This window comes from Salvelinus namaycush, chromosome 25 (assembly GCF_016432855.1).
Source record: "Salvelinus namaycush isolate Seneca chromosome 25, SaNama_1.0, whole genome shotgun sequence".
NCBI classification, from domain to species: domain Eukaryota; kingdom Metazoa; phylum Chordata; class Actinopteri; order Salmoniformes; family Salmonidae; genus Salvelinus; species Salvelinus namaycush.
The window spans coordinates 5,459,828-5,531,916 of record NC_052331.1 but is presented as its reverse complement, the minus strand read 5'-3'; the positions used below and the strand labels follow the sequence as shown (position 1 = coordinate 5,531,916).

The following is a 72,089-nucleotide window of genomic DNA, read 5'->3' as shown; positions in this document are numbered from 1 at the left end:
AAGTTGTTAAGAGTGAGATAAACAGGATAACAGCTAACATATTTTCTGTAATATATATAAATATTCACATTCATTGAAGTAAATTCTAGTACAATAGGTGTGTGTGTGTGTGTGTGTGTGTGTGTGTGTGTGTGTGTGTGTGTGTGTGTGTGTGTGTGTGTGTGTGTGTGTGTGTGTGTGTGTGTGTGTGTGTGTGTGTGTGTGTGTGTGTGTTTAGTGCAGATGTATTGGAGGAGCTGTTTAACTTCTTGCGACTACAGGGGGTGCTGTTCCGAATTAGCATTTTGTCGTCTCCAAATTAAACTGCCTAGTACTCAATTCTTGCTCGTACAATATGCATATTATTAATTCTATTGGAAAGAAAACACTTTCTAGTTTCATACAAAGTTGGAATGATGTCTGTGGGTGACCCAGAACTCTTTCTACAGCGAAATCCATGACAGACAGTGAAAGGTCTGAGAGCGAAGCTCTGGTTTCAGATCAGTTTTTAAGGTCTCTGTCTATCCTATGGAACGACACGAACTGCACCCGCCTTCCCCTGGATGTCAGTAACCAATGAGAAGTGGAATGGGCCTTCTCCGTAGCTCTCAGAGGTTATAAAAGACCAAGGAGTGAGAGTAGCCCCCCTTTCGACGCTCGCCCTTACGCAGGAAGGGACCTCCGGACGCCATTTTCACAGGCTCGGTTATCAACTTGAAATGTATCCGTCTGTAATTTAATTCGATATAGGACTTAGAAACATCATAAGGTAGTTAATTTAAACCGTTTTATAGGAAATTATATCCGTTTAGTGCGATTTTGAGGAATTTCTTTGTTGTGCACTCTGAAACTTTGGACACGTTTTGTGGTCCCGTTCGATCGTTAGTGGATATTTCGAAGGACAGAGGACATCTATCGACCAAAAGACGTTTATAACATAGAAAGGATACATTGCCCAAGAATATGATGGAAGAACAGCTCATAGTAAGCAATATTTAATATGATAAATTGTTGTTCTGTCGAAATATTTTAAACGCATATTTCGCCATTTTGTTTGGTGTAGCTTCACTTGGCGAACCCTGTATTGAAAAGTAAGGATAATTTTACAAATGTAAATCAGCGGTTGCATTAAGAACTAATTTGTCTTTCGATTCCTGTCAACCCTGTATTTTTTAGTCAAGTATATGATTAGCTTTCAATTAAACTAGATCACTCTGATAGATGACGTCAGACATATTGAGGCTTGATTTCCTAGTATTTTTATTGTGTAACCACGGTTTTGTATGGCTAAATATGCACCTTTTCGAACAAACTGTATATGTATGTTGTAAAATGATGTTACAGGAGTGTCATCGGAAGAATTCTGAGAAGGTTAGTGAAAAAATTAATATCTTTTGGCGATGTTGACGTTATAGCGCTCTTTGGCTGGAATCGATGCTCTGGTAACGTTTGCACATGTAGTATGCTAACTTATCGATTTATTGTGTTTTCGCTGAAAAACGCTTAGAAAATCTGAAATATGGTCTGAAATCACAAGAACTGGGTCTTTCCATTGCTATGCTTTGTCTATTTTTATGAAATGTTTTATGATGAGTAAATTGGTCATACACGTTGCTCTATCTAGTAATTCTAGTCGATTTGTGATGGTCGGTGCAATTGTAAACTGTGATTTCTACCTGAAATATGCACTTTTTTCTAACAAAAACTATCCTATACCATGAATATGTTATCAGACTGTCATCTGATGGTTTTTTTTATAGGTTATTGGCTATCAATATCTTAGTTGAGCCGAATTGGTGATAGCACCTGAAGGAGTAAGAAACTGATGGAGTTAGAATAGTGGTGTATTTTGCTAACGTGTTTAGCTAATAGATTTACATATTTTGTCTTCCCTGTAAAACATTTTAAAAATCTGAAATGGTGGCTTTATTCACAAGATCTGTATCTTTCATCTGGTGTCTTGGACTTGTGATTTAATGATATTTAGATGCTACTATCTACTTGTGAAGCTATGCTAGCTATGCTAATCAGTGTGTGGGGGGTGGGGGGTGATCCCGGATACGGGGTTGAGGTTCGGTAAAGGTTAATCTCACTTAATCCTACAGGGTTCTCCTGTCCTCTGACGACCTCTGTGTAGCTGCGCTGGTCCTGCTGCTGGGCCCTGTGGAGTGGAGGAGGGCCAGTTCTGGGCAGTGGGGCTTCCTCTCTGGTCTGGTAGAGGTGGTGGTCTGGTGCGGGGTAGTAGGCTGGGCCCGGTCCGGTCTGGCTAAGCCGATGGAAGTGGTGATGCTCTGGTGGTGGGTGGGGACTGTGGGGTGCGCTGGGTCTGGTGTGGCGTTGAAGGGGCTTGGGGCTCCTTGGTGGTGCAGTGGTCTGGTAGTTGTCTCTGGGTGGTCCTCTGTCCAGTGCGGCATGGGGTGTTTGTCTAACCAAGTGCCACGTCCTTTAGAGACTTGGCAAACATCCCTACTGTCTGCTTCCTCAGGTGGGAGTGGTCGTGCAGATGCTCTGGGTGATTGTTGGGTGGTGAGCAACGAGTACGTTCGGGAGTAGGCCACACCCTCTGGTGATGTCAGCGTTGACTTTCTGAATGGTATGGGGATGGATGAAAGTCTTTGCGGGGCAGCAGAGTGGAGATGGTGTTGTGGGAGTTGGGGAAACACTCAGAGGCCCTATCTGCTACTCTTTTGACCAGGCTGCCTACTCTCTCCTGCTCCTCTCGCAGGTGGTTGGTGCCGGTGTGAATAATAATGTGGCCTGGTGTGCCAAAGTCAGGCTGAGACAGGATGTGGAGTGCATCCTGTGTTTTTGGGCACCATATTTTGCACACCTTGTGTTGGGGAAGAGTTTATCTTCTTGGATGAATTTCCCATTTGAGTCAATGAGGATGGCCACCTCAGTGGGTTTTACCAGATTAGTGCGTTTACGGTCTGGGGCTGGAGTACACAGGGCCTGTGTACATGGAGGGGTGTGTCAGGGGGGGCCAGAGAGCTTCTCTCTGTAGTAGGTGTCCCCATGTGAGCCTCCTTGTTGACTGGGGGTGTGGGTAAAGTGTTGTTGGTATGGGGGGGGGTAAAGGTGGGTCAGTGGGGGTGTTAGGGGTGCAGCTTCTCTCTGGGAGTATCTACAATCTGTTCTCTGTGCTGTAGCACCCTCTTGATGACAGACAACTCCTTTGCCATCTCCTCTTTTACCTGCACCAGCTCTCTCCTCATGGTGGCCTTTACCTCCTCAAGCGCTGTGGTAAGTCTCTCTCTCAGCTCCTGGACAGAGTCTCAGTCTCTCAGTGTCTCTCTCAGTGTCTCTCAGTCTCTCTCTCAGTGTCTCTCTCTCAGTCTCTCTCTCAGTGTCTCTCTCTCAGTCTCTCTCTCAGTCTCTCTCTCAGTCTCTCTCAGTCTCTCTCTCAGTCTCTCTCTCAGTGTCTCTCTCAGTGTCTCTCTCAGTCTCTCTCTCTCTCTCTCTCTCTCTCTCTCTCTCTCTCTCTCTCTCTCTCTCTCTCTCTCTCTCTCTCTCTCTCTCTCTCACAGACTGATTTAAGGAGGTTGGGGGGAAATAGAGAGTTGAGGTTTAGACAGTCAGATAGATAGACCTTTTCAATAGCAGGAGTCTTGTGAATAGAGAGACAGAGAGGAAGGGAACTTATATTTTTGGGGTACTTTTTGTGAAGCATAGGGTATGTGCACACATTCATGCACACTGAGGCGGACTCATCTGTTGCCTTTATTGTCTCTTGTAAAAAGAGAGGGGAATCGATAGTGTCATAATGAGAAAACAACTAAATGAAAAAGATGAAAACTGAGATTGACAGACAAGTGGATAGAATAGCAGCTTTAAGTGAGTTGTCCCACCTTTCTCTCTCTTTATTTCTTTCTATCTTTTTTCTTTCTCTCTCTCTTTCCTGTCTCTCTCTCTAGAGGTTATTTTAAAGACAAGACCTAGGCCAATCACAGTGGAGTTGTTTAGCACTAGCTGTGGCTCACTGATTGAGAGTGACATTGACACGATTACCACAGACAAACTTGATTAAGAACGACACGGCACTCCCTTCTCTTCTCAGTCTCTCCCTCCCCTCCCCTCCCTTCCATACACAAATACTCCCTCACCCCCCCCCATTAGTTCCGGAACTTCTCTTTAAATCTCATGCATCTCCCCATCCGCCTTTCTCCTTTATCCCAATTGTTCTCCACTGTCTCTCTCATCTACCCTCACTCTTCTCTCTAACCTATCTTCCTATTGTCTTTCTCTCCTCTTTGACGATCTCCCTAGTCTCTCAGATTTGAAGGAGTGTGTGTGTGTTTCGATGTGTGTCTGTGTGTGTGTGTCTTGTGATGAGGCTGAGAGAGGATTGCTCTGGCTGATGATCTAATAAGACCTCAACTCGTTTATCAACGCTCCCCTCAGCCCCTCTCCCAAACCCGGTTAGTATCAGTGCCATGATTACTTGAATGAAGTCTGAGGGAAGTCACTTCTCTGGCTCCTCCACACCTCTACACCCTGAGAGCTTGCCACTCTGGCCGTGTAGAGCTGCTCCTGGATGGGGAGAGAGTCGTCGCGGGTGGGGGCTCCATTTCGGTTTCGTGACAGAACTAGCGCTGAGGATGTACACTGAGTGTACAAAACATTAGGAACAACTGCTCTTTCCATGACATAGACTGACCAGGTGAAACCAGGTGAAAGCTACGATCCCTTATTGATGTCACTTGTTCAATTCACTTCAATCAGTGTAGATGAAGGGGAGGAGACAGGTTTTGTCATCTGGAGCTGAAACATGGAGAGATGGGGAGGGAGGGGAGGAAGAGTGCAGTTTAACTTCTACTTCCTCCCAATCCCGGGTCCGGGAGCACCCCCACCAGTAAAAAAAGCTGACTAGCATAGCCTAGCATAGCGTCACAAGTAAATAGTAGCATCTAAATATCATTAAATCACAAGTCCAAGACACCAGATGAAAGATACACATCTTGTGAATCCAGCCATCATTTCTGATTTTTAAAATGTTTTACAGGGAAGACACAATATGTAAATCTATTAGCTAACCACGATAGCAAAAGACACAACTTTTTTTGTCCACCATTTTTTTCCTGCTTAGGTAGCTATCACAATTTCGACCAAATAAAGATATAAATAGCCACTAACCAAGAAACAACTTCCTCAGATGACAGTCTGATAACATATTTATTGTATAGCATATGTTTTGTTAGAAAAATGTGCATATTTCAGGTATAAATCATAGTTTACCATTGCAGCCACCATCACAACTCTCACCAAAGCAACTAGAATAACTACAGAGACCATCGTGTATTACCTAATTACTCATCATAAAACATTTCTTAAAAATACACAGCGTACAGCAAATGAAAGACACAGATCTTGTGAATCCAGCCAATATTTCAGATTTTCTAAGTGTTTTACAGCGAAAACACAATATAGCATTATATTAGCTTACCACAATAGCCAGAAACACAACACCATTTACCAGCAGCAAAGGTTAGCGATCGTAACAAACAGGCAAAAGATATATAATTTTTGACTAACCTTGATATTCTTCATCAGATGACAGTCCTGTAACATCATATTACACAATGCATATAGGGTTTGTTCGAAAATGTGCATATTTAGCGGCACAAATCGTGGTTATACAATGTGATTAGTGGCCAAAACTTCAAGCAATCTGTCCGGCGCCATCTTGGAGAGGCACCTATTCTAATCAATAAGTAATCATAAACTTGACTAAAAAAATACAGGTTGGACAGCAAATGAAAGATACATTAGTTCTTAATGCAACCGCTGTGTTAGATTTTTAAAATTAACGTTACTGCGCAATACAGCGTGCGCTAAAGCGAGACCGCACCGAAATTCATGGCGGAATTATTATTTGACATTTGTCAACATAAATACGAATTAACAGCATAAAGACTGCTTACTATTAGCTGAGCTTCCATCAGAATCTTGGGCAAGGTGTCCTTTCTCCAGAACAATCGTCTTTTGGTTGAAAGATGTCCTCTTCTCCTGTAGAAATAGCAGCTAACGATAGCCACCCACTGGAGAGGTGTCCAACTCGTGAAAGCGCGTCACAAAGAAATTCCAGAAAATCGCAATAAACTGCTATAAACTGCTATAAGTCGGTTTAAATTAACTACCTTATGATGTCTTTAACACCTATAACGAATAAAAACATGAGCGGAGATATCGAACTGCTAAAACGAAAGCTTTTGCAGTGTGATGTCCCTCTTGCGCCAGGCGCCCCGTTGAAAAGAACGGTACTTCCGTTCCATGAGCCTTTATAGTGTCCCAGATTGTGCAATCCACTCCATTCAAATTCTCACCGCTTACTGACATCTAGAGGAAGGCGTATGCAGTGCATGTAGCCCCGTAGCTTACATGGGGACTTATAAACTGACCTCAGAACAGGGACCTCGATTTCAGAAATCTCACTTCCTGACAGGAAATGTGCTGCAGAATGAGTTCTGTTTCACTCAGATAAATAATTCAAACGGTTTTAGAAACTAGAGAGTGTTTTCTATCCAATAGTAATAATAATATGCATATTGTACGAGCAATAATTGAGTACGAGGCAGTTTAATTTGGGAACGTAATTATTACAAAGTCCCAACAGCACCCCCTATTGAGAAAAGGTTAAAGGTTTAATAACTGGCACAATTATATAATAAATACATATTAGAATAATAATGCAGTAACCAATAGTTACTGTATTGTGATTGTTTAGTGTTTTTAGTGTTTTATTTACTCAATCAAGTAGTGCAAGGAGGGATCAAACCATGTCTCAAAAGCAGCAGAAAAGGTCAAATAAGGTCACCAAATGTCTTTTATGGCTATATACGTCTGGCTCTTTGGCACCAGAGGTTTACGCTATTTGCCATCCCTGTCAACAACACACTAGCAAAATCGAAACTTACTTGAAGGTAACAGCGCTCACTGTTGCCACTAGTGGCCAGTTTCCACGTCATCTCCTGACGTCCTCAGACATGGATGGACGTGGAATGCTGACTTGTATCACGGCTGGATATTTCAGGCAATATCAGGCTATGTCAATGTATAACCATCCATTCTGTACGTTCACTGTATTTTAACAGCATTTACAAAATGCACACACGCACATGTATTGAAGTGCTGGTGACGCTGGGTATGATGCCTCATCACAGCGAGTCTCCAGGAATGGCTTAATTGATTTCTCAGTCTATGTATGTGTTTTGGGCGTGTGTGCATGCTACGGGCATGCATGTACATGTGTGTGTGTGTGCGCGTGTGGGTGTGTGCCTGTGTCCCAAGTATCCTGGCTGAGTCCACTCTGTTGGTCATTTTATTGTCTCCATAGCCAAGTCTTCCCCCTACGCTGAATAGTGTTTTCATAGCCTGATTTTGAGACGAATATTCCTCTTTATGTCCTGTAGCGTCTCCATTAGTGGAGGCTGGACAAGAGCGTCGGAAAGTGTAAGGACGTCCCCTGAGGGAGGACATGTATACTGGAGATAATCTTACTACAACTGTTGTTCAATACAATACGGCTGCCTGCCTGGGAGCCAAACTGCTGTACAATCACAGAATCATACACCCTGCTATACCTTGTTTGTGTATATGTGATTTTATACAGTATTGTAGTTGGTATTCCCAAAAAAATTGGGGAAAATATTATTTTATACTAATACAATTTCTCAGAGAAATATATAAAAAAAAGTAATTAAAAAACATCTCTAAACGGTAGGGGTTAAAATTATTGATACCCCATGTTTGCAATGCCGTTCAATACCTCACCTCGTGAGGAAAACGGCATTAAGCCTTTTTCTAAAATGTTTTGTGAGATGGAGAACACATTGAGATGAACCATTCCTCCATACAGAACCCTTCCAGATCCTTGACATCCTTTGTCCGTGCTTATGGACTATACTCTTCAATTCAAACCACAGGTTTTCAATGGGTTTCAAGTCCGGAGACTTTGGGACAATTAACCATTTCTTTGTGGATTTTGACGTGCGCTTGGGGTTATTGCGGGCAAGTTTCAGCCTCCTCACGGAGGCAACCAGGTTTTTGGCTAAAATGTCCTGGTACTGGGTTCATGATGCCATTGACCATAACAAGGGCCCTAGGACAAGTGGAAGCAAAATAGTCCTATAACATCAAAGATCAACCACCCATATTTTACAGTAGGTATGGGGTTCTTCTCTGCTCATTCAGTCTCATTTCGACGCCAAACCCACCGCTGGTGTTCGTGGCCAAAGAGCTCTATTTTCACATCAAATGTAAACACCTGGAGTCTGCTAAACGGCATTGGCAGTTGGATTAGAACCGGTGCTTGGGTCAGATGAAATGAACATGAGCACTTTGGCCACGCACACCAGAAGTGGGTTTGAATCGGAATGAGTATATATGTCATTATTTTTTCCATAACCAATATTTGTCCAGAAATGTACACAAATGCTTGAACAGACAGATACACAGACGGAAACACCCGGTGGCCAACAGCAATAGCAGAAAGTGTAGACACACACAGACACGGAACTGTGTGACCTCATACGCCGAAAGGAACTCAATACAGTTCAGAATTTGTATTATTTACATTATACAGTCATGTGTGTATGTGTGTGTGTCTCTGCAAGCCTGTGTGTGTGTGAATGAATATGTGGGGGCACACACACATTTCCAGCATCTCAAATCAAATCAAAGTTTATTTGTCACGTGCGCCGAATACAACAGGTAGACCTTACAGTGAAATGCTTACTTACAGTCTCTAACCAATAGTGCAAAAAAGGTGTTAGTTGAACAATAGGTAGGTAAAGAAATAAAAACAACAGTAAAAAGACAGGTTATATACAGTAGCGAGGCTATAAAAGTAGCGAGGCTACATACAGACACCGGTTAGTCAGGCTGATTGAGGTAGTATGTACATGTAGATATGGTTTAAGTGACTATGCATATATGATGAACAGAGAGTAGCAGTAGCGTAAAAGAGGGAATGGCGGGTGGTGGGTGGTGGGACACAATGCAGATAGCCCGGTTAGCCAATGTGCGGGGGCACTGGTTGGTCAGCCCAATTGAGGTAGTATGTACATGAATGCATAGTTAAAGTGACTATGCACATATGATAACCAGAGAGTAGCAGCAGCGTATAAATAGGGGTTGGGGGTGGGGGGGGGGCACACAATGCAAATAGTTTGGATAGCCATACCTGTTCAGGAGTCTTTTGGCTTCGGGGAAATAACTGTTGAGAAGCCTTTTTGTCCTAGACTTGGCACTCTGGTACTGCTTGCCATGCGGTAGTAGAGAGAACAGTCTATGGCTGGGGTCTTTGACAATTTTTAGGGCCTGGATGGCAGGCAGCTTAGCCCCAGTGATGGACTGGGCCGTACGCACTACCCTCTGTAGTGCCTTGCGCAATTGCCGTACCAGCCAGTGATGCAACCAGTCTCTACGACACGTTGACTGAAATCCTACTTTTATGGATTGGGAGATGTTTTTCTCAACTCTCTCTCTCTCTCTAAACTGGGACTTGTTGTGGTCTTGCTGTTGGTATCTGACCAAAGAACTCATCATAAACTTTACATAAAAATACTTGTTGTATGGCAAATGAAAGATACACTGGTTCTTAATGCAACCGCTGTGTTAGATTTTTAAAAATAACTTTACCACAACATACAGCATGCGTTATTGTGAGACAGCGCTCAACAACACGGCGGAGAATAGGAGTCAACATATTACACAGAAATACGAAATAACATCATAAATGTTGTCTTACTTTTGCTGTTCTTCCATCAGAATGTTGTGCAAGGAGTCCTAGGTCCAGAATAAATCGTTGTTTGGTTTTAGAATGTCCTTTTCTTCTGTCGAATTAGCAACTTTGGCTAGCCATGTCGAGCTCACGTGTCCATCATCTCTTGACGCATGGAAGGAAAAATTCCAGAATTCCCAATAAACGTTGAATAAACTGATCAAACTTGGTTGAAAAATCCTACTTTATGATGTTTTTCTCATATGTATCAAATAAAATCAGAGCCGGAGCAATTCGCCGTGTATACCGAACGCTCTTCAGAAGACAATGTCGAGGTCCCACGCGCGCCGTCGAAAACAAACAAAATACCGGACCTGCCACTCCAAAAGCTCTTATTCGGCCTCAGATCAAGCTAGACACCCCATTCAACCTTCCACTGCCTGTTGACATCTAGTGGAAGGCGTATGAAGTGCATAGATATCGATAAATAAAGCCAGTTGAATAGGCAGGCCCTGAAACAGAGCCTCGTTTTCAGGTTTTTCACTTCCTGTATGGAAGTTTGCTGCCAAATGAGTTCTGTTTTACTCACAGATATAATTCAAACAGTTTTAGAAACTTCAGAGTGTTTTCTATCCAATAGTAATAATAATATGCATATTGTATGATCTAGAACAGAGTACGAGGCTGTTTAATTTGGGCACGATTTTTTCCAAAGTGAAAACAGCGCCCCCCTATTGACAAGAAGTTTTAAGGACTTAAGCAGTGTGTTGTTGTTGTCTTTGAAGTATGTCAGACAGTCATCTCCTGGATGGTCTGTCTGTTGCATTGAAAGAGCAAGAGACAGAGGAGGGAGAGAGAGAGACAGAGAGTGATACAATATAGAGAGAAATAGAGAGCAGGGGCTTGTTGATACTGTAGCTTTTTGTCATCACAAACCTGTTCAATTTGTTCTTCTCATCTTTTAACCCTCCCTCTCTCATTTCCCTTTTCCATCCCTTCTCTATTCACTTATTGATTTATTCTGTCATTGATCTGTCCATCGACCACCCCTCACCCCTCTTCCCTTCATCCTCCATCTGTCTCTCTCCGACAGACTTTTAATTGATGAGAAAGCAGGTCAAATTAAGAAATTAGGCCAAGTGGCGGAAAAACAGACAGAGCGGCATGTCTTTTTCAGGTAGGGAGTGGGTGAGGAGGGAGGGAGGACAAGGAGGAAGGGAGGGGGATCTGAAGGATAATGAATGCAACAGGCATAGGCAGATGCAGGAATGTTTACGCTTTTTCATTTTGGGATTTGAATCTATTTTTCATAGCTATTCATAAAAAAAACATCAATATTTCACCTGGGGAGAGAGAGAAAGAGGGAGGGAGAGAAAAAAAGGGACACTTATGGAATTAGTTGTCATGAAAGTCCATTGAAGCAAGCGGAGATGGTGGAGAATAACGGAAAAGAGGGAGCGAGCCGATGACACAACCACCTAGAGAGGGGAGAGAAGGAGGGAGGAGGGGAGGCGGAGGATGGGAGGGGGAAGGAGGGGGGACAACACAACGTACAGTAGTTTGGGTGAGAATGTGTGTGTGTGTGTGTGTGTGTGTGTGTGTGTGTGTGTGTGTGTGTGTGTGTGTGTGTGTGTGTGTGTGTGTGTGTGTGTGTGTGTGTGTGTGTGTGTGTGTGTGTGTGTGTGTGTGTGTGTGTGTGTGTTTGAGAGAAAGAGAGAGAAGTGAGGATGTCCTCAGACTAATCACCAGGCATCAACAACACTAGCTAGCAGAGGAAATGTAATGTTCATGTGAGAGATTTAGGTAATTTTTTTACTTTCAGGATGTGAAGATTACAGTAAATCTTCAACCATTGTCACTTCCTGTCCTTGTGTCTGCTGGTCCACTGGTCAGTCCATTGCTAGTTTGGTGACTAGTGAGCAGGCAGCAAGTGAGCAGGCAGCAAGCTTGACCCCGGCAGTCCCTCGTTGAACTCTGACCCTGAGGACTACGCCTGTGTGTGTGTGTGTCTGTGTAGATGGCAGTTATTTGCCTACAGATAGTCAATTAAATATGTAATTAACTGGGGAGGAGTTAACAAATTCTGGGGTATTGACTGGTCTGGGAAAGTGGGAGGAAGGTAGAGAGAGAGGGTTGGTTGGAGAGTGCGTTTTTAAATCATGTTGAGGAACTCTTTAGGGTGTCTGAAAGAGAGGGACGGTTTTAGATAAAAACATCAGTGACCTAACCTTAACCTAACCCACGAGAATAGTTGGCAGCAGCTACTCTTCATGTAGTCATGGCTCTATATAGTACTGTGCTCCTCCCATAGTCTGCTCTGGACTTGGGGACGGTGAAGAGACCTCTGGTGGCATGTCTTGTGGCGTAGTCATTGGTGTCTGAGCTGTGTGCTAGTTGTTTAAACAGACAGCTCGGTACTTTCAACATGTCAATACCTCTCACAAATACAAGTAGTGATGAAGTCAATATCTCCTCCACTTTGAGCCAGGGGAGATTGATATGCATATTATTATTGCGTGCTCTCTGTGTACATCCAAGGGCCAGCCGTGCTGCCCTGTTCTGAGCCAATTGCATTTTTTCTAAGTCCCTCTTTGTGGCACCTGACCACACGACTGAACAGTAGTCCAGGTGCGATAAAAGTAGGGCCTGTAGGACCTGCCTTGTTAATAGTGCTGTTAAGAAGGCAGAGCAGCGCTTTATTATGGACAAACTTCTCCCCATTTTAGCTACTGTTTTATCAATATGTTTTGACCATGACTGTTTACAATCCAGGGTTTCTCCAAGCAGTTTAGTCACCTCAACTTGCTCAATTCCCACATTATTTATTACAAGATTTAGTTGAGGTTTAGGTTTTAGTGAATGATTTGTCCCAAATACAATAGTTTAATTAAGTTTTTGAAATATTTAGGACTAACTTATTCCTTGCCACCAAGCTACGTAAATAACGTTCCCAAGGTAAACGGACTATTTCTCAGGTCCAGATCGTAGAATATGCATATAATTTACAGATTAGGATAGAAAACACTCAAAATATTGTCTGTGAGTATAACAAAAATGATTCTGCGGGCGAAAACCTGAGAAAATCTAACCCGGAAGTGATTTATTATTTTTAAAATCTGTGTTTCCTGGCCCGTCTTTCTTCCATTTAAAGGGGTATCAACCAGATTCATTTTCCAATGGCTTCCTCAGGCTGTGACCAGGCTTTAGACATATTTTCAGGCTTTTATTTTGAAAAATGAGCAAGATTTTCCAAAACTAGTCAGGTGTCCTCTGATTAGTTCCTGCGCGCGAGAGGGGTAGCTCTCCATTTTCTTTCTCTCTTTTATTGAATAGGTTACGGTCTGGTTGAAATATTATCGATTATGTTTGTTAAAAACAACCTGAGGATTGATTATAAAAAACATTTGACATGTTTCTACGAACATTACGGATACTTTTTGGAATTTTCGTCGAACGGAACGAGGCTTTGGTTTTCTGAACATAACGCGCGACCCAAATGGCGTTTTTTTGTTATAAAAGTAATATTTATCGAACAAAAATAACATTTGTTGTGTAACTGGGAGTCTCGTGAGTGCAAACATCCGAAGATTATCAAAGGTAAGCGATTCATTTTATTGCTTTTCTGACTTTCGTGACCAAGCTAACCAAGCTAATATAAGGCTAACTGTTCTAGCATTGATTGATACACTCACAAAAGCTTGGATTTCTTTCTCTGTAAAGTATATTTTCAAAATCTGACACGATAGGTGGATTAACCTCTAACACCTCCCAAACCCGGATCCGGGAGCACCCCCATCAGTAGAAAAGCTACTAGCATAGCCTAGCATAGCGTCACAAGTAAATACTAGCATCTAAATATCATTAAATCACAAGTCCAAGACACCAGATGAAAGATACACATCTTGTGAATCCAGCCATCATTTCTGATTTTTAAAATGTTTTACAGGGAAGACACAATATGTAAATCTATTAGCTAACCACGTTAGCAAAAGACACCACTTTTTTTACTCCACCAGTTTTTTACTCCATCAGTAGCTATCACAAATTCGACCAAATAAAGATATAAATAGCCACTAACCAAGAAACAACTTCATCAGATGAATCATAGTTTACCATTGCAGCCACCATCACAACTCTCACCAAAGCGACTACAATAACTACAGAGAGCAACGTGTATTACCTAATTACTCATCATAAAACATTTCTTAAAAATACACAGCGTACAGCAATTGAAAGACACAGATCTTGTGAATCCAGACAATATTTCAGATTTTCTAAGTGTTTTACAGCGAAAACACAATATAGCGTTATATTAGCATACCACAATAGCAAACATCACAACAGCATTGATTCAAGCCAAACATAGCGATTGAGTATAAACCACCAAAATATATTAATTTTTTCACTAACCTTCTCAGAATTCTTCAGATGACAGTCCTATAACATCATATTACACAATGCATATAGAGTTTGTTCGAAAATGTGCATATTTAGCGGCACAAATCGTGGTTATACAATGAGAAAAGTAGCCAAGCTGCAAAGAAAATGTCAGGAGAAATCTTGGGAAAGGCACCTATTCTAATCGAAAACTATTCATAAACTTGACTAAAAAATACAAGTTGGACAGCAAATGAAAGATAAATTAGTTCTTAACTTCTTATGGCTGCAAGGGGCAGTATTGAGTAGCCAGTTAAATCGTGCCCATTTCAAACGGCCTCGTACTCAATTCTTGCTCGTACAATATGCATATTATTATTACTATTGGATAGAAAACACTCTCTAGTTTCTAAAACCGTTTGAATTATTTCTCTGAGTGAAACAGAACTCATTCTGCAGCACATTTCCTGACCAGGAAGTGGAATGTCAGAAATCGATGCTCTGTTCAACTTCCTGCCTATACATGGGCATGATACGTAAGAGTCTACGTACACTTCATACACCTTCCCCTGGTTGTCAAGAGGCGGTGAGAGAAGACATTTCGTGTTTATCTTGGTCTGAGGTGGAATTAAAGCTCTTTGTATGACGTGACCGTCCATTTCCTGTTTCTGGAGCGCGCGAAAGGGGACATGGATTTGCCTTCTGTTTAGCTGTCGTTATGGACGACTAACATCTCCGGTTTAGATTTTATTTGATACATGTGACCATATCATCGTAAAGTATGTTTTTTCAATATAGTTTAATCAGATTATTTAAATTTTTTCGGGAGTTTTGCCGTGTTCCGTTCTCTGACTTTGTTGACGTTGGAGAGATCCGTGCCACTTGGCAAGTGCCCATGCTAAATCAAGAGGGAAATTTGCCGTTCCAGATCCAAACAACGACTGTTCTGGACAAAGGACACCTTGTCCAACATTCTGACGGAAGATCACCAAAAGTAAGAAACATTTTATGATGCTATTTCTAATATCTGTCGTGCATGTGAACTGGTCGTCAGCGCCCAAGTGTTTCTGGCTATTGTGGCTACGCTAATATAACGCTATATTGTGTTTTCGCTGTAAAACACTTGATAAATCGGAAATATTGTCTGGAATCACAAGATGCCTGTCTTTCAATTGCTGTACACTATGTATTTTTCAGAAATGTTTTATGATGAGTATTTAGTTATTTGGCGTTGGTGTCTGTAATTTTTCTGTCTGCTTTCGGTGCAATTTCTGACTGTAGCTGCAATGTAAACTATGATTTATACCTGAAATATGCACATTTTTCTAACAAAACATATGCTATACAATAAATATGTTATCAGACTGTCATCTGATGAAGTTGTTTCTTGGTTAGTGGCTATTTATATCTTTATTTGGTCGAATTTGTGATAGAGTAAAAAACTGATGGAGTAAGAAAAGTGGTGTCTTTTGCTAACGTGGTTAGCTAATAGATTTACATATTGTGTCTTCCCTGTAAAACATTTTAAAAATCGGACATGTTGGCTTGATTCACAAGATGTGTACCTTTCATATGCTGTATTGGACTTGTTAATGTGTGAAAGTTAAATATTTAAAAAATATATATTTTGAATTTCGCGCCCTGCACTTTGAGCTGGCTGTTGTCATAAGTGTACCGACGTCGGGCTTGCACGCCAAACAGGTTAATGCAATCGCTGGGTTAGATTTTTAAAATTAACGTTACTGCGCAATACAGCGTGCGCTAAAGCGAGACCGCCCCATAATTCATGGCGGAATTATTATTTAACATTTGTCAACATAAGTACGAATTAACAGCATAAAGACTGCTTACTATTAGCTGAGCTTCCATCAGAATCTTGGGCAAGGTGTCCTTTCTCCAGAACAATCGTCTTTGGGTTGAAAGATGTCCTCTTGTCCGGTCGAAATAGCCGCTAATGTTAGCCACCAACTGGAGAGGTGTCCACCTCGTGAAAGCGCATGACAAAGAAATCCCAGAAAATCGCAATAAACTGCTATAAACTGCTATAAGTCGGTTTAAATTAACTACCTTATGATGTCTTTAACACCTATAACGAATAAAAACATGACCGGAGATATAGAACTACTAAAACGAAAGCGTTTGCAGGACGCCATTGTGATGTCTTCTTGCGCCAGGCGCACCGTTGAAAAGGACGGTACTTCCGTTCCACGGTCTTATATAAGGTCCCAGATTGCGCAATCCACTCCATTCAAATTCTCCCCGCTTACTGACATCTAGAGGAAGACGTATGCAGTGCATGTAGCCCGATGGCTTACATGGGGACTTATAAACTGACCTCAGAACAGGGACCTCGATTTCTGAAATCTCACTCCCTGACAGGAAATGTGCTGCAGAATGAGTTCTGTTTCACTCAGAGAAATAATTCAAACGGTTTTAGAAACTAGAGAGTGTTTTCTATCCAAAAGTAATAATAATATGCATATTGTACGAGCAAGAATTGAGTACGAGGCAGTTTAGTTTGGGAACTCCTTTTTTCAAAGTCGAAATGGCGCCCCCATAGGCTCAAGAAGTTAACAACAAGCTAAGCTGTGTTTTGGTATATTGCATGATGGCAATTGCATGATTATAAATATTTTTTGTAATATTTTTGAATTTGGCGCCCTGCAATTCAGCAGTTGTTTAGGAAAATGATCCCGTAATCGGGATCTGTGCGCAGAAAGGTTAACCTGGATCTTGGTGCATGGAACGGGCCAGTCACGTACCGCGTGGACCTTCCTCTACTGGGGCTTGACATTCCCCCGTTCAATCAAATAACCCAGGTACTCCACCTCCTCGAACACTAGCTTTCATTTCTTGGGATTCGCTGTCAAACTGGCTTGCCTGAGCACGTCCTGCATCGCCTGGAGGCACGTCAGGTGCTCTTCCCAACCTTGGCTGTTGATGATGATATCATATAAATAGGCTGCTGCGTACTATTGGTGGGGTCGGTGGACACGATCCATCAGGCGATGGAACGTGAGCAGTGTTCCGTGGAGACCGAATGGGATATAAGCCGTCCGGTGACGAAAACGCCATGTTCTCCCGGGAGGAAGATGCCAAAGGTACCTACTTTGGTCAGGTCGAGGGTGCTGATGTACCGGGCCTTTCCCAATGGGTCCATGAGCTCGTCCACCCTTGGCAAGCGGTAGGCATCGAACACGCTGATGTCGTTCACACCCCAGAAGTCATTACAGAAGTGCAAGCTACTGTCCAGTTTGGACACCAACACAATGGTGTTGCACCATGCCTTGCGGGACTCTTCGATGACCCCCATCCTCAGCATAGCCTCCACTTCCTGCTTCACGGTCTTCCTCAGGGATCCGATATGGCCTCTTTCGTACCATTTCCTTCTCAGAGAACACCGCCGTTTGCTTCTGGGTTGGGTTGAGGTCCTCATTGCTCGGGACCACCACTGATACCGTTGGCATCCTCGGTCTCGACCATAACACAACTAAAGGCTGTCCTCTTGTGCCACCTCTTTAATATGTTCACGTGGTCAATCTGTTTGGGTTTCAGTCACCCCGGCTGCCATACATGGTAATTGACGGGTCCTAGCTTCTCTATCACCTTGTATGAGCCGTGCCATGTTACCAGGAACTTATTAACCTGTTGAGGACAGAGGGCGCTGTTTTCACTTTGGGGGAAAATCGTGCCGAATTTAAACGGCCTCGTACTCAATTCTTGCTCGTACAATATGCATATTATTATTACTATTGGATAGAAAACATTCTCTAGTTTCTAAAACCGTTTGAATTATATCTGTGAGTAAAACAGAACTCATTTTGCAGCAAACTTCCTGACAGGAAGTGGAAAATCTGAAATCGATGCTCTGTTCTAGGGCCTGCCTATAAATGTCCTTGATATTTATTAGTATACATGCACTTCATACGTCTTCCACTAGATGTCGACAGGCAGTGAGAGAAGAAATGGAGTGTATAACTTGATCTGGGGTCGAATAAAAGCTCTTGGCATGACGTGTCACCAGTTTCCTGTTTTCTGGAGCGCGCGAGAAGGGACCTGGTATTGCCTTCTGAAAAGCTGTCGTTATAGACGACTGATATCTCTGGCTTTGATTTTATTTGATAAATGTGACAATATCATCGTAAAGTATGTTTTTTCAATATAGTTTTATTAGATTATTGAAATTTATTCGGGACGTTAGGCGTGTTGCGTTGTGTGCCTTTGTTCAGGAAGGAGAGCTTCGCGCTACTTTGCTAGCTTTCCGTGCTAATTGACTGGAGAAGAGGACATTCTAAAACCAAACAACGATTGTTCTGAACAAAGGACCCCTTGTACAACATTCTGATGGAAGATCATCAAAAGTAGGACCCATTTTATGATGCTATTTCATATATCTGTCGAACATGTGAAATAGTAGTTTGCGCCCAGATTTTGGGCACGCTCTCGCTATAACTAAGCTGGATGTCGTAATGAAGTTATTTTTTGAATTCTAACACGGCGATTGCATTAAGAACTAGTGTATCTATCATTTCCTATACAACATGTATTTTCTAGTAACGTTTATGAATAGTTATTTGGTCAGAATAGTTGAGTGTCATAAAAATATCCGCACATTCTGGGAAAAAGATGCTACGTTAGCACAATGTATAACCACTGATTTCAGCTCTAAATATGCACATTTTCGAACAAAACATAAGTGTATGTATAACCTGATGTTATAGGACTGTCGTCTGATGAAGGTTTATGAAGGTTAGTGAAAATTAATATCTTTTGCTGGTTTATTCGCTATCGCTAACGTGCCTATTGCTATCGCTAACGTGCCTTGATGAATGAATGCGGTAGTGTGGTAGGCTATTGTAGTAAGCTAATATAATGCTATATTGTGTTTTCGCTGTAAAAAATCGGAAATATTGGCTGGATTCACAAGATGTTTGTCTTTAATTTGCTGTACACCATCGATTTTTCAGAAATGTTTTATGATGAGTATTTAGGTATTTGACGTTGGTGTCTGTAATTACTCTGGCTGCTTCGGTGCTATTTCTGACGGTAGCTGTGATGGTAGCTGCAATGTAAAACTGATTTATACCTCAAATATGCACATTTTTCGAACAAAACATAGATTTATTGTATAACATGTTATAAGACTGTCATCTGATGAAGTTGTTTCTTGGTTAGTTTGGTTGGTTCTTGGTTAGTTAGGTTGGCTTTGTGCATGCTACCTGTGCTGTGAAAAATGTTTGTCCTTTTTTGTATTTGGTGGTGAGCTAACATAAATATATGTGGTGTTTTCGCTGTAAAACATTAAAAAAATCGGACATGTTGACTGGATTCACAAGATGTGTATCTTTCATTTGCTGTATTGGACTTGTTAATGTGTGAAAGTTAAATATTTCTCAAAAATATTTTTTGAATTTCGCGCTCTGCCTTTTCAGTGGAATGTGGGAGGAGTTCCGCTAGCGGAACCCCGGTGCCAGACAGGTTAAGACCAGTACCTTGTCTCCCACCTGAAAGTTTCAGGGCTGGGTACCCCAATTGTAGACCTGGGCTTGGGCGCTTTGGGCCTTTTTCATATGTTCCCTTACCACTGGCCATATGGCTGTCATCCGCTCCCTCATCATCTCCACGCGTTCTACCATGCTCCGTAAGGGGGACGGCTAGGCTTCCCACACTTCCTTGGTGAGGTCCAGTAGGCCGCATGGCCTCCTCCCGTAGAGGAGTTCGAAAGGGGAAATCCCAGTGGATGACTGGAGCACTTCCCGGACTAAGAACTGATAGATGAACTTCTGCAGCATTTGTTTGAGTGTTTTATTGAACCTCTCAATGAGCCCATCCGTTTCTGTGTGAAAGACAGAGGTCCGGATCTGCTTGATCTGCAGGAGAGCACACAAATCTTTCATTAGGTGGGACAAGAACTTGGTACCATGGTCGGTCAGGATCTTGTTCGGGATTCCCACCCGGCTAAAGAGGTGGAACAGCTCCCGAGGGATTCCCTTGGAGACCGCCACCTATAATGGAATGGCCTCGGGATACCGGTTGGCATAATCTTCTATTTACCAGGACGTACCAGTGTCCTCGTTCTGTTTTTACCAGGGGTCCCACTTTGTCCCTGGCGATGCATTCAAAGGGCACCCCGATGATCTGTAGGGGGACCAGCAGGTTTCAGAAGTGTGCTGTTGGGGCAGTGATTTGACACTCTGGGCAGCTGGGACAATAGTCTTCCACGGCTCTCTTCATCCCCGGCCGGTGGAACCAGGCGCCGATCTGTTCCAGGGTCTTTCTCCATTCCCAGGTGCGCCCCCAACAGATGGGTGTGGGCCAGCTGAAGAACGGTTCCCTCGCACCATCGGGACAGCAACAGTACCCCTCGAAGTTCCCCTTGTTGGTGCAATGCCTAATACAAAATGTTATTCTTGATTTGGAAATGGGGGTATCGCCAGTTACTCACCCTCCAGAGGTAGCTGGCCATCCATTGCTATCACTTGGGCTGCAGCGGCTTTCAAGTTCGGATCCTCCCACTGGGCAGTACCGAACTGTCCCTGCAGTTGGCCCATATTAGGTGTCTGGGCAGGTCCCTCGAAATCGATGAGGGGGAGTGTGGGCTCCTCCTCCAGTTGTTCACCAGGGGGTCGGGTTCCGGCGCCTCCTCGGACTCTGACTCTGGACCTGTAGACACGGGTATGCCAACCGCTTGCTTCCGGGCCGCGCAGGCGATGGATCGTTCTCGCTCTCATCTTCCGCCGGCTTGTACCTTTTTCTTCAGCTCATGCCGCCACATTGCCGCGAACAGAGGACAATCTCGTCCCACGAGGAGGGGTACCTGCAACTTCGGTATGGCACCCACCATCATCTAGCAGCTCCCTTATGGCGTCATGATGTTGGCCTGTACGGTCGGATACCGCTTGGAGTCACAGTGGACACAGGAAACGGACATCTCCCTGCCACGTTCGGTCCCCTGGGCCAGCAGGCTCGTGGCTACGAGCGTAACCACCCTCCCGGAGTTCAATAGAGCTTCAGTGTCGTGTCCGTCCTTTCACCGGGACCATGGGTGCCGTTGGTTTGTGATGCGTCCAACAGGAGGTGACGTAGTTCACTGTGTGGCCCTCCTCACCTCCGGGGCTTTCTGATGGCATCGTGCCTCTCAAACCGAGCAATTCCATGCAAGGTGCCCGTGAGCGCCACACTCAAAACCTCTCCTTTGGTCTCCATCTACCTGGGGTTGGCGGCGGCAGGTAGGCCCATTGGCCCCGCCGATTGTCGATTTGGATTATACAGTGGTGGGGTTGTCCTTCCGTTTCCTCGGCTGGGTCCCCGACTTGGCCCGGTTCCCCTTTAGCAGGGCCTCGTGTTCTGATTTGTCTCCACTGCTCCCAGGAGGTCCTCGAAGGTTTGGGGCGCATGTAGACTCGCTGCCCTCTTCATGTTGTGGGGTAACGCCCATAAGAAGCGATCCAGGACCATTTGTCTATGATGGAAAGGGTGGATACGTCGGTTATTAGCCATGCCCTGGTCATCTGGGCTCGGGGGAGGCATCAGCCACAAACGTCCAGTTGTGGACCAGTTGGCCCGATGGACCAGGCTGTACCCGTAGTGGCTGAGTAACTCCCATTTGACTACAGTCGTAGTTAACTACAGTCGTAGTTAGCCGCCTGTTCATTGTTAAAGTTCCAATACGCCTTTTGGAGCGTTCCCGTACAGGAACAGGGCCAGCAGACTTCCTCACTTTGGCCTTGGTCATCCTTCCCGTAGTGCTTTCCGTTCAAACGTGCAGAGGTACGTTTTGATGTCGTTGTCCTCTGTTAGCTTGATTAAAAACTGGTTTGGATGCGATTCAGTATGTGCTCCTCCTTGTAGCTTCCTGATTTCCTAAACAAAATCCTCATAAACATTCCCTCTGTTTCTCTGTCTCTGTCTCTGTCTTTCTCTTTTGTTTTTGTCTCTCTCTGTGTCTGTCTTATATCACGTTGTATCACCATGGCAATTACACGCTGCCTCAAAACTTGAGACATCTGTGGCATTGTATTGTGTGACAAAACTGAACATTTTAGAGTGGCTTTTTATTATCCCCAGCACAAGGTCCACCTGTGTAATGATCATGCTGTTTAATCAACTTCTTCATTTGCCACACCTGTCAGATGGATGGATTATTATGGCAAAGAAGAAGTGCTCACTAACAGGGATGTAAACAAATGTGGGCACAACATTTGAGAGAAATACACTTTTTGTGCATATGGAACATTTCTGGGATTTGATATTTTAGCTCATGAAAAATGGGACCAACACTTTACATGTTGTGTTTATATTTTTGTTCAAGATATACTATAATTTGCCTTTATTTATTTTTCTTTGTGTCTGGAATGGTTCCAAACGTGTGTCTGTGCCTGTGTGTTTATGTGTGTGTGAGAGTGTGTGTAGATGTTCTGTGTGCGTGTCTGCTCTGTGTGTGTGTCTCAGAGGACTGTGGAGAGCATATGGTAACATGATGCCATAGCACAGCCCATTGCCTCTGACATAAACACACAACAGAGGGGAGGACCTGAGACAAGGACTGTATCTAACCCTTTACATCTCTCTCCCTTACTCCCTGCCTCCCTCTTTTTATCTCTCTCTCTCTCTCGCTCTCTTTTTCTCTAACTGGCCAGCATTCTTATTCTCCTTCTCTCTCTATTGCTCTCACTCACACATTTGTATTTAGTATTGACAATATAAGACGCCTCTCAACTCTTCCAGTATTTGGCAGTTTTCTTTTCCACCAGTGTTTAATAGGCTGTGAGTAATTTGCCAGACAGTCCTGGGACAGGGTGTGTGTTTGTAGGTACTTCTTCCTCTCTCTCCTCCCTCCCATCCTGCCAATCTCCCAACCTCTCTCATCCGTCTCTCTCATCCCTTCCACCTTCTCTCCTCCTTTCTTTCCCTCCCTTCCTGTCAGAGAGTACTCCTCTTGCCTCCCTTCTCCATCTTTCTGTCCCTCATCCCTCCCACTCTCCCCACCATTGTCTCATTTTCTCTCCTCTACATTCTGCTCCCTCTCCCCCTCTCTTTCCCCCTGTTTCCCTCTCTCTCTTTCTCCCACCATCCAGATGTATTAATCAGTGTACCCTGTTAATACATTATTCTCTCCATATGTCGGCTGAGTGAATCCAGCAGGTCCTCTCTGTTTGGAATTACATTTAAAAAAAAATGCTGGGTTGTTTGGTTGACCCAACTGCTGGATTGCAGGCGTTGGGTCACTTAGTTGGGTTATTATCTTTAAAAAAGAGTAAGGTTGGGTTGTTGATGCTGAGTTATTGGTGCTGGCTTATTGAGATACGATCAGAAGACTGGATGCGTAGTTTAGTAGGGGTGTGTCTTTCAGATAGTTATTTTTAGCCACCCGTGAGAGTAAATGTAATTCCTGTTTATCTGTTCTGTTGTGTAGTTATCACATGTTAACCTCTCTAGGGTATGTGGGACGGTAGCGTCTCACCTCGTCAACAGCCAGTGAAACTGCAGGGCGCCAAATTCAAAACAACAGAAATCCCATAATTAAAATTCCTCAAACATACATGTATTTTACACCATTTTAAATGTACACATGTTGTAAATCCAGCCACAGTGTCCGATTTCAAAAAGGCTTTACGACGAAAGCAAACCATGTTAGGTCAGAGCCAAGTCACAGAAAAACACAGCCATTTTTCCAGCCAAAGAGAGGAGTCACAAAAAGCAGAAATAGAGATAATCTAGGGGAGGGTCCTGTTTAACATCTAATGAAAACACCATTCACCAGCAATTAGAGCCCGTGGCCCTGGATCCTTCCATTAGTGCTTTCACTGAGAGACAAGATCTGTGTATGTGTGTTATGTTTGTGTCCATGTAGCCTGCAGAGACCATTGTTGTTGAAAAGAGTGTTCCATGAGAAGACACCAATCCTGGGCATGGAGCCTGAACCAACACCTGGAGAGACGGTGGGGGCCTTTCAATATTCTAAAGTGGTTTCTGGGTAGTGCTATAAGAAATAGAGTACAGGATGGAGGATGGAACCATAAAGGTAAAATATTTTGTGAGGGTAAAATGCAAGTAGAGAGCAAAGGAGACAGAGAGAGAATAAAGGATAAAGGAAGGAAAGCAAAGGGCTGTAAACAGTTAACACAGCAGGTGTGTTAGACCAAACATGGCAGAAATCAAATAATTAAAGTGGCAAGATCTAACTTTTTGGGCGACTCGACCAAATTCACATAGAAATGTGAGGTATAGATCTATAATTTTACTTGAAAGCAACTCTAAGGAGCGGTAGATATGTTCAATCTGTGCTATTTCTATGCTTTTCGTTCTTAAGTTTAGCTTTTGCATCTTTTACTTTCGGTTTTGAACACCAGTTTCAAACACTTTAAGTTACAATATTATTGGTTATGGAAAATGTTTTTCAGAGCAGTTTAGATGGTACAATGATTCCCTACTAGCTTATTTTGCCACATAAACTGAAATTAAGTTAACGATAACTGCATAGTGCAACTTTAAACTATTACTGAGAAGCACAGATTTTTACTCACAAACTCTAAAGCGTGCTTCCGATCATCCCACTCCAACCTGCTAGAATACACTCACACAACTCCCCTCTATGAGAGAGAGAGAGAGAGAGAGAGAGAGAGAGAGAGAGAGACCATAACCTGGAAAACTACAGTAAAAAACATTTTCTTATCGCTATTTATGTTGACAGCGACTTGGCACTTTGGAACGCTCAATCTATCAAAGCGTTTTTTCCCCTTTTCACACTGCTTCACTGGCTCATACAGAAACAAAAAAGTCCCTTTAAACATGATTGAAATAGTATTGCTTTTGAACTTGCAGGTCTGACTTCACATTGCCCAACCCCATCCTCTCTTTCCCCCGCACCACCCACCATCAGTTTAATTAGTAACACTTGTTCCTCAATAGGTTTGTAATAAAGAATAGGTACAGTAAGTAGCATAAAGTTTAGATTAAGTACATTTACCTGTGAGTTTGTATTCTGTGGAAAATTACCTTTTTCATATGCTTGGCGCTGGGGAGGTTTCTGACACCCCTGTTTATTGTGTGTGTACAACTGGTGCTCCCAATTTAGGGGACTAAATTATGCAGCTGGTCTGTGTGTGTTGCTTGGCTTTCTCGGGTGAGTGTGTATGCACATGGGCTTGTGTGTTGGTATATATTGTACACCGTAAAAAATGTTTACTATAATTTTTACAGTACATATACTCTAACTGTCACGTTTCTGACCTTATTTCCTTTATTTTCCTTTGTTTTGTCTTTAGTTAGTATGGTCAGGGCGTGAGTTGGGGTGGGCAGTCTATGTTCTGTGTTTCTATGTTTAGGTTTGTCATTTGGCCTGATATGGTTCTCAATCAGAGGCAGGTGTTTTTCATTGTCTCTGATTGGGAACCATATTTAGGTATCCTGTTTTCACTGTTGGTTTGTGGGTGTTTGTTTCCTGTGTCAGTGTTTGTGGCACACGGGACTGTTTCGGTTATTTCACTTTGTTATTTTGTATTTGTTTTGTAGTGTTCAGTTATTTCTATTAAAACATGGACACTTACCACGCTGCGTCTTGGTCCGATCCCTGCTACACCTCCTCTTCAGACGAAGAGGAGGAAATCTGCCGTTACACTAACATTTACAGAGAGTTACTGCAATAAAATATAGCAATGCACTGTATTAATTTGATTTTACAGTAAATTACTGTCAGCATGGTTACATACATTTTCACCATACCATTACTGTAAGTAATAATTACAGAATGTTACTGTAGCTATAATGTACTTTTTTATTTATTTTTGCCAGCCAATTAGTGTACACTTAAAGTGTCTGCAGATCCTCTCAAGCTCTGTCAGGTAGGATGGGGAGAGTAGCTTCACAGGTATTTTCAGGACTCTCCAGAGATATTAGATCGGGTTCAAGTCCGGGCTCTGGCTGGGCTACTCATGGACATTCAGAGACTTTTCCCAAAGCCACTCTTGCATTGTCTTGGCAGTTTGCTTAGGGTCGTTGTCCTGTTGGAAGGTGAACCTTTGCCTCAGTCAGAGGTCCTGAGTGCTCTGGAGCAGGTTTTCATCAAGGATCTCGATGTACTTCGCTCAGTTCATCTTTCCCTCAAACCTGACTAGTCTCTGTCCCTGCCGCTGAAAAACATTCCCACAGCATGATGCAGCCATCACCACGCTTCACCGTAGGGCTGGTGCCAGCTTTCATCCAGATGTGACACTTGGCATTCAGGCCAAAGAGTTCAATCTTAGTTTCATCAGACCAGAGAATCTTGTTTCTTATGGTCAGAGAGTCATGCCTTTTACTGAGGATTGTCTTTCGTCTATCATAAAGGCCTGATTGGATGACTGCTGCAGATGATCAATTGAAACAGGATGCAACTGAGCTCAATTTCGTGTCTCATAGCAAAGGGTCTAAATCCTTATGTAAATAAGCTATTTATTTTATTTTTAATGAATTTGATAAAATAAAAAAAATAAAAACGGTTTTTAATTTGTCATTATGGGGTATTGTGTCATCTTCATTGCCAGGAGTTCTCGGTTGTCAACATCATAGTTCCTTTCAGTAGGATTGAGACGATGGAACAGGAAGGCACAGGGATAAAGCTTCTGGTCCTGGGCAGATCGCTGGGACAGGATGGCCCCCACTCCAACACCCGAAGCATCCACATCCACCACAAATTGACGTGAGGGGTCCGGTAGGATAAGGATGGGTGCTGTTATGAACCGATGCTTCAGGTCCACAAAGGCTTTGTCGACAGCCGGAGACCATTTGAATGGTACCTTGGAAGAGGGGAGAGCCACGAGGGGGGCCGCCAAGGTGCTGTAGTCCCGATTGAAATGGAGGTAGAAGTTTGCAAAACCAGAAAACCGTTGCAACTGCACCCTGGATGTTGGTTGATGCCAATCCACCACTGCTTTCACCTTTCCAGGATCCATCTGAACATTACCCTCAGCAAAGACATATCCCAGAAAGGTGATTGTAGCGCGGTGGAACTCACACTTCTCAGCTTTCACAAACAGTTGGTTCTCCAGGAGGCGCTGAAGGACCTGTCTGACAGGAAGAACATGTTCTTGGGCAGATCGGGGAAAAAAACAGGATGTCGTTAAGGTACACGAAGCACAATCCGGTTTAGCATTTCCCGAAGCCCATCATTGACCAAAGCCTGGAAAACAGCGGGGGCGTTGGTGAGTCCAAATGGCATGACCTGGTACTCATAATGTCCACTGGCTGTGTTGAAGGCTGTCTTCCGCTGATCCCCCTCGCGTATCCGAACCAGGTGGTAGGCATTTCGAAGGTCCAACTTGGAAAATATGGTGGCCTCTTGGAGAGCTTAAAACACTGATGAGAGGAGAGGTAGGGGGTAACGATTCTTGACAGTAATGTTGTTAAGTCCCTTGTAATGAATGCACAGACGCAGGGTCTTGTACTTCTTCTCCACAAAGACAAACCTGCGCCGGCAGGAGATGCAGATGGACGGATGGCCCCAGTGGCCAGAGACTCCTCTATGTCCTCCTCCCTAGCTTTGGTGTCTGGTCTGGACAGAGAATACAACCAACCCCGATGTGGTGTAGTGCTTGGGAGAAGATCAATGGCACAGTCACAAGGACGGTGCGGGGGAAGGGAAGTAGCACATGCCTTACTGAAGACCCCCAGGAGGCACTCAGTGGGAATGGCAGAGACATCCACAGTCTTGCTCACGTCCTGAGGAATACGATTTTGGGAAGGCTGTGCTGCTTGAAGGCAGTGGGAATGGCTAAATTGGCTCCAACCCAGGATGGAGCTTGTGGTCCAGTCAATCACAGGATTTTGTTTTTGTAGCCAGGAAAATCCCAAAACGACTGGAACATGAGGAGATGCAATGAGGAGGAACTGTATGGTCTCACTGTGGTTACCAGAAACCCGTAATTGAACGGGCACAGTACTATGGGTGACTTCCCCTATAGAGCGGCCGTCCAGTGCCCTAGCATCCATGGGCACAGAGAGGCTGAGTGAGAATACCAAGCTCCGAAGCTATCGTGGCATCCATAAGACATTCATCAGCCCCAGAGTCAATGAACACTTGGAGAGACTTAGATTGGTCTCCCCACAGCACATGCCCCAAAAAGGGTGTGCGGGTGATGGGAATTAGGGAACTCAGAACATCAGAAACCTGGTTTTTGACAACAAAAGCTCCATGTCCTAGAGAGACGGGGGTGGTGGCAAACTACTCAGCCTGTGCGGAAAATGAGAAACGGACATTTTTGAGGGTTGTGTGCCCCTCAGAACCATGGTACTTTGGACCATGTCCCGTTCGGCTGGACAAGTCCACAACAATGTTTAAAACTTCTTCTTAATAGGGGGGCGCTGTCTTCACTTTGGAAAAAATTGTGCCCAAATTAAACGGCCTCGTACTCTGTTCTAGATCATACAATATGCATATTATTATTACTATTGGAAATAAAACACTCTGATGTTTCTAAAACTGTTTGAATTATATCTGTGAGTAAAACAGAACTCATTTGGCAGCAAACTTCCATACAGGAAGTGAAAATTCTGAAAATGAGGCTCTGTGTCAGGGCCTGCCTATTCAACTGGCTTTTATCGATCTGTATGCACTTCATACGCCTTCCACTAGATATCAACAGGCAGTAGAAGGTTGAATGGGGTGTCTAGCTTGATGTGAGGCCGAATAAGAGCTTTTGGAGTGACAGGTCCGCCCTTTTGTCAGTTTTCATCTGCGCGCCGGGGAACCTCACATTGTCTTCTGAAAAGCGTTCGGTATACACTACGAATTGCTCCGGCTCTCATTTTATTGGATACATATGAGAAGAACATCATAAAGTAGGATTTTCAACCGAGTTTGACCAGTTTATTCGAAGTTTATTGGGAATTTTTGAATTTTTCGTTCCATGCGTCAAGAGATGATGGACACGTGCGCTCCACAATGCTAGCCAAAGTTGCTAATTCGACAGAAGAAATGGACATTCTAAAACCAAACAACGATTTATTCTGGACCTAGGACTCCTTGCAAAACATTCTGATGGAAGATCAGCAAAAGTAAGAGCATATTTATGATGTTATTTCGTATTTTTGTGGTAAATGTCGGCTCCAACACGGCAGAGAATAGGTGAGCGCTGTCTCACAATAATGCAACTTGTAATGTATGTTGTAGTAAAGTTATTTTAAAAAATCTAACACAGCGGTTGCATTAAGAACCAGTGTATCTTTCATTTGCCATACAACAAGTATTTTTATGTAAAGTTTATGATGAGTTCTTTGGTTAGAATAGGTGACTGTCCAAAATATCTCCAGAGATTTTGGTGAATTGTTGCTACATATTCACAATGTAAAACCAGGATTTGTAGCTCTAAATATGCACATTTTCGAACAAAACATAAATGTATCGTATAACATGACGTTATAAGACTGTCATCTGATGAAGTTGTCCAAAGGTTAGTGATTAATTTTATCTCTATTTGTCGGTTTTGTGAAAGCTATCTTTACGGTGAATAAATGGCATTGTGTGTTTGGCTATTGTGGTGAGCTAATAGAAATATATATTGTGTTTTCGCTGTTAAACACTTAAAAAATCGGAAATATTGGCTGGATTCATAATATGTTTATCTTTCATTTGCTGTACACCATGTATTTTTCATAAATGTTTTATGATGAGTATTTATGTATTTTACGTTGCTCTCTGTAATTATTCTGGCTGCTTTGGTGCTATTTGTCATGGTGGCTGCAATGTAAAACTAAGATTTATACCTCAAATATGCACATTTTCGAACAAAACATAAATGTATTGTATAACATGATGTTATAAGACTGTCATCTGATGTAGTTGTTCAAGGTTAGTGATTCATTTTATCTCTATTTCTGGGTTTTGTGAAAGCTACCTATGCGGTGGAAACATGGTGAAAACATGCCATTGTGTGTTTGGCTATTGTGGTTAGCTAATATATATAAATATTGTGTTTTCGCTATAAAACATTTTAAAAATCGGAAATGATGGCTGGATTCACAAGATGTTTATCTTTCATTTGCTGTATTGGACTTGTGATTTCATGAAATTATATTATATGATATCCCTGTCCCGTTAGGCTAGGCTATGCTAGTCAGCTTTTTTGATGAGGATGCTCCTGGATCCGGGATGGGTATCACTGAAAGGTTAAACCACATCAATCTGCCTGAGTGGGCCTGTCAGGGCTTGGCTCCCCAGTTGGTGGGCCTGTCAGGGCTTGGCTCCCCAGTTGGTGGGCCTGTCAGGGCCTGGCTCCCCAGTTGGTGGGCCTGTCAGGGCCTGGCTCCCCAGTTGGTGGGCCTGTCAGGGCTTGGCTCCCCAGTTGGTGGGACTGTCAGGGCTTGGCTCCCCAGTTGGTGGGCCTGTCAAGGCTCCCCATTCAATGGGCCTGTCAGGGCTTGGCTCCCCAGTTGGTGGGCATCTGTTCACTCAGACCCATCCATGTCTATGCCACTGATGCAAACAGCACATGATGACAACTGCACATCACAAATAGCCTACTAACCAACACTTAGGACTAAACATTTTCAACACCTGGTGTGCATACCCATTGTTGTCTTAGTTAGCATTTACTGGTAGATATCATACATTGAATGGTCTTTCCTACCCTACCGGCTGCGGATGTCATTCTTCTGTGAGCTGCTCCATGCCAAAACCAGTTGAGAGCTGCACACTCTTGCTGCTTGCAGATGATATTCCGCTGAAACTAGGCTGTGTGTGCGGCGCACATGTGAATATACTGTAAGTCGCATACCTCCACTACACTACTTTGATACGCATCAGTAGGGATTAAGAAGTGAGCATAAGCAATGCCCACTGAAGAAAAAAAGTGGGTGTACTGTTTATACCTGCGTGTAGCCTCCACCACACAACTGACCCTTTGTGTTTTACAAAAAGTGGACTCCCACATGAGTGGGCTGGTATTATGGTTGCTGTCCTTTCAGAATCTTAAAACTGTCACACACTGTGACAGGTTTATAATATATATAAAGGCCGTTAAGATATTCATGTTTTATGAAAAGAGTGTATTTATTCGTCCTGGTGTAGCGGTTTTATGCTCTGACTGAATGGAAGCTGATAAGTCTGAGGTTTTTACTATGCTGGTCTTGGCTGGTCTCGGGAAGAAATTCAGAGTCCTTACTGTTGAAGACCAAGTCAAGACTGAGTACAAATTTATCCGACACAAGACCGAGACTGGACTAGTACTACAACACTGGTAGACACACCTGCCTAATCCCTCTCCCAGCTGGGATTGGCCGGCTCAGCCCACCCCCCACCTTTACCATAACTGAAGCCCCAGAGTACAATAGCTTGACCCATGATCTAAACTCGCTACCCAGGCCAAAAGCTTCCATTGTCCTTAACAGAAAGGCATGACACACTCTACCAAAAGCTTCCATTGTCCTAAACAGAAAGCATGACACACTCTACCAAAAGCTTCCATTGTCCTAAACAGAAAGGCATGACACACTCTACCAAAAGCTACCATTGTCCTAAACAAAAATGCATGACACACTCTACCAAAAGCTTCCATTGTCCTAAACAGAATGACACAATTTACCAAAAGCTTCCATTGTCCTAAACAGAAAGACATGACACACTTTACCAAAAACTTCCATTGTCCTAAACAACAGAAAGACGACACACTTTACCAAAAGCTTCCATTGTCCTAAACAGAATGACACACTTTACCAAAAGCTTCCATTGTCCTAAACAGAAAGACACGACACACTCTACCAAAAGCTTCCATTGTCCTAAACAGAAAGACATGACACACTCTACCAAAAGCTTCCATTGTCCTAAACAGAAAGACATGACACACTATACCAAAAGCTTCCATTTGTTCTACAGAAATGAGTCCAATATTCTGATTGTACATCCTGGTGATGGCAAACAGTACTTGTGAACTATAGTGTCAAACAACGTTTAAGGCGATTTGCCAAACACTTGAACAGTATTTTGTAATCCAAGCAGAGCAACGACACCGGCCTCCAGTTCTTCAATAGAGCTAAGTCTTCTTCGGCAGTAATGGCAGTCCGCTGGCAGCTGGCTGTAACACAGATTTCTCAAATGACTCCCAAAAGACCTCTAGGAGGTCCCTCCCCAGTACATCCCAGAAACGTTTAGAAAATGTAGCTGCCCAAAACTGGTTGAATCAACATTGTTTCCACGTCATTTCAAACCCCAATTTGAAACTAAATCCAATGACATGGTGTACTTATTATTATGTATTTCTTAGTTGAGAACTCAACCAATTGTAAATCAAAACTAGACGTTGAACTGACAACTGTGCCCGGTGTGTAGTGACTGATGTATGTTTACTGTAGTCGTTCACGCCCTTGATGTAATGAGCCAAAAAACATAACCTTTACTGTTAGATAAGATGAGAGAGAGAGCGATGTTTATTGGCAATGTTAACATATGTTTCCCATGCCAATAAAGCGCTTACATTGAAATTAAATTGAAAGAGAGAAAGAGCGAGGGGGATGGAGAGAGAGAGCTAGAGAGATATTTTACTGAAAATTCTGTCCAATGTATTCTCGGGAGGAGAGGGTTACACACACAGCTTTTTCAAACTAATGGATTGCAATTCCTTAGATTATGGCCTGGCAGTGCTCCCCACACACAGCCTAATTTACAGGAATTACTTAGAAAGCAAGTCTCAGCGTTTAGAACGTGGAGCCCAGGGCCTGCGGCATAGAGCTGGGCCAAGATCCCTTTGGCAATCTGGAGCCTGAGCTGTGTAAAAGGTAAAAGGAGAGAGAGAGAGAGAGAGAGAGAGAGAGAGAGAGAGAGAGAGAGAGAGAGAGAGAGAGAGAGAGAGAGAGAGAGAGAGAGAGAGAGAGAGAGAGAGAGAGAGAGAGAGAGAGAGAGAGAGAGAGAGAGAGAGAGAGAGAGAGAGAGAGAGAGAGAGAGAGAGAGAGAGAGAGAGAGAGAGAGAGAGAGAGAGAGAGAGAGAGAGAGAGAACTATAAGCTGTTCTTTTACTGTGGATTCAGAGGAGCAGCCAAGTGCATGTTTCTGTAACACAGAGGGGTAAAGTTGAGAACAAGGTCTGGCTTATGTCCAGTGTGCTGTAACTAAATACACACAGATATAGAGGTAGACAGACAGACACACACAACCCAGAAACAGTCATTAGATTGAGAACAAAAACACAGGGCTGAGGTCAGATAGCCTATCATTACTATACTGAAGACCTTTTCACGCTGTGAGAACTAGCAGGGGGTTGCTGCTATATGGCCAAGCTACAAAGGACAGAACTATAGCAATGTATAGCCACACATTTGATTTAATTAATTTACTCTAACCCAAACCTTACCCTAACATTACGTAACTCTAACCATTACAATAAAAACCAATACAGCCCAAACTCCAGTGGATGTTCTTCAGGCCTTATTAGAATGGTGAAGTTATAGGATGGATTGGTGTTTTATTTCCATGGCAATTTCAAACGTCCATTATGGGCAATGCATTACCTAGTAGGCTCATGAGCTAAAACCTCGAGCTATGACTCCGAACATCGCAGATACAATCCCAGCGCTAGTCGATCGCTTTGTAATTTCCTGTTTTAACCATAACCCTAATGCCTATACTCTCGGAATGAATGCCTAAACGTAACGTCAAGGTTAGTTTTGGGCAGTTTGACTGACGGCTTACAGATGGCAACGCGTGATTAAAATGGCAACACACTCCGTAATTAAAAGGGAAACAGACGTCATCATCTCTGTAGCCTGCAGTTGCAATATCTGTCTCCATTTGCCTTCGAGGTTGCTTTCAATAAATAACAGAGAGACGGTCGCTGTGTTACCGAGGCCATGGAGTAGGCTGCGACAGTTCCAATAAAATGTTAGAAGTTGAGGGGCAAAGGGACTCCTTTTCGTGTCTCCGATCCGTGTCTAGCTCTCTTCTTTCTGTCATCTCAACCTTGCTTTTCCAATGCAGGACAGTTCCATATTTTGCTGTCAGTTTCATTTGAACCAACCGCACAATACATAGACAACCAGAAAACAATCACACACACACACACACACACACACACACACACACACACACACACACACACACACACACACACACACACACACACACACACACACACACACACACACACACACACACACACACACCTGGGGGTACATGACAGAACACATACTGACAGCCCTTCACACTCAAGTAGTGTTATAGCCAGCCAGGTAGCTCAAGATCAAAGATGAAATTCGCCGTCCGTCCCGGTACCAATGCCGTCGGGAGATTACTTAACTGGCCACTAGGGGCAACGCTGAGCACTACTACCATAAAGTAGGCTTGCGGTTTGCTAGAGCGTTGTGAATGGGGTTGGTGGATGGGCGTAAGCCACAAGCTCCGGCTCGGACTATAGCATGTTCAATCTCAGTGCTAGGCACTCGTTTTTGTTTGTTTGTTTGTTTTATCCGTATCCCAAACCTTGACCCTTACCTTAACCATTCGGAATTAATAACTAAACTTAACCGTTGAGTTGTTTTAACAGTATCCCAAACCTTTACCTTAACCATTCAGAATGAATGGCTGAACTTAACCTTTGAAATTGTACGTTTACGGACAAACGTCAGATTCAGAAGTCAGACTGTGAGAGCTTGTAAGGTGTAACACCTCAATTTGTTTCCATAATAGCGATCATATTAGTCACACACGCATACACACACACGACATTATGCCAATATACCCTTGAGGAAGACTCAAGTTCATCGATTGGAGGTGCTGGGTGATATTAGTAGACTGAGAGATGTGTGTGTGTGTGATATTAGAAGAGAGGTCACATTGTGCTGTGTACATTCTTTGTCTGCGTATTCATTTATTTATGTACTCATAGCACACAGGCTCTGTCAGCAATAGCAGAGGAAGGGAGAAGAGAGAGAAGAGATGGAGGGAGGGAGGACGGGGAGGGAAGGAGAAGTGGTGGTCTCCCCTATTGAACTAGGTTGTGGAAAGGTTGTGATTTTATATCTGAATATCTCAGAAAGTGGAAGTCCAGTGGTTGTCCACCTCTTTCTTTCCATCCCTCCTTCTCTTTCTCCTCCTCCTCCTCTCTCTTTCCATCCCTCCTTCTCTTTCTCCCTCCTCCTCTCTCTTTCTATCCCTTCTCTTTCTCCTCCTCCTCCTCTCTCTTTCCATCCCTCCTTCTCTTTCTCCTCCTCCTCTCTCTTCCATCCCTCCTTCTCTTTCTCCCTCCTCCTCTCTCTTTCCATCCCCCTTGCCTTTCTCCTCCTCCACCTCTCTCTTTCCATTCTTCCTTCTCATTCTCCTCCTCCTCCTCCTCTCTCTTTCCATCCCTCCTTCTCTTTCTCCTCCTTCTCCTCCTCTCTCTTTCCATCCCTCCTTCTCTTTCTCCTCCTCCTCCTCTCTCTTTCCATCCCTCCTTCTTTCTCCTCCTCTCTATTTCATACATATCTGTTTGTTGGCAATTCTGACATCTCTCTTCCTGCCCCCCTCCATCTCTTTAAGTCAGTTGTACCGTGTGGCTGTGTAGTGGTATCCCAGTATTGAGCCCTCTCTGGTTAATATTCATAAAGTATATTTTGGCAGCTAGCATAGCAATCTAGCCACCCCCCGCCTAGCTAAATCCATTCTCATTGATGACCATCGGCTTTCCCCGACTGACACACATCGATTCCATTAAAACTCATGCGCAAGGTCTCCGAGTCCTCAAGTCCTCTTTGCACCGCTCGCAATTTATATTACATATTATCTGTATCACTTCAGTCATTGTGCAATTAATCTCCTGTTCTCATTGTAGCCAAAAAAACTGTTGTTTTCTGCACAATGAGATCTATACAGAATATCAGAAAGCTATGTTTGTGATTCAGTAATATTCCCTATCACCAACACACCTGATTCAATTAATTAACTAATCATCCTTGAGTTGTTGAAAAGATGTTGATGCTTGGATACAACTAAGATTTGCTTCTCTCTTAATATGTGATTTCCATGATTAAGAAAGCTGTCCTATTGTGCGCGCATGTGTGTAATTGCCCTCAGAGCACTCCAGGCTCAGGTAAACTGATGTAATGTAGTGCTTTAGAAGTGGCTACAGACTGGAGAGTGGACCAGTGACCTATTATATATCTCTCTCTCTCTCTCTCGCTCTCTCGCTCTCTCGCTCTCTCTCTCTCGCTCTGTGTGCCAGTGGCCAGTCTTCCACATCAATAATAAAAGTATTATGTTAACTAACTCTTCACAACCAGCCCTCTAGCCAAGTATCTCAGAAGTGATGCAAACAAGAAAATGCTCATCCAGAGGCGGCGCTCCTAGTGGCTGGGGACTTTAATGCATGGCAACTTAAATGTTACCTAATTTCTACCAGCAGGTTACATGTGCAACCAAAATAAAAAAATTACTCAAGACCATCTTTACGACACACACAGAGACGCGTACAATGCTCTCCTTCGCCCTCCATTTGGCAAATCGGGCCATAGTTCTATCCTGATTCCTGCTTACAAGCAAAAACTAAAGCAGGAACTACCAGTGACTCGCTCAATAAGGAAGTGGTCAGAAGACGCAGATGTTAAGCTACAGGACTGTTTTGCTAGCACAGGTGAATATGTTGCGGGACTCATCCGATGGCATTGATGAGTATACCACTTCAGTCACCGGCTTCATTAATAAGTACACTACTGACGTCGTCCCCACAGTGACTATACGTACATACACCAACCAGAAGCCATGGACTACAGGCAACATCTGCACTGAGTTAAAGAGTAGAGCTGTCGCTTTCAAGAAGCGGGACTGTAACTCGGACGCTTACAAGAAATCCCGTTATGCCCTCCGACAAACGATCAAACAGGAAAAGCATCAATACAGGACTAAGATTGAATCCTACTACACCGGTTCCGATGCTTGTCGGATGTGGCAGGGCTTGCAAACTACTACGGACTACAAAGGGAAGCCTATCCATGAGCTGCCAGTGACATGAGACAACCAGACGAGCTAAATGACGTATATGTGCTTCGAGGCAAGTAACACTGAAGCATGCATGAGGGCACCAGCTGTTCACCATTTTTCAAAGTAGCCACAATTTGCCTTGATGACAGCAGTTGCCATACCAGGAAGTGATGCAACCAGTCAGGATGCTCTTGATGGTGCAGCTGTAGAATCTTTTGAGGATCTGAGGACCCATGACAAATCTTTTCAGTCTCCTGAGAGGAATAGGTTTTTTCGTGCCCTCTTCATGACTGTCTTGGTGTGCTTGGACCGTGTTAGTTTGTTGGTGATATGGACACCAAAGAACTTGAAGCTCTCAACCTGGTCCACTACAGCCCTGTCGATGAGAATGGGGAAATGCTCGGTCCTTCTTTTCCTGTAATCCACAATCTCCTTTGTCTTGATCACATTGAGGGAGAGGTTGTTGACCTCCTCCCAATAGGCTGTCTCGTCTGTGATCTTGTCTTGTCTGTGATCATGCCTACCATTACATTTACATTTACATTTAAGTCATTTAGCAGACGCTCTTATCCAGAGCGACTTACAAATTGGTGCATTCACCTTATGATATCCAGTGGAACAACCACTTTACAATAGTGCATCTAACTCTTTTAAGGGGGGGGGGGGGGGGGGGGTTAGAAGGATTACTTTATCCTATCCTAGGTATTCCTTAAAGAGGTGGGGTTTCAGGTGTCTCCGGAAGGTGGTGATTGACTCCGCTGACCTGGCGTCGTGAGGGAGTTTGTTCCACCATTGGGGTGCCAGAGCAGCGAACAGTTTTGACTGGGCTGAGCGGGAACTGTACTTCCTCAGAGGTAGGGAGGCGAGCAGGCCAGAGGTGGATGAACGCAGTGCTCTTGTTTGGGTGTAGGGCCTGATCAGAGCCTGAAGGTACGGAGGTGCCTTTCCCCTCACAGCTCCGTAGGCAAGCACCATGGTCTTGTAGCGGATGCGAGCTTCAACTGGAAGCCAGTGGAGAGAGCGGAGGAGCGGGGTGACGTGAGAGAACTTGGGAAGGTTGAACATCAGACGGGCTGCGGCGTTCTGGATGAGTTGTAGGGGTTTAATGGCACAGGCAGGGAGCCCAGCCAACAGCGAGTTGCAGTAATCCAGACGGGAGATGACAAGTGCCTGGATTAGGACCTGCGCCGCTTCCTGTGTGAGGCAGGGTCGTACTCTGCGAATGTTGTAGAGCATGAACCTACAGGAACGGGTCACCGCCTTGATGTTAGTTGAGAACGACAGGGTGTTGTCCAGGATCACGCCAAGGTTCTTAGCACTCTGGGAGGAGGACACAATGGAGTTGTCAACCGTGATGGCGAGATCATGGAACGGGCAGTCCTTCCCCGGGAGGAAGAGCAGCTCCGTCTTGCCGAGGTTCAGCTTGAGGTGGTGATCCGTCATCCACACTGATATGTCTGCCAGACATGCAGAGATGCGATTCGCCACCTGGTTGTCAGAAGGGGGAAAGGAGAAGATTAATTGTGTGTCGTCTGCATAGCAATGATAGGAGAGACCATGTGAGGATATGACAGAGCCAAGTGACTTGGTGTATAGCGAGAATAGGAGAGGGCCTAGAACAGAGCCCTGGGGGACACCAGTGGTGAGAGCACGTGGTGCGGAGACAGATTCTCGCCACGCCACCTGGTAGGAGCGACCTGTCAGGTAGGACGCAATCCAAGCGTGGGCCGCGCCGGAGATGCCCAACTCGGAGAGGGTGGAGAGGAGGATCTGATGGTTCACAGTATCAAAGGCAGCCGATAGGTCTAGAAGGATGAGAGCAGAGGAGAGAGAGTTAGCTTTAGCAGTGCGGAGCGCCTCCGTGACACAGAGAAGAGCAGTCTCAGTTGAATGACTAGTCTTGAAACCTGACTGATTTGGATCAAGAAGGTCATTCTGAGAGAGATAGCAGGAGAGCTGGCCAAGGACGGCACGTTCAAGAGTTTTGGAGAGAAAAGAAAGAAGGGATACTGGTCTGTAGTTGTTGACATCGGAGGGATCGAGTGTAGGTTTTTTCAGAAGGGGTGCAACTCTCGCTCTCTTGAAGACGGAAGGGACGTAGCCAGCGGTCAAGGATGAGTTGATGAGCGAGGTGAGGTAAGGGAGAAGGTCTCCGGAAATGGTCTGGAGAAGAGAGGAGGGGATAGGGTCAAGCGGGCAGGTTGTTGGGCGGCCGGCCGTCACAAGACGCGAGATTTCATCTGGAGAGAGAGGGGAGAAAGAGGTCAAAGCACAGGGTAGGGCAGTGTGAGCAGAACCAGCGGTGTCGTTTGACTTAGCAAACGAGGATCGGATGTCGTCGACCTTCTTTCCAAAATGGTTGACGAAGTCATCCGCAGAGAGGGAGGAGGGGGGGGGGGGAGGAGGATTCAGGAGGGAGGAGAAGGTGGCAAAGAGCTTCCTAGGGTTAGAGGCAGATGCTTGGAATTTAGAGTGGTAGAAAGTGGCTTTAGCAGCAGAGACAGAAGAGGAGAATGTAGAGAGGAGGGAGTGAAAGGATGCCAGGTCCGCAGGGAGGCGAGTTTTCCTCCATTTCCGCTCGGCTGCCCGGAGCCCTGTTCTGTGAGCTCGCAATGAGTCGTCGAGCCACGGAGCAGGAGGGGAGGACCGAGCCGGCCTGGAGGATAGGGGACATAGAGAGTCAAAGGATGCAGAAAGGGAGGAGAGGAGGGTTGAGGAGGCAGAATCAGGAGATAGGTTGGAGAAGGTTTGAGCAGAGGGAAGAGATGATAGGATGGAAGAGGAGAGAGTAGCGGGGGAGAGAGAGCGAAGGTTGGGACGGCGCGATACCATCCGAGTAGGGGCAGTGTGGGAAGTGTTGGATGAGAGCGAGAGGGAAAAGGATACAAGGTAGTGGTCGGAGACTTGGAGGGGAGTTGCAATGAGATTAGTGGAAGAACAGCATCTAGTAAAGATGAGGTCAAGCGTATTGCCTGCCTTGTGAGTAGGGGGGAAGGTGAGAGGGTGAGGTCAAAAGAGGAGAGGAGTGGAAAGAAGGAGGCAGAGAGGAATGAGTCAAAGGTAGACGTGGGGAGGTTAAAGTCACCCAGAACTGTGAGAGGTGAGCCATCCTCAGGAAAGGAACTTATCAAGGCGTCAAGCTCATTGATGAACTCTCCAAGGGAACCTGGAGGGCGATAAATGATAAGGATGTTAAGCTTGAAAGGGCTGGTAACTGTGACAGCATGGAATTCAAAGGAGGCGATAGACAGATGGGTCAGGGGAGAAAGAGAGAATGTCCACTTGGGAGAGATGAGGATCCCAGTGCCACCACCCCGCTGACCAGAAGCTCTCGGGGTGTGCGAGAACACGTGGGCAGACGAGGAGAGAGCAGTAGGAGTGGCAGTGTTATCTGTGGTAATCCATGTTTCCGTCAGTGCCAAGAAGTCGAGGGACTGGAGGGAAGCATAGGCTGAGATGAACTCTGCCTTGTTGGCCGCAGATCGGCAGTTCCAGAGGCCGCCGGAGACCTGGAACTCCACGTGGGTCGTGCGCGCTGGGACCACCAGGTTAGAGTGGCAGCGGCCACGCGGTGTGAAGCGTTTGTATGGTCTGTGCAGAGAGGAGAGAAGAGGGATAGACAGACACATAGTTGACAGGCTACAGAAGAGGCTACGCTAATGCAAAGGAGATTGGAATGACAAGTGGACTACACGTCTCGAATGTTCAGAAAGTTAAGCTTACGTTGCAAAAATCTTATTGACTAAAATGATTAAAATGATACAGTACTGCTGGCTGGTGAAGTAGGCTAGCTAGCAGTGGCTGCGTTGTTGACTTTGTTTGAAAGTGTAGCTGGCTAGGTAACCTCGATAACTGGCTAGGTAACCTAGATAACCTCGATAATTACTCTAAACTACACAATTATCTTGGATACAAAGACAGCAAAGACAACTATGTAGCTAGCTAACACTACACTAATCAAGTCGTTCCGTTGTAATGTAATAGTTTCTACAGTGCTGCTATTCGGTAGAAGTTGGCTAGCTGGCTAGCTAGCAGTGTTGACTAGGTAGGAGAACGGCGGCGCGGCGGACGAAAATAGCTGGCTAGCTAACCTCGATAATTACTCTAAACTACACAATTATCTTAGATACAAGACAGCAAAGACAACTATGTAGCTAGCTAACACTACACTAATCAAGTCGTTCCGTTGTAATGTAATAGTTTCTACAGTGCTGCTATTCGGTAGAAGTTGGCTAGCTGGCTAGCTAGCAGCGTTGACTACGTTAGAAGGACGAAAATAGCTGGCTAGCTAACCTCGATAATTACTCTAAACTGCACAATTATCTTTGATACAAAGACGGCTATGTAGCTAGCTAAGAAAAAATTGCTAAGATCAAACAAATCAAACCGTTGTACTGTAATGAAATGAAATGAAATGTAATACTACCTGTGGAGCGAAGCGAAATGCGACTACTCGCTCCAACCCGGAAGTGCACATACCACTGTTGTGTCATTGGCAAACTTAATGATGGTGCTGGAGTCATGGCTGACCGTGCAGTCATGACTGACCAGGGAGTACAGGAGGGGACTGAGCACGCACCCCTGAGGGACCCCTGTGTTGAGGATCAGCATGGTGGATGTGTTGTTACCTACCCTTACCACCTGGGGGCGGAAGTCCAGGATCCAGTTGCAGAGGGAGGTGTTTAGTACCAGGGTCCTTAGCTTATTGATGAGCTTTGAGGGCACTATGGTGTTGAACGCTGAGCTGTAGTAAATAGCATTCTGACATAGGTGTTCCCTTTGTCCAGGTGGGAAAGGGCAGTGTGGAGTGCAGTAGAGATTCCATCATCTGTGGATCTGTTAGGGCAATATGCAAATTGAGTGTGTCTAGGGTTTCTGAGGTAATGGATGCCTGGGGTAGAGGATGCCTGGTTATTCTTTAAAAGTTAAAGTTAAAATTTTGAACCAGGAACAGATATAATCCTTGGTTCTCTCCAGACCTAACTGCCCTTGACCAGCACAAACACATATTGTGGCGTTCTGCATTAGCATCGAAAAGCCCCTGTGATATGTAACTTTTCAGGGAAGTTAGGAACCATTATACACAGGCAGTTAGGAAAGCTAAGGCTAGCTTTTTCAAGCATATATTCTCATCCTGTAGCACAAACTCAAAAGAGTTCTGGGACACTGTAAAGTCCATGTAGTCCAAGAGCAGTCCAAGAGCACCTCCTCCCAGCTGCCCACTGCACTGAGGCTAGGAAACATTGTCACCACTGATAAATCCACTATAATTGAGCATTTCAATAAGCATTTTTCTACAGCTGGCCATGCTTTCCACCTGGCTATCCCTACCCCGATCAACAGCCCTGCACCCCCCACAGCAAGTCGCCCAAGCCTCACACATTTCTCCTTCACCCAAATCCAGATCGCTGATGTTCTGAAAGAGCTGCAAAATCTGGACCTCTACAAATCAGCCGGGCTAGACAATCTGGACCCTCTCTTTCTAAAATGATCTGCCGAAATTGTTGCAACCCCTATTACTAGCCTGTTCAACCTCTTTCATATCGTCTGATATTCCCAAAGATTGGAAAGCTGCCACGGTCATCCCCCTCTTCAAACGGGGAGACACTCTAGACCCAAACTGCTAAGGACCTATATCTATCCTATCCTGACTTTCTAAGGTCTTCAAAAGACAAGTTAACTTCTTATGGCTGGGGGCTGTATTGAGTAGCCAGTTAAATCGTGCCCATTTCAAACGGCCTCGTACTCAATTCTTGCTCGTACAATATGCATATTATTATTACTATTGGATAGAAAACACTCTCTAGTTTCTAAAACCGTTTGAATTATTTCTCTGAGTGAAACAGAACTCATTCTGCAGCACATTTCCTGACCAGGAAGTGGAATGTCAGAAATCAATGCTCTGTTCAACTTCCTGCCTATACATGGGCATGATACGTAAGAGTCTACGTACACTTCATACACCTTCCCCTGGTTGTCAAGAGGCGGTGAGAGAAGAAATTTCGTGTTTATCTTGGTCTGAGGTGGAATTAAAGCTCTTTGTATGACGTGACCGTCCATTTCCTGTTTCTGGAGCGCGCGAAAGGGGACATGGATTTGCCTTCTGTTTAGCTGTCGTTATGGACGACTAACATCTCCGGTTTAGATTTTATTTGATACATGTGACCATATCATCGTAAAGTATGTTTTTTCAATATAGTTTAATCAGATTATTGAAATTTTTTCGGGAGTTTTGCCGTGTTCCGTTCTCTGACTTTGTTGACGTTGGAGAGATCCGTGCCACTTGGCAAGTGCCCATGCTAAATCAAGAGGGAAATTTGCCGTTCCAGATCCAAACAACGACTGTTCTGGACAAAGGACACCTTGTCCAACATTCTGACGGAAGATCACCAAAAGTAAGAAACATTTTATGATGCTATTTCTAATATCTGTCGTGCCAAGTGTTTCTGGCTATTGTGGCTACGCTAATATAACGCTATATTGTGTTTTCGCTGTAAAACACTTAATAAATCGGAAATATTGGCTGGAATCACAAGATGCCTGTCTTTCAATTGCTGTACACTATGTATTTTTCAGAAATGTTTTATGATGAGTATTTAGTTATTTGGCGTTGGTGTCTGTAATTTTTCTGTCTGCTTTCGGTGCAATTTCTGACTGTAGCTACAATGTAAACTATGATTTATACCTGAAATATGCACATTTTTCTAACAAAACATATGCTATACAATACATATGTTATCAGACTGTCATCTGATGAAGTTGTTTCTTGGTTAGTGGCTATTTATATCTTTATTTGGTCGAATTTGTGATAGCTACTGATGGAGTAAAAAACTGATGGAGTAAGAAAAGTGGTGTCTTTTGCTAACGTGGTTAGCTAATAGATTTACATATTGTGTCTTCCCTGTAAAACATTTTAAAAATCGGACATGTTGGCTTGATTCACAAGATGTGTACCTTTCATATGCTGTATTGGACTTGTTAATGTGTGAAAGTTAAATATTTAAAAAAAATATCTTTTGAATTTCGCGCCCTGCACTTTGAGCTGGCTGTTGTCATAAGTGTACCGACGTCGGGCTTGCACGCCAAACAGGTTAAAATAAATCTTCAATAATGTTTCAACCGGAGAATTCCTTTGTCTGTAGAAATGCGATGGAACGCAGCTAACTCTCACGGGGAGCTTGTGGCACTCTGCCAGAGCCCTGACTCAATCAGCTCTTATTCCCTCATCCTTCACAGTAGACGCATCAAACAAGGTTCTGAAGACTGTTGATATCTAGTGGAAGCCTTAGGAAGTGCAATATGACCCCATAGACACTGTATATTGGATAGGCAAACCTACAAACCTCAGATTTCCCACTTCCTGGTTGGATTTTTTCTCAGGTCTTTGCTTGCCATATGAGTTCTGTTATAGTCACAGACATCATTCAAACAGTTTTAGAAACGTCAGAGTGTTTTCTATCCAAATAATATGCATATCTTAGCTTCTGGTACTGAGTAGCAGGCAGTTTACCCTGGGCACCTTATTCATCCAAGCTACTCAATACAGCCCCCAGCCATAAGAAGTTAACATACAGATCACCGACCATTTCGAATCCCACCGTAACCTTCTCAGCTATACAATCTGGTTTCAGAGCTGGTCATGGGTGCACCTCAGCCACGCTCAAGGTCCTAAATGATATCATAACCGCCATCGATAAGAGACATTACTGTGCAGCCGTATTCATCGACCTGGGCAAGGCTTTCGACTCTGTCAATCACCACATTCTTATCGGCAGAATCCACAGCCTTGGTTTCTTAAGCTGCTTTATTTTAGGGGTTTGGTGAAGGAGGGTCATTTTTGATGCTTAGGACAAAGGGATTATACAGAATGCTAAGACTACACAAGGGTTAACCCTTACATCACCAATAGTGTCCAATTAAAAACTTGAATTTCAAATCTTCAGCCATAGATATGCTACAGCAGCAAGAGCCAAAGCGTTTATCTTGACCAGGTGACCTGACCACGACCTGAGGCTTTAACTTCTCACATCTTCCCATCTGAACTTGTTATCACTCCTGTCACCTCTCAAAGCATTTAGCTCCTCACATCACCATCATCAACCATTGAACTTTGAGCCCAATGGACAGTTTTCAAATCAGCCTGCATTTTGTCTGTCAATCACTTACAGTATGTACAATAAGGTTAACTTTTGTACAACAATGCCCTTCTTCTATGTCAGTTGGTCATCCTCTCACCTTTCTCTTTCCGCCCTCTCTGTTTCTCTACAGGTCCATCTTTCACAGTGGCCAGGACAGGAGACAGTAAATATTTGAGATGTTATGTCAGAGTGAGCGGAGGTAGCACGCTGCTAACTGGTGAACAAATAGCACGCTCATCACTAGAAAACCTGAACCAGCACATACATGCAGTCGCTAATGTGCCTCGCAAAGACAGCGAGAAGGAGAGACTGCAGAAATGGACCAACAGTAGAGTGTAGTAGGATGAAGCAGATATTGAAGGGTCCGTAGTGTGATGTTCACACTGAGCTAACTGGGTTGACGTCATCTCCACTGACTCAATTTTAGCAAATGTATTAAATATATCTATTTTTTTAATCACATTTACATAAGTGTTCAGACCCTTTACTCAGTACTTTATTGAAGCACCTTTGGCAGCGGTAACAGCCTTGAGTCTTCTTGGGTATGATTCTACAAGCTTGCCACACCTGTATTTGGGGTGTTTCTCCCATTCTTCTCTGCAGAACCTCTCAAGCTCTGTCAGGTTGGATGGGGAACGTCGCTGCACAGCTATTTTCATGTCTCTCCAGCGATGTTCAGTCGGGTTCAAGTGCGGGCTCTGGCAGGGCCACTCAGAGACTTGTCCCAAAGCCACTCCTGCATTGTCCTTGCTCTGTGCTTAGGGTTGTTGTCCTGTTGGAAGGTGAACCTGCGCTCCAGTCTGAGATCCTGAGCGCTTTGGTGCAGGTTTTCATCAAGGATCTCTCTGTACTTTGCTATGTTCATCTTTGCTTGAACACTGACTAGTCTCCGAGTCCCTGCATCTGAAAAACATCCCCACAGCATGATGCTGCCACCACCATGCTTCAACGTAGTGATAGTGCCAAGTTTCCTCCAGACGTGACGCTTGGCATTCACGCCAAAGAGTTCAATCTTGGTTTCGTTAGACCAGAGAATCTTGTTTCTCATGGTCTGAGAGTCCTTTAGGTGCCTTTTGGCAAACTCCAAGGGGGTTGTCATGTGCCTTTTACTGAGGAGTGACTTCCGTCTGGCCACTCTACTATAAAGGCCTGATCGGTGGAGTGCTGCAGAAGTGGTTGTCCTTCTGGAAGGTTCGCCCAACTCCAAAGAGTAACTCTGGAGCTCTGTAAAAGTGACCATCAGGTTCTTGGTCACCTCCCTGACCAAGGCCCTTCTCCCCCGATTACTCTGTTTGGACGGACGGCCAGCTCTAGGAATAGTCTTGGTGGTGGAGGTCACTGTGTTCTTGGGGACCTTCAATGCTGCAGACATTTTTTGATAACCTTCCCCAGATCTGTGCCTCGACACAATCCTGTCTTGGAGCTCTACAGACAATTCCTTCGACCTCATGACTTGCTTTTTGCTCTGACATACACTGTCCACTGTGGAACCATTTATAGACAGGTGTGTGCCTTTCCAAATCATGTCCAATCAATTTAATTTACCACGGGTGGACTCCAATCGAGTTGCAGAAACATCTCAAGGATGATCAATGCAAACAGGATGCTCCTGAGTCTCATAGCAAAGGGTCTGAATACTTATGTAAATAAAGTATTTTAAAATATATATATAGATACAGCTGCTAAACTTTCTAAAACGTTTATTTTCGCATTGTCATTATATGAGGTATTGTGTGTAGATTGATCAGGGGAATGTAAAAAAAACTTTATTTCAGAATAAGGCTGTAACAGAACAAAATGTGGTAAAAGTCAAGTTGTCTGAATACTTTTTGTATGCACTGTGTGGTAAAGATTGCTCTCTCTCAGGGCTGTTGTAACGATCTTCTTCGTCTGATGAAGAGTAGTCAGGATCGGACCAAAACGCAGGGGACCCTTACCGCCGACCCCGGACTGGGAACCCTCTGGCAGCTCCGGACAGGAGGGCGACTCTGGCAGTTCCGGACAGGAGGGCGACTCTGGCAGCTCCGGACAGGAGGGCGACTCTGGCAGCTCCGGACAGGAGGGCGACTCTGGCAGCTCCGGACAGGAGGGCGACTCTGGCAGCTCCGGACAGGAGGGCGACTCTGGCTGCTCCGGACAAGAGGGCGACTCTGGCTGCTCCGGACAGGAGGGCGACTCTGGCTGCTCCGGACAGGAGGGAGACTCTGGCTGCTCCGGACAGGAGGGAGACTCTGGCAGCTCCGGACAGGAGGGAGACTCTGGCTGCTCCGGACAGGAGGGAGACTCTGGCTGCTCCGGACAGGAGGGAGACTCTGGCTGCTCCGGACTAGAGAGCGTCGCTGGAGGCTCCGGACTAGAGGGCGTCGCTGGTGGCTCCGGACTAGAGGACGACGCTGAAGGCTCCGGACTAGAGGGCGTCGCTGGAGGGTCCGGACTAGAGGGCGTTGCTAGAAGCTCCGGACTGAAGGGCATCGCTGGAGGCCTCGTGCCATAACTCCTCACTGGAGGCTTCGTGCCATGGATCATCACTGGAGGCTTCTTCCCATGGATCATCACTGGAGGCCTTGTACCATGGATCATCACTGGAGGCTTTGTACCACGGATCATCACTGGAGGCTTCGTGCCACGGATCACCACTGGAGGCTTCGTGCCACGGATCATCACTGGAGGCTTCGTGCCATGGATCATCACTGGAGGCTTCGTGCCTCGGATCATCACTGGAGGCTTCGTGCCATGGATCATCACTGGAGGCTTCGTGCCATGGATCATCACTGGAGGCTTCGTGCCATGTATCATCACTGGAGGCTTCGTGCCATGGATCATCACTGGAGGCTTCGTGCCATGGATTATCACTGGAGGCGTTGTGCCATGGATCACCACTGGATGCTTCGTGCCATGGATCATCACTGGAGGCGTTGTGCCATGGATCACCACTGGATGCTTCGTGCCATGGATCATCACTGGAGGCTTCTTACTATGGATCATCACTGGAGGATTCGTGCCATGGATCATCACTGGAGGCTTCGTGCCATGGATCATCACTGGAGGCTTTGTGCCATGGATCATCACTGGAGGCTTCGTGCCCTGGATCACCACTGGAGTGGATAGACACACAGGAGGCCTGGCTCTGGGAGAAGGCACAGGACTCACCAGGCTGGGGAGACATGCAGGAGGCCTTGTCCTTGGCCGAGGCACCAGATGCACTGGGCCGTGGAGGCACACTAGAGGTCTCGAGCAACGAGCCTGCACAACCAGTCCTGGCTGGATGGTGACTTTGGCCCTGCCCGTGCGGGGCGCAGGCACAGGACGCACTGGGCTGTGCAGACGCACTGGAGACACAGTGCGCAGAGACAGCGCCGGATATCCTGGGCCGTAGAGATGTACTGGAGGTCTGGATAGCAGGGCTGGCACAATCCCTCCTGGCTCGATGCCCACTCTAGCCCGGCCGATGCGAGGAGCTGCGATGTAGCGCACCGGGCTATGAACATGTACTGGAGACACCGTGCGCTCCACCGCATAACACGGTGCCTGACTAGTACGACGCTCCACCCGGTAAGCACGGGGAGTTGGCTCAGGTCTCCTACCTGACTCCGCCAATCTCCCCGTGTGCCCCCGCCCCCCAAAAAAAATCTGGGGCTGCCTCTCGTGCAGGTTTCCTGGAGCTAATTCCTCGTATCGTCGCCGCTCAGCTATAGCTGCCTCCAGCTCCTCTTTAGGACAGCGATACTCTCCCGGCTGTGCCCAGGGTCCCTTGCCGTCCAAGATTTCCTCCCATGTCCAGGAGTCCATCAACTGCTGCTCCCTCCTACCACGCTGCTTGGTCCTTTGGTGGTGGGTAGTTCTGTAACAATCTTCTTCATCTGATGAAGAGTAGTCAGGATCGGACCAAAACGCAGCGTGGTAAGTGTCCATGTTAAAATTTATTTAACTCAGAACACTAAGACAAAATAACAAAAATAGACCAACACGAAACAGTTCTGTCTGGTGCAGACACAAAGACAGAAAACAACTACCCACAAACACAGGTGGGAAAAGGCTACCTAAGTATGGTTCTCAATCAGAGACAACGATAGACAGCTGCCTCTGATTAAGAACCACACCCGACCAAACACATAGAACTAGACAACATAGAACACAACATAGAATGCCCACCCCAACTCACGCCCTGACCAACCAAAATAGAGTAAAAAGGATCTCTAAGGTCAGGGCGTGACAGCTGTCACATCTTTCCCAGTGGGACGATCAGTGTTTCAATAGTCATGTAAAATTAAGGAGAGGGCCATTTGACCTGTGAACTCTACCAGTAATTGAGGACTGGGGAGCCATTCATATACAATACGTACAATAGGTACAGTACATCACAGATAGAATACTGTAGTATCCTAAGACATCACCTGAAGAATTGTGTAGTGTATTTTACTGCGTTGCAATGAGCTAGTAACGAAAGCATTTCCCTGCACCCGCTATAACATCTGCTAAACTGTGCACGTGACCAATAAACTTTGATTTTATTTGTATAATGAACTTGTAAGGAAGGAGTAGTGCAGGGGAGGGGGTTGGGAATAGGGTTGGACAGTGACACAGAGCAACACCCCCCCCCCCAACGTTCACGCACACACACACACACAATCTTGTATAACTAACCTTGTGGGGACACACAATTCAGTTCTATTCAAAATCATATTTTCCCTAAACCTGACCCTTACCTAAAAAATCTTTACCCTAAAACTAACCCTAGCTCCTAACCCTAAATCTATACCCTCTAAACATATCATTTGACCTTGTGGGGACTAACAAAATATTCCCAGTTGGTCAAACTTTAGTACATGTACTATTCTTGTGGGGACTTCTGGTCCACACAGGTATAGTTAAAAACGTCCACTCCTGATGAGTATGAGTGTGTGTGCCCATGACTGAGTCTCTGGGTCATGTCCCAGCTTGCATTGCTGCCCACTAAATCACAGAGAAAGCTTATGCTCTTTTACTGCTCAGATGAGAGTACTGCTCTCCATTAGTGTGTGTGTGTGTTGTGTGTGTGTCTGTGTGTGTGTGCATACCTGCCTGTATATGCGTGTTTAAGTGAGAGGAAGAGTAAGAGAGAGAGAGAGGAAGAGAGAGATGTGCATAGGGAATTATGACTTTGTTTGTTTAGGTGTTTTGGCAACACTTTATCCTATGTGAACTGGAAAAATTATAGCAAAAAACGTTGTATTGAAATGTCTTTGTACCAGAACATTATTTTATATATTAAATGGAAAAATCGGAGCGTAAGTATCATTAGCTCTTCGAGCGCAAATAATTTAAAGCACTTTGCAAATAAAGTTTTTGTTGATATTTGTATTATCAGTCAGTGGTAAACTGACTTCAGGCGACATCATTATAGATATATTTGATCAATTACAATACATATATCTAAACGCACAAACCATATTTGAAATAAACTTTTTCTAAATACTTTTTACACAACTAATTTAGCATCCCTTCAAAGAGGGGCTGGGTTAAATGCGGAAGACACATTTCAGTTGAGTGCATTCAGTTGTACAACTGACTAGATATCCCCCTTTCCCTTTCCCAAAGGCACATATTTCAGTGGGCCAGTCACCTAGTAACCATTCACTTGTAATGATGTTGGTGTTTACACAGCCTGGCCCTAATCAAAACAAAAACATTCTACCTCATTTAAAAGCCACAATTTCATTAAGACCAATAAAAAAATTAATTTTTAAATGGCCAATTACTGATTAAAAGAAAGGCAAGGTTTGTCGGTTGATACATCACATGTTGTATGGATATGGAGCGGAGAGAGCAAACGAGAGAGGGAGAAAGAGTCCAATAACTGCTACATGATCTACTCTGCCCTGAAGTGGTTAGGTTTGGAAGTCCCAGGATTGGAGCAAATACAATATAGGCTTAGGCGAGAGGTTAGCTGCTGCTTAGCCCCAGACCAGGCCACCTGACCTGGGTTACCCCATCAAATACCGACCCAGGTTTTGACATGCCTAAATTCCAAGTTGCTTTATTTATACTGAATAGAACCATCTGCAGCTTGGTTTAATTTGTTTGATTTAGTATATTTGTAGTGATGTGGATTACACCACAGTGTATTCTGTTTAGGGCAGTAATATCACCTGTGTCTGGGGTTATGAAATGGTGAAGTTGACTCAAAATATTATCCTTAAGCCGTTCTGGTTCCCTCCCTGGATTTAAATGGCTTTGAAATCCTGCTCCCACCGTTAGCCATTCCTGCTCTGTTTCTGTCGCTTAATAAGAATAACACGACCTGGAGCATGGCGAGGGATAACACACTGTACATTTAGACAGCTGGGCGGAGGTGGGAGGGTACAGTAGACAAGAGAGCTGGAGGAGCGATGGGGAGAAAAGGTGGAAGACTGAAGGAGTGGGAAAGAGAGGAACTAAATTAAATGGTTAGAGGAGCCTGATTGGAAAAGAGAAATATGAAAGAGAAGTTTATTTTCCTTTTAATAAGTTAGTTGAGTCTCCGGAGGTTCAATTTGAATTGAGTTTGGAAGAGAGTAGGAGCCTTACAGTACTCAACAAGATGAAGAGTCAGAGATGAACAAGAAATAAGACATGAGAGGGTGAGAAAAATAATGGATGGAGATAATGTCTGAAAGAGTAGGGAGCCACGTGCAACATGTGTGATAAATAAAAATGGTGAATAGATGACTAGTGTGAGAATGTGTCTTGGTTTCACAACCAGCCTCATTCAGGTAAATTGTCCGGACCTCTGGCAGTCTCTATGGGGGTTCCACAGGGTTCAATTCTCGGGTCGACCCTTTTCTCTGTATATATCAACGATGTCGCTCTTGCTGCGGGTGATTCCCTGATCCAACTCTACGCAGACGACACCATTCTGTATGCATCTGGCCCTTCTTTAGACACTGTGTTTACTAACCTCCAAACAAGCTTCAATACCATACAACACTCCTTCCGTGGCCTCCAACTGCTCTTAAACGCTAGCAAAACCAAATGCATGCTTTTCAACCGTTCGCTGCCCACACCCGCCCACCCGACTAGCATCACTACTCTGGACGGTTCTGACCTAGAATACGTGGACAACCACAAATACCTAGGTGTCTGGCTAGACTGTAAACTCTCCTTCCAGACTCATATCAAACATCTCCAATCCAAAATCAAATCTAGAATCGGCTTTCTATTTCGCAACAAAGCCTACTTCACTCACGCCGCCAAACTTACCCTAGTAAAACTGACTATCCTACCGATCCTTGACTTCGGCGATGTCATCTACAATATAGCTTCCAACACTCTACTCAGCAAACTGGATGTAGTCAAATCACAGTGCCATCCGTTTTGTCACCAAAGCCCCAAATACCACCCACCACTGCGACCTGTATGCTCTCGTTGGCTGGTCCTCGCTACATATTCGTCACCAGACCCACTGGCTCCAGGTCATCTATAAGTCTATGCTAGGTAAAGCTCCGCCTTATCTCAGCTCACTGGTCACGATAACAACACCCACCCGTAGCACGCGCTCCAGCAGGTATATCTCACTGGTCACCCCCAAAGCCAACACCTGCTTTGGCCGCCTTTCCTTCCAGTTCTCTGCTGCCAGTGACTGGAACAAATTGCAAAAATTGCTGAAGCTGGAGACTTATATTTCCCTCACTAACTTTAAACATCAGCTATCTGAGCAGCTAACCGATCGCTGCAGCTTTACATAGTCCATCTGTAAATAGCCCACCCAATCTACCTACCTCATCCCCATACTGTTTTTATTTACTTTGCTGCTCTTTTGCACACCAGTATCACTACTTACACACCATCATCTGCTCATCATCATCATCTGCTCATCTATCACTCCAGTGTTAATCTGCTAAATTGTAATTACTTTGCTACTATGGCCTATTTACTGCCTTACCTCCTCACGCCATTTGCACACACTGTATATAGACTTTCAGTTTTTTCTATTGTGTTATTGACTGTAGCTTGTTTATTCCATGTAACTCTGTGTTGTTGTTTCTGTCGCACTGCTTTGCTTTATCTTGGCCAGGTCGCAGTTGTAAATGAGAACTTGTTCTCAACTAGCTTACCGGTTAAATAAAGGTGAAATAAAATAAAACAAATAATAAATAAATAAAAATGCATCTTACAGGACAGTGGATGAGTAAAGGAAGAGTGGGGGAACAAGCGGAGGGAACAGAAATAAGTATTGATTCAAGATAGGGACAGCAAAAAAAGGAGGTGGAGAACTGAGAAAAGGATAAAGATGCAGAAGAGATAGAGAAAGGATCATCTTCTCTGTACATTTCATGGACCCAGATAAAGCCCCTTGACTGAAAAGCATTTTCAATGGAGATTCCTTTCTTTGTCCAGGAGTAGGCTTATTCTGTGTCTGTGAAATCAGCCCATGACGTTTTATTTTAAGCACTGTAAGCTTTCAATAAAAGAAATGATAGAAATAGAGTGATAGAGAGTGAGAGAGAGACAGAGAGATACAGATAGAGAGGAAATAGAGTGATCGAGACGATTGAGGGTGGAGCTGGTGTGTGGGCAGTGGGGTAGCCAGGCCTTCTCCTGAGCAAACACAGCCAGACAGAGAGGCTGTTGTCTGGGCCAGGGAAGGCCTTGGGAGAGGACAGCAATGCAGGCCTGTGAAATGTGGCAGATCTATTTCTGAGCGTGAGCTGTAGAGCCCTGCCGACCTGTGGCCGAGGTGTCAGGGTCAGGGGTAAAGGGCAGGACAGCCAATCAGGAGACCGAAACGCCTTGCCTATTTAAATACAGCAATTATCTCAACACAGAAGCTCTCGCCATATTCTGACCCATGATATCAACCGTGTCCTCTTCTTCTCCTTCCTCTTTCTTTCCTCCTTTTTGCATCATATTTTTCCTTATCGTCCTGCTTCTTCGCATCCTCTTCCCTTGTTTCTCAGTGATCTGATGTGTCACTCGTTCCCTCTGAAAACCAGACTGCGATTGATTTCCTCTTTGCCCAATCAAACATCTCACAGTCTGTCAAGCTTCTCTGTCAGTCATTGCTTGGAAACATAACAACAGTGCATACAGAACATACAGAACATACAGAGAGCATTGAGGTCAGACCATAGAGTCTCTGTCATTTCACAATGTGGCTGGTAAAAACACAATGAAATGATGCTGTTAAACTTTTCCACTCCTCTCTGAAGGTAAAAACATAACATTTAATAATTCTGCATTTGAGTCTTGTGGAAAAGGCCATTAATTTGTATGCTTTATCTCGCCAACTATCGTGTGCTGCGTAGTTCAATAAGAAAGTAATCTACTGAAAAGGGTACCTACGGTCATGTGCAACACATCACTGCTCTCTTATGTACACACAAACCACAATGTGATTGAAACTCCTACACTCTTCGAAAAACATGTGCAATCTAGAACCTAAAAGGGTTCTTCGGCTGTCCCCATAGGAGAACCCTTTGAAGAACCCTTTTGGTTCCAGGAAGAACCATTTTGAAATTCATGTAGAACCCTTTACACAGAGGGCTCTACATGGAACCCAAAAGAGTTCTAACTGGAAACAAAAAGGGTTCTACCTGGAACCAAAAAGGGTTCTCCTACGGGGACAGCCAAAAAACGATTTTGGAACCCTCCCCCTCATCCTCCTCCATTCCCTATATTTATTTGAAAGTCAAAACAGGGGGATTGTCCTCATCCCCTCTCCCTCCACCATTCCAGCTTTGGGGAGGGAATATTATTTGGGCAGCTGTCAGCCCTCTCTGGTGAGGCCAAGCAACAGTTCAACTGACTGAGCCAGAGCACAGCGTGGGTGGCTGCTTCATTACTTGATGCAAAAATAAAATAATGAGATCAGTGTTGAGATGAGAGAGATGAAGGAGGAGAATGGAATGTTTGGCAGGTTCCCCCGATCACCTGTCATTCAGTGTGTGTGTCTCTGTCTGTCTGTCTGTGTGTGCGTGCGTCTGTGTTTGTTCGTGTGAGCGAAGCGTCGGCCGCCTAAGGTTACGCCCCCCAGACACACTGACATGTTTTCACTGCCTTGAAGTTGAAAAGATGAAGGAAGAGAAAGAATAGAGGAGGTGGCAAAAGAGACAGGGAAGATATACTGTATCTGGGATGCTAGTCCATGTATTGCACAGGGCCTCTCTCTCTCCCCCTCCCCAGCGTCCCCTCTCCCTCTCCAAAACATAACATTGTTTCCTTTTCTTTAAATATTGCTGAGTTCAAATTATTCTGTTTTGAACTCGAAATGTCAATTTATGTTCCATATTCTAGGGCTAGCCCTTGATGATGAGTGGTGGTACACTAGTACAGGGATTCCCAAACGTTTTCACTCATTAGGGAACATCCCTGTGTTTTGTGTGTGTGTGTCCGTGCAGGCGTGCATCTGTCTGTGTGTGTGCCGGTGTGTGTTAAAGGGCTAACAGACAGCTTTGACAAATGGGAGTGCAATCAGAGGAGAAAAAAAAGAGAAATCAACAACATGCCCACGTAGCTCTTACGACAAGGATTAGAACACTCGGTGATAACACGTGATGCCAGGTGGAAACTCATGGAGGGTTGTCGTGAGGTTCACCTTTGTCTGTGTAACAGGAGTCAACTTCACGTAGGAATCAAGGGAGTTAATCAATGAAGAATCCATCCAGAATTGAAATAACATTTTATTGATTGATGGAAGAGTCACAATATATTCACCCTGATCTGAACGCATGGGAAAAACTGTAATATCGCTCTCTTCCGCCCACCCTCCCCTCTCTGTCACTCTTTCTCTCTCTAACCATTTGAAAATGTACTCCAGACAAACATCCACACAAATAGCCCTAAGGCTCACTCTATCCCCAACCTATAACCCCCACACCCCATACACTCACACCCTCTTATCCCCAGTCTCACCCCATAAGCAGCAGATGGCTTAATTCATATAAACGTGATAACAAGATTCCCTGTTATTAATACACACAGCAGCTATGGATGTAAGTGCAAGGGATTCCAGATAATATTGTAGTTATTTATTTCACCTTTATTTAACCAGGTTAATTAGTTGACAACAAGTTCTCATTTGCAACTGCGACCTGGCCAAGATAAAGCAAAGCAGTGCGACACAAACAACAACACCGAGTTACACATGGAGAAAACAAACAGACAGTCAATAAAACAATATAAAAAGTATATATACAGTGTGTGCACTGTGCCAGTCTGTGAACACATGATTTTTCTATTTTTTATTCCTTAATTTTGCTTTCCTTAATTTTGGGTAAGTCACAGTGGTCAGGTATTCTCCCACTGTGTACTCTCTTGCTTAGGGGTCTCTTCTCCAGGTTAATCTTTCTGTAAGTGATGGCTTTGTTATGGAAGGTTTGGGAATCACTTCCTTTTCGGTGGTTGTATAATTTAACATCTCTTTTCTGGATTTTGCATGCATTATTTGGTGTTATACGTTGTACAGACCTCACAGCCATAAAGGGCAATGATTTCTATAACTGATTCAAGTATTTTTAGCCAGATCCTAAGTGGTATGTCCATTTTTATGTTCCTTTTGATGGCATAGAAGGCCCTTCTTGCCTTGTTTCTCAGCTTGTTCACAGCTTTGTGGAAGTTACCTGTTACGCGGATGTTTAGGCCGAGGTATGTATCGTTTTTTGTGTGCTCTAGGGCAACGATGTCTAGATGGAATTTGTATTTGTGGTCCTGGCAACTGGACCTTTTTTGGAACACCATTATTTTTGTCTAACTGAGATTTACTGTCAGGGTTCAGGTCTGACAGAATCTGTGCAGAAGATCTAGGTGATGCTGTAGTCCCTCCTAGGTTGGGGACAGAAGCACCAGATCATCAGCAAACAGTAGACATTCGACTTCACATTCTAGTAGGGTGAGGCCGGGTGCTACAGACTGTTTCAGTGTCCTTGCCAATTCGTTCTCCCTCTCACTCTTCTAATTTGAGACTGTATCATAATCTTGAACTACAATGTAACTTAATCAGACAAACACAGACTCTTTTAATGACAATGACAGGTGAGAGAGAGAAAGAGACTTCAGGTTGTAGAATCTGAAAAGCTACTGAGGGAAAGAGAAGGTACATGTTGGCATCTAGAGAGGGTGCCATTTCTGTCCACGAGAATCCAAATTGGTCAGATCAGGTTTGCAATTAATAACTTCAACCAGACCCCATCCCACCTGCAGGGGGGACTGCAGGGGGGACTGGTGGGGATTAACAGCTCATGTCCTGTTGTCAATCAAAATGAGAAGATTCAGCTACTCTTCCTGGGGTCCAGCAAAATTAATGCAGTTTATACAATTTTAAAAACATTACAATACATTTACAGATTTCACAACACACTGTGCACCCTCAGGTCCCTACTCCACAACTACCACATATCTACGGTACAAAATCCATGTGTGTGTGTGTGTATAGTGAGTATATTATCGTGTGTGTGTATGCATGTGTCTGTGGCTATGTTTGTGTTGCTTCACAGTCCCCAATGTTCCAAAAGGTGTTGTTTTATCTGGGAACGTGGGGAATGGTCAGAGGCGATCTATAGAACACTAATGTCATTTTGTTTGTTATTTTGTGATGTCATTAAAAATGTTATAAAGGAAATACTGTAACTTGGAAAGTATACCCACTACATGTACGAAGTTTCCAGCCGATGCGTTGTGCATGTAATATTAAAAATGATGAGTGTTTTTGTTGATAGGGATGTGATTTTAGGAGCTATAAGAGATAATTGTTTCACATAAACTTTGCACAGTGACAAATCACGCCCCTGAGTGAGGTCAGAGAGCCTGCCAGCCTGACGGAACTGCCATTTCGAACAAATTATAAAATGATGTGTTAAGAAATAACATACTAGTCCAGAAAAGTGTGAAGCTGCAGCTACACGTTTAAAGGGGTTTGAACTTTGAATCTCAACACGAGGTAGAGACAATAAACTCACCTCCCGGACAATCACTGGTACGGCTGATTAGCTGTCCTAAGTAAAGTATCTTTGAAAAGAAAATGTAAGTAAGGCCATCCTACTACTCTGCTCAAACCATCGTATTACGCTACTCTCATCACTGGGAACCATCGACCCGGCTGGCTAGGCTATCTTCAAAGAAGCATCTTCAGGAGTGAATGGAATGAAAATAAACTCTGTAGTTCTGTTCAGGACTACACGACCGGATACCGGACAACTACAAAGAAGGACAACAGTATGAGACTTGTCGGAACAATCAGAGCTTTACAAGCATGCCACGAAAAGCCCTAACTCCCTGTCCAGGAAGGAAGCCCTGTCCACCGAACCAAGACATTTCACATAAATACATTCATTATTTCTTACTCAAAGAGGGCAGCGTTTCGTGTGCAAAGCATATGATTACTGTAAGTGAGAGTAGTTTCTAAATGTACCCAAGTATTATGTCTCTATCCCTCTCTAGCAGCCATGTTGTGTCAGTCCGCTAGGGACCTGTTTTTAACGTATTAAGTGTGTATGTTTATCCTGCGTTACCATTTACTTAGCTAGTAAATAAATATTTAAACCAATTTGTGTGGTACTGATTCATAAGTAAGGCTCGGGTTTTTGCAAATGCAAGGAGGTTATGACTGTTCAGAATGATTATATGATAAGAGGTTATGATTAATAAGTTGCCTGTTTATATATGTGATAGGTAAAGACCTTTAGAGTTTAACTTGGGAGATGTTAACTCTTTAAACAACCGCTCTCGTGGTGCCCTAGATCATAATGAGTTAATTGTTACATGATTCATTTAATTGGGTAACAATTAAACATAGTTATTTGATTAGATATTAACTTCTTGTCATTAGGGGGTGCTGTTGGCACTTTGTAATAATGACGTTCCCAAATTAAACTGCCTCGTACTCAATTCTTGCTCGTACAATATGCATATTATTATTACTATTGGATAGAAAACACTCTCTAGTTTCTAAAACCGTTTGAATTATATCTGTGAGTGAAACAGAACTGGACTTAGAGCAATTTTCCTATGTGTATGTGAGAATGCCAAATTTTGCAAGCTGCTCTGAGACCTGTGTATAAATCTGCCTGTCTTCTATTGGTTGAGATGCACTGCATACGCCTTCCCCTGGATGTTAGCGAATAGGGAGACTTGAAATGGAGTCTCTACGTAGATCTCAAAGGTTATAAATCACTTGGCAAAGACGTGTCTGTTCTTTTCCCTCTTCGCTCTGACGCACTGAGGACCTTGGCATATTGTACTAGAACCATCGGTTATAGATCTTAGAAATTTCCGGCTGTGTTTTTATTCGATATAGGCTTTAAAGACATCATAATCTTGTTATTTTAAACCGAATTATATCAGTTTATGTCAGTATATTGCGATTTTCGGGTATTTCATTTCCTGGCGTTCTAGGGGGTTGGGTATCTCTCTCTCGCATGCTAATGTTTACTGCTAATTGCAGCGTTGAAGAGGACGTTATACAACCCAGCAACGATTCTTTTGGACAAAGGACACCTTTCCCAAGATTCTGATGAGAGTTCATCAAAAAGTAAGAACTATTTATGCTGATAATTCGTTGTTCTGTTGAAAAATGTCAAATGCATAAGCCGCCATTAATTGCAGTGCAGCCTCGCTTTATCGCACGCTGTATTTTGAAGTAACGTTAATTTTAAAAATGTAACCCAGCGATTGCATTAAGAACTAATTTGTCTTTCAATTGCTGTCCAACCTGTATTTTTTAGTCAAGTTTTGGAATAGTTACTGATTAGAATAGGTGCCTCTTCAAAGATTTCTCCTGACATTTTCTGGGCAGCTTTGCTACTTTTCTCATTGTATAACCACGATTTGTGCCGCTAAATATGCACATTTTCGAACAAACTCTATATGCATTGTGTAATATGATGTTATAGGACTGTCATCTGAAGAATTCTGAGAAGGTTAGTGAAAAAATTAATATATTTTGGTGGTTTATACGTTATCGCTATTTTTGCCTTGAATCAATGCTGTTGTGATGTTTGCTATTGTGGTAAGCTAATATAACGCTATATTGTGTTTTCGCTGTAAAACACTTAGAAAATCTGAAAAATTGGCTGGATTCACAAGATCTGTGTTTTTTATCTGCTGTACGCTGTGTATTTTTAAGAAATGTTTTATGATGAGTAATTAGCTAATTCACGTTGCTCTCTGTAGTTATTCTAGTCGCTTTGGTGAGAGTTGTGATGGTGGCTGCAATGGTAAACTATGATTTATACCTGAAATATGCACATTTTTCTAACAAAACATATGCTATACAATAAATATGTTATCAGACTGTCATCTGATGAAGTTGTTTCTTGGTTAGTGGCTATTTATATCTTTATTTGGTCGAATTTGTGATAGCTACTGATGGAGTAAAAAAATGGTGGAGTAAAAAAGTGGTGTCTTTTGCTAACGTGGTTAGCTAATAGATTTACATATTGTGTCTTCCCTGTAAAACATTTTAAAAATCAGAAATGATGGCTGGATTCACAAGATGTGTATCTTTCATTTGGTGTCTTGGACTTGTGATTTCATGAACATTTTATTATATGATATCCCTGTGGCTTTAGGCTAGGCTATGCTAGTCAGCTTTTTTGATGGGGGGGATCCCGGATCCGGGTTTGTGAGGCGTTAGACAATCCTCAGATTAATGTTAAAGTCAAGTCATGACCTGGGTCAAGGGACCAAAAGAAAACAGGGGAAGGAAGAAGAAGGGGAGGAGATGAAAAGTGAGGGAGTGGAAAGATAAATAGGCATAGAGTGGTGGTGGGAGGGAGGGAGTGAGGGAGAAAGAGTTTTTCTGAGGCACTCTCCAATGAAAACAAAGTGTCAGATTTAACACACTTGTGCAGAGGGACACAGCTTTAAGGCCCACTTCCCCTGTCAAACAACTACTGGCAGAGAGAGAGAGAGAGAGAGAGAGGGTGAAGAGAGGTAGGGGGGGAGAGAGGAATGGGGAGATCTGATGAGCGGGAGAGAGAGATGTAGGGAGAGAGTGAGGGAGAGATGGAGGAGAGGGAGGAGTGGGAGAGAAGAAGAAATAGGGAGAGAGCTTGTTCACCCGGTCACAGAACAGGACAACCACTTGACATAAGCCATGTCCTTCAGTAATTAACCTTAAACACACAAACACACACAAACACACAGCCAGGGTCATGTTAACCACCAGCCTCTAGGTCAGAAGAGCAGAATGACCATTTTAGCTTCCTGTTTTTGTGGAAATGTAACTGTGTCAAAGGCAAGGCTGAACTCACGAAACGTATCCCTAACGGACGGACGGCATATTGACTGATGGCATACGGACCGACCAACCGACAGACACACACACACACAGATGTTGTACCCTGTTCAATTTCTATAAGAAAGATATGGGAGCATTGCCAGGCCAGTGTTCTGCTATAGTAAGCTCTTCTCTATTGACTAGTTCCAGTGGAAAATAATCAGGTGTGGGCAGGCAGGTTGGGACTGGAGAACACACAGAGCTCTGGGGCTCAGCAGAAAATGCCTTTTAAATGTAATTTATAATTGATGCTGTACTTCTGAAGACAAACAAAGGAGCTGTAAAAGAGAGATAGAAAAACAGAGATGAGGGCTGATGAAGAGAGTGTTTGTGCCCAGCTTAATGGGACTTTGTTTGTTAGCTTCTTTTGGCTCAAATCTCGTTAACGGGATCGATTTCATAACAGCCAGTGAAACTGCAGGGCGCCAAATTCAAAAAACAGAAATCTCCTAATTAACATTCCTCAAACATACAAGTATTATACACCATTTTAAAGATAAACTTCTTGTTAAAGGAATACTCATCATAAACGTTGATAAAAGAAACAATTGTTATGCATAGAATTAAAGATATGCTTCTCCTCTTGACGCTAGGGGTCAGATTTTTTTTATTTAAAAAAAATAACGTTCCCAAGGTAAACTGACTATTTCTCAGGTCCAGATCGTAGAATATGCATATAATTAACAGATTAGGATAGAAAACACTCCAAAGTTTCCAAAACTGTCAAAATATTGTCTGTGAGTATAACAAAACTGAATCTACAGGCGAAAACCTGACAAAATCGAACCCGGGTGTGATTTTTTTATTTTTAAATCTGTGTTTCCTGGCCCGTCTTTCTTCCATTTAAAGGGGTATAAACCAGATTCCTTTTCCACTGGCTTCCTCAGGCTGTGACCATGATTTAGACATAGTTTCAGGCTTTTATTTGGAAAAATAAGCGAGATTTTTCAAAACTAGTCAGGTGTCCTCTGATTAGTTCCTGCGCGCGAGAGGAGTAGCTCTCCATTTTCATTTTTTCTCTTATTGAATAGGTTACGGTCCGGTTGAAATATTATCGATTATGTTTGTTAAAAACAACCTGAGGATTGATTATAAAAAACATTTGACATGTTTCTACGACCATTACGGATACTTTTTGGAATTTTCGTCGAACGGAACAATGCTTTGGTTTTCTGAACATAACGCGCAACCCAAATGGCGTTTTTTTGTTATAAAAGTAGTATTTATCGAACAAAAAGAACATTTGTTGTGTAACTGGGAGTCTCGTGAGTGCAAACATCCAAAGATTATCAAAGGTAAGCGATTCATTTTATTGCTTTTCTGACTTTCGTGACCAAGCTAATTTGGGGCTAGCTGTTCTAGCATTGATTGATACACTCACAAAAGCTTGGATTTTTTTTCTCGCTTAAAGCATATTTTCAAAATCTGACACGATAGGTGGATTAACAAGCTAAGCTGTGTTTTGGTATATTTCACTTGTGATTGCATGATTATAAATATTTGTAGTAATATTTTGCGCCCTGCAATTCAGCGTTTTTTTAGGAAAATGATCCCGTAAAAGGGATCCGTAGCGCAGAGAAGTTAACTTCTTCTGGCTGCAAGCCCGAGGCCGCCCACAATATGACAACAGCCACTTCAAGTGCAGGGCGCAAAATTCAAAATATATATTTTTTTAAATATTTAACTTTCACACATTAACAAGTCCAATACAGCATATGAAAGGTACACATCTTGCGAATCCAGCCAACATGTCCGATTTTTAAAATGTTTTACAGCGAAAACAGCACGTATATTTATGTTAGCTCACCACCAAATACAAAAAAGGACAGACATTTTTCACAGCACAGGTAGCATGCACAAAGCCAACCTAACTAACCAAGAACCAACCAAACTAACCAAGAAACAACTTCATCAGATGACAGTTTTATAACATGTTATTCAATAAATCTATGTTTTGTTCGAAAAATGTGCATATTTCAGGTATAAATCATAGTTTACATTGCAGCTACAATCAGAAATTGCACCGAAAGCAGACAGAATAATTACAGACACCAACGCCAAATACCTAAATACTCATCATAAAACATTTCTGAAAAATACATAGTGTACAGCAAATGAAAGACAGGCATCTTGTGATTCCAGACAATATTTCCGATTTATTAAGTGTTTTACAGCGAAAACACAATATAGCGTTATATTAGCTTACCACAATAGCCAAAAACACAAGCAATTTCCCAGTAGCAAAAGTTAGTGATCGTAACAAACAAGCAAAAGATATATAATTTTTGACTAACCTTGATTTTCTTCAACAGATGTCAGTCCTATAACATCAGGTTATACATACACTTATGTTTTGTTCGAAAATGTGCATATTTAGAGCTGAAATCAATGGTTATACATTGTGCTAACTTAGCTACTTTTTCCCACAACGCCCAGATTTTTTTCGGACACTTTTTCTGACACACATATTCTGACCAAATAGCTATTCATAAACATAACTAAAACATACATGTTGTATAGGAAATGATAGATCCATTAGTTCTTAATGAAATCGCAGTGTTAGAATTCTAAAAAATAACTTCATTTCGACATCCAGCTTCGGTATAGCTAGAGTACCCAAAAGTTGGGCGCCCACGACTAGTTCACATGTACGACAGATATATGAAATAGCATCATAAAATGTTTCCTACTTTTGCTGATCTTTCATCAGAATGTTGGACAAGGGGTCCTTTGTCAAGAACAATCGTTGTTTGGATTTCGAACGGCCACTTTCCCTCTCGATTTAGCAAGCACACTAGCCAAGTGGCACGAATCTCTCCATCGTCAACAAAGTCAGAGAACGGAACACGGCAAAACTCCCGAAAAAATTTCAATAATCTGATTAAACTATATTGAAAAAACATACTTTACGATGATATGGTCAAATGTATCAAATAAAATCAAAGCCGGAGATAGTAGTCGCCTATAACGGCAGCTAAACAGAAGGCAAATCCAAGTCCCTCTTCGCGCTCTCCAGAAAACCGGAAATGGGGGACACGTCATACAAAGAGCTTGTATTCCACTTCAGACCAAGATAAACACTAAATTTCTTCTCTCACCGCCTCTTGACATCCAGGGGAAGGTCTATGAAGTGCATGTATACTAATACGTATCATGCCCATTTATAGGCAGGACCTAGAAGAGAGCCTCGATTTCAGACTTTCCACTTCCTGGTCAGGAAATTTGTGCCAAATGAGTTCTGTTTGACTCACAGATATAATTCAAACGGTTTTAGAAACTAGAGAGTGTTTTCTATCCAATAGTAATAATAATATGCATATTGTACGAGCAAGAATTGAGTACGAGGCCGTTTGAAATGGGCACCTTTTATCTGGCTACTCAATACTGCCCCTTCAGCCCAAACAGGTTAAACCTATGTAAAATATGTTTTGTTTTTTGAATTTTTATAATAATTATTTCTGTATTTGAATTTGGTGCCCAGCAGTTTCACTGGCTGTTGAAGAGGAGGGACGCTAACGTCTCACGTACCCAAGAGAGGTTAATTTGGTGTCTTTCATGTGTGATTTCATGAAAGTGATTTTTATAGTAATTTATTTGAATTTGGCGCTCTGCATTTTTACTGGCTTTTGGCCAAGTGGGACGTTAGCGTCCCACATATCCCAGAGAAGTTAAAGCTGTTACACAATTCACTCTGGGCATGCAATTCATCCAAAAGTGAAAATGCTGCCCCCTATCCCTAAAAATTTAAGAACAAGTGTATTTTTAATTATATGTAAAACATGTATCTTTCATCAAAGTTTATGATGAGTATTTCTGTTATTTGATGTGGCTCTCCTCAATTTCTCCGGATATTTTGGAGGCATTTCTGAACATGGCGCCAATGTAAACTGAGATTTTGGGATATAAATATGCACATTATCGAACAAAACATACATGTATTGTGGAACATGATGTCCTATGAGTGTCATCTGATGAAGATAATCAAAAGTTAGTGATTCATTTTATCTATATTTCTGCTTTTTGTGACTCCTATCGTTGGCTGAAAAAATGGCTGTGTGTTTTTGTGACTTGTCTCTGACCTAACATAATCATATGTTGTGCTTTCGCTGTAAATCATTTTTGAAATCGGACACCATGGGTAGATTAACAAGATGTTTATCTTTCATTTGCTGTATTGGACTTGTTAATGTGTGAAAGTTACATATTCCAAATAAATATTTTTGAATTTTGCGCGCCGCCTTTTCAGCGGAATGTTGTCGGGGTTCCGCTGCCCTAGAAAGGTTAATGCAACCGCTGTGTCAGATTTCAAAAAAACGTTACGGAAAAAGCAAACCATGCAATAATCTGAGACGGCGATCAGATAGAAACAACATTTCTCTGCCATGTTGGAGTCAACAGAAATACGAAATAACATCATAAATTATACCTTACCTTTGATGATCTTCATCAGAATACACTCCCAGGAATCCTAGTTACACAATAAATTGTTGTTTTGTTCAATAATGTCCATTATTTATGTCCAAGTAGCTACTTTTGTTAGCGTGTATAGTACACATAACCAAACGCTCGCGCAGATCCAGGTGAACGTCGGACGAAAACTTCAAAAAGTTATATTACAGGTCGAATAAACTTGTCAAACTAAGTAGAGAATTAATCTTTAGGATGTTGTTATCATAAATATTCAATAACGCTCCAACCGGAGAATTCCTTTATGTCTATAGAAGTAGTGGAACGCAAGTCAATATCATGTGGAAGGCGCGTGACCAGGAACTGGCTCTCTGCCAGACCACTGACTCAAACAGCTCCCATGCGGACCCACATCACAATAGAAGCTTCATTCAACGTTCTACAGACTGTTGACATCTAGTGGAAGGCGTAGGAAGTGCAAACAGATCCATATCCCACTGGGATTTCAATAGGCGATGAGTTGAAAATCGACTTGCCTCAGAATTCTCACTTCCTGTTTTCATTTTTTCTCAGGTTTTTGCCTGCCATATGAGTTCTGTTATAGTCACAGACATCATTCAAACCGTTTTAGAAACTTCAGAGTGTTTTATATCCAATAGTAATAATAATATGCATATATTAGCATCTGGGACAGAGTAGGAGGCAGTTCACTCTGGGCACGCTATTCATCCAAAGTGAAAATGCTGCCCCCTATCCTAAAACTGTTTGAATCATGTCTGTGACTATAACAGAACTTATTTGACAGGGAAAACCCCGAGGACAAACTATTCCGATTTTATTTTTTTGAGGTCACTCTCTTTTCAATGGGTTTCATTGGGTATCCAGATTTCTAAGGGACCTTCCTGCAGTTCCTATCGCTTCCACTGGATGTCAACAGTCTTTAGAATTTGGTTGAGGTTTTTCCTTTGAGAAATGAAGAAGTAGCCATGTTCAGAATGAGGCTCCAGTGAAGTGTACTGTTTGTTAAAGGCGCGTGACCAGAAAGCATGCTACACATTGTTTTCCTCCGGTATTGAACACAGATCATCCCGTCTTCAATTTTATTGATTATTTACGTAAAAAAAATACCTGAAGTTGTATTACAAAAGTAGTTTGAAATGTTTGGACAAAGCTTCCAGGTAACTTTTGAGATATTTTTTAGTCACGTTGTGCAAGTTGGAACCCGTTGTTTTTCTGGATCAAACGCGCCAAATAAATTGACATTTTGGATATATATCGATGGAATTAATCGAACAAAAGGACCATTTTGTCACGATCGTCTTCTTGAGAGAGATTGGACCAAGGCGCAGCGTTGGTCCAAAACTAACAAAACAACAAACGACCGTGAAGCTAAATAACGTAAGTGCACAGACAAGCAACAAACGTTCAACATAGACAACTACCCACAAAAGCCTACTGCCTATGGCTGCCTTAAATATGGCTCCCAATCAGAGACAATGAATGACAGCTGTCTCTGATTGAGACCCAATCTAGGCAGCCATAGACATAACTAGACAACCTCACTCTTCTCTACCCCATACACATACAACACCCCTAGACTAGACAAAACACACAAAGACAACCCACCCCAACTCACGCCCTGACCAACTAAATAAATAACAGAAAAAGGAACAATAGGTCAGGAACGTGACATAACCCCCCCCCTTAAGGTGCGAACTCCGGGCGCACCAGCATAAAGTCTAGGGGAGGGTCTGGGTGGGCGTCTGTCCACGGTGGCGGCTCTGGCGCTGGTCGTGGTCCCCACCCCACCATAGTCACTACCCGCTTTCGTAGCCTCCTCCAAATGGCCACCCTCCAACTTAACCCCACTGGACTAAGGGGCAGCACCGGACTAAGGGGCAGCACCGGACTAAGGGGCAGCACCGGACTAAGGGGCAGCACCGGACTAAGGGGCAGCACCAGGATAAGGGGCAGCACCAGGATAAGGGGTAGCACCAGGATAAGGGGCAGCACCAGGATAAGGGGCAGCTCCGGACTGAGGGACAGCACCGGACTGGCTGGCGGATCCTGGCTGGCTGACGGCTCTGGCTGGTCATGGCTGGCTGACGGCTCTGGCTGGTCATGGCTGGCTGACGGCTCTGGCTGGTCATGGCTGGCTGACGGCTCTGGCTGGTCATGGCTCGCTGACGGCTCTGGCTGGTCATGGCTCGCTGACGGCTCTGGCTGGTCATGGCTCGCTGACGGCTCTGGCTGGTCATGGCTCGCTGACGGCTCTGGCTGGTCATGGCTCGCTGACGGCTCTGGCTGGTCATGGCTCGCTGACGGCTCTGGCTGATCCGGTCTGGCGGAAGGCTCTGGCTGATCCGGTCTGGCGGAAGGCTCTGGCTGATCCGGTCTGGCGGAAGGCTCTGGCTGATCCGGTCTGGCGGAAGGCTCTGGCTGATCCGGTCTGGCGGAAGGCTCTGGCTGATCCGGTCTGGCGGAAGGCTCTGGCTGATCCTGTCTGGCGGAAGGCTTTGGCTGCTCCTGTCTGGCGGAAGGCTCTAGCGGCTCCTGTCTGGCGGACGGCTCTGTAGGCTCATGGCAGACGGGCGGCTTTGAAGGCTCAATACAGACGGGCAGTTCATGCGGCGCTTGGCAGACGGACAGTTCAGACGGCGTTGGGCAGACGGGCAGTTCAGGCGCCGTTGGGCAGACGGGCAGTTCAGGCGCCGTTGGGCAGACGGGCAGTTCAGGCGCCGTTGGGCAGACGGGCAGTTCAGGCGCCGTTGGGCAGACGGGCAGTTCAAGCGCCGTTGGGCAGACGGGCAGTTCAAGCGCCGTTGGGCAGACGGGCAGTTCAGGCGCCGCTGGGCAGACGGACAGTTCAGGCGCCGCTGGGCAGACGGACAGTTCAGGCGCCGCTGGGCAGACGGCAGACTCTGGCCGGCTGAGACGCACTGTAGGCCTGGTGCGTGGTGCCGGAACTGGAGGTACCGGGCTAAGGACACGCACCTTCAGGCTAGTGCGGGGAACAACAACAGGGCACACTGGACTCTCAAGGCGTACTATAGGCCTGGTGCGTGGTACCGGCACTGGTGGTACCGGGCTGAGGGCACGCACATCAGGGCGAGTACGGGGAGAAGGAACAGTGCGTACAGGGCTCTGGAGACGCACAGGAGGCTTGGTGCGTGGTGCCGGGACTGGAGGCACTGGGCTGGAGACACGCACCACAGGGAGAGTGCGTGGAGGAGGAACAGGGCTCTGGATACGCACTGGAAGCCTGGTGCGTGGTGTAGGCACTGGTGGTACTGGGCTGGAGCGGGGAGGTGGCGCCGGAAATACCGGACCGTGCAGGCGTACTGGCTCCCTTGAGCACTGAGCCTGCCCAACCTTACCTGGTTGTATACTCCCCGTCTTCCGTCCAGTGCGGGGAGGTGGAATAACCCGCACCGGGCTATGTAGGCGAACCGGGGACACCATGCGTAAGGCTGGTGCCATGTAAGCCGGCCCGAGGAGACGCACTGGTGGCCAGATATGTAGGGCCGGCTTCATGACAGCCCTGCCAGTGCGGGGAGGTGGAATAACCCGCACCGGGCTATGCACACGTACAGGAGACACCGTGCGCTCTACTGCGTAACACGGTGTCTGCCCGTACTCTCGCTCTCCACGGTAAGTACAGGGAGTAGGCGCAGGTTTCCTACCTGACTTCGCCACTCTCCCTCTTAGCCCCCCCCCCCAAGAAATTTTTGGGGTTTACTCACAGGCTTCCTTGCTAGTCGCGTACCCTCATAGCTCCAGTTCCTCTCTCCGGTTGCCTCTGCTCTCCTAATCGCCTCCAGCTGTTCCCATGGGAGGCGATCTCTTCCAGCTCGGATCTCCTCCCATGTGTAGCAACCCTTGCCGTCCAATACATCCTCCCATGTCCACGAGTCCTGGTTACTTTGCCGCTGTTGTTGGTTCCGCTCACGCTGCTTGATCCATGGTTGGTGGGTAGTTCTGTCACGATCGTCTTCTTGAGAGAGATTGGACCAAGGCGCAGCGTGTGCAAAATACATCTTCTTTTATTGAGAAGAGAGAGAAAACACAAAACGAACACTATATACAAACTAACAAAACAACAAACGACCGTGAAGCTAAATAACGTAAGTGCACAGACACGCAACAAACGTTCAACATAGACAACTACCCACAAAAGCCTACTGCCTATGGCTGCCTTAAATATGGCTCCCAATCAGAGACAATGAATGACAGCTGTCTCTGATTGAGACCCAATCTAGGCAGCCATAGACATAACTAGACAACCTCACTCTTCTCTACCCCATACACATACAACACCCCTAGACTAGACAAAACACACAAAGACAACCCACCCCAACTCACGCCCTGACCAACTAAATAAATAACAGAAAAAGGAACAATAGGTCAGGAACGTGACACATTTGTGATGTTTATGGAACATATTGGAGTGCCAACAGAAGAAGCTCATCAAAGGTAAGGCATGAATTATATATTTATTTCTGCGTGGTCTGTGATTGTTAGCTGGGGTGCTATCCTCAGATAATAGCATTGTTTGCTTTCGCCGTAAAGCATTCACAACAAGAGTAGCTTTAATTTGGTATATTGAATGTGTGATTTCATGAAAGTTACATTTTTATAGTAATTTATTTGAATTTGGCGCTGTGCATTTTCACTGGATGTTGGCCAGGTGGGACGCTTCCGTCCCACATATCCCAGAGAGGTTAACAAATTTGTGCACAAAACTTGAGAGAAATAAGCTACAGACAACAAACATTTTATGGGATCTTTTATTTTTATTTTTTATGAGCATTTCTCCTTTGCCAAGATAATCCATCCACCTGATAGGTGTTGCATATCAAGAAACTTATTCATTCGTTATAGTCTAAGATGTTGGAGGATGGGGGGTTGCTAAATGGACATACGGGGTGGCAGGTAGCCTAGTGGTTAGAGCATTGGACTAGTAACCGAAAGGTTGCAAGATCGAATCCCTGAGCTGGCAAGGTAAAACTCTGTCATTCTCCCCCTGAACAAGGCAGTTAACCCACTGTTCCTAGGCCGTCATTGAAAATAAGAATTTGTTCTTAACTGACTTGCCTAGTTAAAAAATGGTGTTTTGTTTTTAAAGATGGTCATACTATGGATCATTTAGCTATTTGATTTTGGATTGTAGGACCCCTTTAGGTGTAAAAAAATGAAAATGATTTGATAAAATGTTGATTTTGGTCTTTACTACTAAAGCCCATAGAAACACACATTCATAAATGGCAAAAATGACAGTCAAGAAATACAAATAATAAAAAAAACAGGTTTTGAAGTGTATGTCCTAAATTTAGGAGATATAAAAAAAAAAAATGAAAAATGTACACATATTTAACCAATTTGTGGGGGTAGGCTCAAAACTACCTTCATACTTCAATTTTTTTAACCGGTACCGGTTACCTTCAGATGGGTCCCGTGACACTTGTAGTGAATGTAGAGCAAAACAGAGAACGTCATCGTGTTCATGAGAGTAATACTAGTTTGTTCTGATGCTACAGACATTTTTGTGAAAAGACTAAATTTCAGGATGTCTCATGCTCTGACAAACACCGCTCTAGCGCTTCCGCCTTTTACCGCAGATGCGGAAATGCGACACTGGCGGTTGCTGTGGATTGAGACGCATCCAATGCATAACCAGATATATCTATCTTAAACTGACAGATTTTGATGGAGATTATTTTTTTGTTATGTAACTTAGATTGACACACCGGTGCGTCAATCAACTCTAGGGAGTTAAACACCATGATCATTACACAGCTGCACCTTCTGCTGGGGACAATAAAAGGCAACTCTAAAATGCTCAGTTTTGTCACACAAGGCAATGCCACAAATGTCTCAAGTTTTGAGATAGCGTGCAATTGGCATGCTTCTTCCCCTGGACCTGCGCGCACGTCGTGAGTTTGGAAAGTGTACTGAACGCTAGAACAACAAGGAGGAATTTGGACATACATGATGGACATTACCAAACAAAACAAACATTTCTTGTGGAAGTGGGAGTCCTGGGAGTGCATTCCGACAAAGATCAGCAAAGGCTGGAAAAATGGCTGTGTTATTCTGTGAATAGGCACTCACCTAACATAACCGGTTGGTTTGCTTTCGTTGTACAGCCTTTTTGAAATCGGACACTGTGGCTGGATTTACAACAAGTGTATCTTTAAAATTTTGTAAAATACATGTATGTTTGAGGAATTTTAATTATGGGATTTCTGTTGTTTTGAATTTGGCGCCCTGCAGTTTCACTGGCTGTTGAAGAGGTGGGACGCTACCGTCTCACGTACCC

At 44.1% G+C, this 72,089-nt stretch overlaps 1 protein-coding gene across 1 annotated transcript; it reads right to left on the bottom strand.

The window, feature by feature from the left end:
• Window positions 1-37,687: 37,687 nt before the first annotated feature.
• Window positions 37,688-38,791, bottom strand: LOC120020358 (the record flags this gene model as incomplete). The annotated part of the gene is made up of 2 exons (XM_038963955.1): window positions 37,688-38,482; window positions 38,678-38,791. Coding segments are annotated over 2 exons (909 nt in total), but the record flags the coding sequence as incomplete, so codon positions are not given.
• Between the last annotated feature and the right edge of the window lie 33,298 nt (window positions 38,792-72,089).